Source organism: Nicotiana tomentosiformis, chromosome 7 (assembly GCF_000390325.3).
Source record: "Nicotiana tomentosiformis chromosome 7, ASM39032v3, whole genome shotgun sequence".
In the NCBI taxonomy this organism is placed as follows: domain Eukaryota; kingdom Viridiplantae; phylum Streptophyta; class Magnoliopsida; order Solanales; family Solanaceae; genus Nicotiana; species Nicotiana tomentosiformis.
Genome location: NC_090818.1, coordinates 35,154,167 through 35,215,114, shown reverse-complemented (window position 1 = coordinate 35,215,114; position 60,948 = coordinate 35,154,167). Strand labels below are relative to the sequence as shown.

General features: G+C 37.3%; 3 protein-coding genes across 5 annotated transcripts; all 3 read left to right on the top strand.

Annotated features, from left to right (window-relative positions):
- Positions 1–1,242: 1,242 nt before the first annotated feature.
- Positions 1,243–6,236, top strand: LOC104108201 (glycolate oxidase-like). Its single transcript, XM_009617183.4, has 12 exons — positions 1,243–1,384; positions 2,582–2,764; positions 2,864–2,988; positions 3,373–3,419; positions 3,926–4,003; positions 4,082–4,206; positions 4,313–4,379; positions 4,472–4,534; positions 4,914–4,983; positions 5,082–5,182; positions 5,307–5,411; positions 5,826–6,236. Exons 2-12 carry the CDS (start codon positions 2,625–2,627, stop codon positions 6,018–6,020), a joined length of 1,116 nt encoding a protein of 371 aa, XP_009615478.1. The 5' UTR covers positions 1,243–1,384; positions 2,582–2,624; the 3' UTR covers positions 6,021–6,236.
- A 7,362-nt stretch (positions 6,237–13,598) lies between these two features.
- On the top strand, positions 13,599–16,381 carry LOC104108202 (uncharacterized). Its single transcript, XM_009617184.4, has 3 exons — positions 13,599–13,733; positions 14,477–14,554; positions 15,113–16,381. Exons 2-3 carry the CDS (start codon positions 14,525–14,527, stop codon positions 15,566–15,568), a joined length of 486 nt encoding a protein of 161 aa, XP_009615479.1. The 5' UTR covers positions 13,599–13,733; positions 14,477–14,524; the 3' UTR covers positions 15,569–16,381.
- Positions 16,382–19,875: 3,494 nt separating this feature from the next.
- LOC104108203 (bystin) lies at positions 19,876–27,560 on the top strand. Of its 3 annotated transcripts, none has more exons than XM_070181443.1 (12): positions 19,876–20,058; positions 20,165–20,377; positions 20,962–21,088; positions 21,254–21,302; positions 21,395–21,722; positions 22,730–22,809; positions 23,727–23,774; positions 25,280–25,426; positions 26,019–26,091; positions 26,177–26,252; positions 26,871–26,977; positions 27,088–27,560. In XM_070181443.1, the coding sequence occupies exons 1-11, from the start codon at positions 19,936–19,938 to the stop codon at positions 26,948–26,950; spliced, it is 1,344 nt and encodes a 447-aa protein (XP_070037544.1). In that variant the 5' UTR covers positions 19,876–19,935; the 3' UTR covers positions 26,951–26,977; positions 27,088–27,560. The 3 variants fall into 3 exon arrangements, with proteins under 3 accessions (XP_070037544.1, XP_070037543.1, XP_070037545.1); XM_070181442.1 differs by having other exon boundaries at positions 21,251–21,302; XM_070181444.1 differs by having other exon boundaries at positions 21,251–21,302; positions 26,874–26,977; positions 27,088–27,319.
- The last annotated feature ends 33,388 nt before the right edge of the window (positions 27,561–60,948 follow it).

The window sequence follows — 60,948 nt, the reverse complement described above, 5'->3', positions numbered from 1 at the left end:
CATATATGATATAATAAATAGGGACATACTATTATATAACGTACATAGGTAAGAATTCACAATAGATTTATAGAATTTCCTTTTTAATTCTTTGTATAGTTGGGAGTCTATATTTACTTGTTATTTCTTGGATTAATGCACACGAAATTGCTCTATTGTCTTTGTATCTTACAGTATTCAATAATTTTCAGGTTACTATTCATTTCTCCTAAATTTTGGTGAGTGCAAGCTGCCCAGCACGGCATTCCCGTATTCCACACTCTTGCTCTCTCCCAAGCGTGACTTTCTATATGAGGAAGCGCTAGCTCTTCAGTCCAATTCCATTTTATTGGGTAATAATAGACCTAGTTAGATGATATGATATGAATAAGAGTTCAAAATCAGAATCTTTAGTCGCATATAACAGTGCGAGGCCAAACGCATCACTAAGCCGTTGAAAAGTTTCCTGTTTTTTTCCTTTTTCTTTTCAAAATTTCAAGACTCTTACATGGTAAGGTCAGTGTTTCGTTAGGTATTCGCTGCTTGATGTTATTCTTAATAGAAAGCACATGCCCTAATAAGAGCACCAAGATTAGAATATACAAGACTGCCATTGACTCCTTGACCTCTTTACTGAACAACTGGATTAATTCTCTATTGCTGTTGCAGCCAAAGGGGAGAGTAGTTATTTATTGTTATAGGTGTGAAAAAACTATATACTGTAAATTCAGACTCATGACATGGTAATACTCAACTGCCTAACCAATATGCCTATAGTTATGACCATTTAACAATGGAGCCATAATTCAAGTTCACGTGTGCCCAACTGTTCTATAGCGGCACTCTTACCAATGGCTAGTGAACTAACAATTGGGACTTTTAGCAGTATCTCTTTCGCTAGAAAACAGTGACTCTCAGTTCTCACCCCCTTATCTTTATTTACTTCTTATCTCCTTATAACCGTCTGGTATTCTATATAACGACAAGTGGTATGTTATTAAGATGACTTCTGATAAAAAGCTATGGACTTTTTGTGTAAATCACAAACATGTAAGTTGAATGATGTATACAGTAGATGAATGATTTTTGGGAAATAATTGTTTGGATGAAAGTGTAGGGAAACTGTGAAACACAGAAGATGCATGTGGTAGAGAGCCATCCATTTGCCCCTCTAATCAGATATGGTTTAAAATACTCACCTCCAAAAACTGATCCTCAAATTTGTGCTTCTCTCTTCATCCATACCCCACTTCCATTTGTCTTTTTCTTAATTCCTATTTAATTAATTTCTTGCCCACTTTGTCAGTATTATTTCTTGTTTTTTTCTCTACTATTTTATCAACCAGTTGTCCACTGATTACATTTCACTCTGCTCAAAGAGTTCTCAACAGCTTGGGAGTCCGAGGTCTGTCCTGTAGACTTCCTTACTCTTTCTTTAGTTTTGTTTTCAAGAATCTTTGGTTGTTTGAGTTCTGTTAGTTGTAAGCTCTATTTACTGCATGCATGTCTCATGCTTTATTTGTTAATTCAAGTGAAGAGTAGCATTTAATGCCTAAAAGACTCAGCTTTCTTACTTTTAGATCATTTGTCTTTGTAGCTTCCTGTTATTCAGTTGGCCTGTTCTGTTTCTGCCAAGCTTATTTCTTTATTCTTATTTGTTATTTCTTCAAAAATGTAAAGTCCCATCTCTCAGTGCTCGTTTCTCTCTTTATCCCGAGTAGGCATATTCTTGTATCATCTAGTCTCATAGAGATTCTATTGTTTATCTTAGTTGCTTTTACATCTTTGATGGATACTTCTTCTTCACTAATTAAGGTGTGTTTGGTATGACAAAAACATTTTTCCGGAAAATATTTTACATGATGAAGTCATTTTTGGTCTTTGATTGCTGCCACCAAAAGGAGTCAATGACTTCCTTCACTTATAGCCAGTGGCGGACCCAGAATTTTGTGCAAGCGGGTTCAATCTTAGAAGTACATAACTTTAGTCGTAAAATAGTAGTTGTCAAGTGGGTTCAAATAAAATATTTATACAAAATTTATGCAGCTTTAATCGCAATTTATACATATACACAGTATTATTTTTTGAAGAAGCGGGTTCAGTTGAACCCGCTTTCCACCATGTGCGTCCGCCACTGCTTATAGCTGGAAGTCATCTTCTTTAATAACCGAGTATTTTTCTTTTGATAAACGAGTAATCCTGGAGGGAGGGCCAATGGTGCACCGCGAAACTCGGTGGATAATGGCCTATTCCTCTACCCTTCTCCACTTACCCAAGCTTTTGCTGCGGCAAAGTTCGAACCGCCGCCTCTTACTTTATATCACTTGCTTTAACTAACTTTTAGACATTATTATCGATCTTTAATACTACTCCATAAAATATCAAAAAGATACTATCATTATACTTTATATAATGATAAGTTACTTATTTATACCCAACCAAACACTGGAAAATGATCTGGATAGAGTGTCTTGAGGTAAAACATTTTCCTTGGTTGCTATCTTGTACTTATGTATGTGCAATAGAGACTTCACAGACTGAGCTTACATAATTATAAGACAACAACTCATCCAGCATCTTAATAGTGCTAAATTTTGTGTAGCGTCAGGAATTTTAAAGGGGGAGCACAAAATAACTTGCTAAAGATGGAGGAAGTAACCAATGTCATGGAGTATGAGGCCATTGCCAAGAAAAAGTTGCCAAAGATGGTTTTTGACTACTATGCCTCTGGTGCTGAAGACCAGTGGACTCTGGCTGAGAACAGAAATGCCTTCTCAAGAATTCTGTAAGCAGCTCTTTGGTCTAATTCCTGAATTTGCGTACGTAAAATAGGACTATTGGGTTATATTCACATATATGTTGTATTCTTTTTCAACTGATACAGGTTTAGGCCCCGTATTCTCATTGATGTGAGCAAAATTGACATGAGCACCACAGTGCTGGGATTCAAGATTTCAATGCCTATCATGATTGCACCAACAGCCATGCAGAAAATGGCACATCCTGAAGGTATACCTTCCACTCATACAAGTTACTTAAAGCTTAATCTTACTATCTGGACTCTATGGGTATAACTAAGAATTTATTTCATGCTATCACAGCTAACCTCAAAGGACAAAATGTCAGTCGATAAGTTAATGGACTATTCAATTAAAGAATTGCTGCAATAAAACTGGAGAATTGTGAATTTGCGTTTGCCAACTCCATGCATTTCTAAAAGGCTCTGAGCTCTGTCTACTCGAGAAAACTGTTGGTTACGTCTGGTTTAATTATTTATCTATAAATGTTAGTAGAGTTCAGATGGCTATAGTTAATTTTGAGGGCTCGAGTATTCTTAATGTGGACAAACTGTTAAGTGTCTTGTAAGTCTGATTACTTGGTTGCTTTATGTAGGGGAGTATGCTACAGCAAGAGCAGCATCAGCAGCAGGGACAATCATGGTTAGTCTCACTTGGTTTTCTATAGCAACTTTAACTTTAGAATAATACCATTGGATTAGAAATATGATGGACTCATAGCTGATCTTACATGATGTCGATAAAAGTATTTTAGGAATCTTTCCGATCCAAATATCATTGCAGCCAATGGTTAGTGCCTTTAAAACTTTTTTTGAAATGAATAGTGCAATTGATACAATTTCAGTCAACTTTGGCTTCTCATTAAGTCTTGCATATACTTGTGGATGAATTGTATAAATAATGCAATTTGATCACTGCCTCTTTATTCAAGCAGCTAAATCAAGTCATAGCCTAGTAAGTTACTGTTATTACTGTCGTGCAAAAGAAAGAGGAATTACTTATTAGAACAACAATTTTCTGGTTCTTCAGAAGGCTCCTGAAGCCTCTTTTATGATTTAAAGGACATGGGAAATATAAAAATAGAATTGAATGTTACTTAGAACGTGGTGTTTTCCACTTTGTTAACGTAACACAAATTTGTGTTTCAGACATTGTCATCTTGGGCCACTTCCAGTGTTGAGGAGGTTGCTTCAACAGGACCTGGCATCCGCTTCTTCCAGCTTTATGTGAGCATGAAGTTGCAGTTAAAATTTAGGACAAATGTACGCACTTTATAAACTGTATCTACCCTCTCATGTATTCAGGTCTACAAGGACAGGAATGTTGTTGCTCAGCTTGTGAGAAGAGCTGAAAGGGCAGGTTTCAAGGCTATAGCCCTTACTGTTGATACCCCAAGGCTGGGACGTAGAGAAGCTGATATTAAGAATAGGTAATATCCTAATACTGTCATATCATTAGGTTATATCGCCTTTTCAGTCAGCGAAGGTGCTTAGTATGAAGCTCGACAAGCTAATTTTATGTCCACCACCTTGCAGGTTTGTTTTGCCACCATTTTTAACTTTGAAAAACTTTGAAGGATTGGACCTTGGCAAGATGGACCAAGTGAGTGGACAAATGGATATTTCTCTGATCCGTGCTTCAAATTCTTGTAAGAATCTATTTATGTATCAACTTAAACTATCTTCTCATTACAGGCAAGTGATTCTGGATTAGCTTCATATGTTGCTGGTCAAATTGATCGCACTTTGAGTTGGAAGGTATATTACCTTTCTTCAGCTCATCCTGCATATTCCATGTTTTATTCTCCTTTTCCATGATTTCGTGAGACTTCAGTAGGCCTAGAACTATTCTTTAATCTCAAATAGGTAGAAACACAAAAGATTTGCAACACACATTTTTTTGGCCATTAAGGAAAAAGAACATCTGCTAGAGCTATAAAAATGTGGTAGTTTCTCGGTTTGTAAGTAGTTCAAATGCACTGGGGTTAAGATTGAAAGTTAAAACTCAATTTGACATTGGAAAAAAAAGATTTGCTGAACTTGCATATCAATTGAAACTGCAATCACCATTCTGTCCTTAAAAATGAATCTCAAGAAAATTTTCACTTGTCAAGAATTTCTTTCTGGACTTGAACAGGATGTTCAGTGGCTCCAGACTATCACTTCATTGCCAATCCTGGTGAAGGGTGTACTTACGGCTGAGGATGGTATATGACTCAATACTCTATCAAAGCTATCGTCCTCTATTATTCAGTCCTATGCTCATGCAGTAATACTGAAACAATTTTCCACCTTGCACTTGCAGCTAGGCTTGCAGTTCAAGCTGGAGCAGCTGGTATCATCGTGTCTAACCATGGTGCTCGCCAACTCGATTATGTCCCTTCAACAATCATGGCTCTTGAAGAGGTAGGTGACTTGCTTCTAAAAGTCGTTATTCTTTATGGTTTCTGTTACCTGTTCTTTGTCTGTAAGTTTTTGTTGGGAGCTTCTATAAACATTTTGATGTGCTCCATTCGTGCTATCATTCTAGGTTGTGAAAGCTGCACAAGGCCGGATTCCTGTATTCTTGGATGGAGGTGTCCGCCGTGGAACAGATGTCTTCAAAGCTTTGGCACTTGGAGCTTCAGGCATTTTTGTAAGTAACATACACTGATTTGACCTAGATTGGCATAGAACTCAATGTTTTATCTATATCTATTCACTAGTAGACCAAGTAGTGCCTTTTTACCAAAATTCTGCCATGAGAATGATCAACAATCTGAAAAAGATTGTAATGCTTCCTTGTAGTCGTGGTTATCTTCCCTTTCTCTTGATCGATAGTCGTAGTTATCTTCCCCTTTTAGGGCTCTATATTGGGAAATTCAAAGTTAATACTGACAGCTCTAGTATTTGTAGTAGAAGTCCCTTGCATTTTCGAGAACCAAGAAAAAGTAGGCATTCTACCTACGTAATTAATTATTATTGGCTAAGTACACAGTGGCATATTATTCTGTGTTTCCTTCTCGTCTTTATACATTTAGTAAGTGACATTCTGTGGTGGCCTTCACAGATTGGAAGGCCAGTAGTTTTCTCACTGGCTGCTGAAGGAGAAGCTGGAATCAAAAAAGTGTTGCAAATGTTGCGCGATGAGTTTGAGCTAACTATGGCATTGAGTGGTTGCCGCTCACTGAACGAGATAACCCGCAACCATATTGTCACTGAATGGGATGCTCCACGTGCTGCTCTTCCAGCCCCAAGGTTGTGAAAATGTACCTCAAGTGTCAAATTGTTTCATCAAAGCAAAGTATTGCTTCACTGTTTCAGAAGCTTATATTTTGGTTTTGAATACTTGTTTCTGTTTAATGAGTTTACGAATATGTTAAGCTTTACTCAGTAATCGAAAACTGATAAATTCTGATAAATGGCCAGATATGCCTCCATTTGTACATCCTCTATTTCTATATATCATCATATTGTGGAACTTCTCGCATAAAGTTCTCTGCTCAATAGGCAATACTTAGCAGAGGTAGAAATTTTCTTGTTTGTGGAATGAGTTGTTCTTGGTTGGAACACACTTGTTGTAGATCTGCATCTTCAAATTCTTGACATGCCGGATTTGAGATATTGGATATATGCTTATACCAAATAGACATAAAAGGTTATAATTTATAGAAACACAGAATGTGACATATGTAATATGCCTATAAATCTAATCTTTCAGCATTCTTTTTAAATTCTCCCATCTAAGTTTTCTGTCATGATTCATGAAGTATTTGTCCTTCCTTTCCCATAATATAGATAAAATGCATCCTTCACAGTCTATAAAGTGGTCTCTTCAACTACTGTTTTGACTTTATTAGTATTCTGCAACATCAAAATTAGTTTGGACTATTATTAGAATCACTCAAAGAGTTAGATATGATAGTTAACTTCTACTGTGAAGTCGGTATACAAGTTTTAATCTCTCTCAGAATTGTTTCTGCTTGACGAGAGATCACTGAATTATAAGTGCTCCTATACAGATTTTATATGTCTGTTGCATTCCAGATTTATCCGAACTACTTGATGTTGTGACGTGTGATGTAGATGCTTGGATAAAATTTGGTAGAGAAAATAAATTATGGAAGGGAGCCTTGGAGCAATAATAAAGTTGTCTCCGTGTGATCAATATATAGGTCACGGGTTCGAGCCGTGGAAGCAACCATTAATGCTTGTATTAGGGTAGACTGTTTACATCGTATTCCCTGGGGTGCGGTTGTGATGACCCAAAATGTCATCTTTAAATTTAATGATTAATTATGTGATATAAGCACTATTTACCATTACTCGACTTGCGTGTGCAGTCCGTAAAAAAAATTTCGGAAAGTTTTCAAGTGAAAAATGGATTAAAATGTGAATTAGATGCTTAAAACACAACTAAGTTGACTTTGGTCAACATATTGAGCAAACGGACTCGGATCAGTATTTTGACAGTTCCGGTAGGTCCGTATCGTGAATTGGGACTTGGGCGTATGCTCGAAATCAAATTCCGAGGTCCCTAGCCCGAGATATGGAATTTTGACGAAAAATTTAAAGTTTAAGTTCATATAGTGATCGGATGTCGAATTATGTGAAAATGACCCCGGAATAGAATTTTGATGATTCCAACAGCTCTGTATGGTGATTTTGGACTTAGGAGCGTGATCGGATTTTTATTTGGAAGTCCGTAGTGAATTAGGCTTGAAATGCCGAAAGTTGAATTTTTGGGAAGTTTGACCGAGGGGTTGACTTTTTGATATCGGGGTTGAAATCCGATTCTGAAAATTTTTATAGCTCAGTTATGTCATTTATGACTTGCGTGCAAAATTTTAGGTCAATCGGACTTGATTTGATAGGTTCCGGTGTTGTTTGTAGAAATTGAAAATTTCAAAGTTCATTAGGCTTGAATCTATGTGTGATTCATGATTTTAGCGTTGTTTGATGTGATTTGAGATTTCAAATAAGTTCGTATGATGTTTTAGGACTTGTTGGTGTATTGGGTTGAGGTCTCGAGGGCCTCGGGTGAGTTTTGGATGGTTAACGGATCAAAAATGGGACTTAAACAGCTGCTGCAAATTCTCTTCTGCTGTGCAATCGAGCCTCAGAAATCGAGTCGAGGATCGAAGGAAGGCTCGAGATCCATGATCGAAGGCCACTAATCGAAGGCCCAGGATCGAGAGTTATGACCAAGGCCAGTGATCGAAGTCCATAAGGATCGAAGCCATGATCGATAGCCAGGATCGACGGCTGTGATCGAGCCCCAAGGTCGAGGGCCATGATCGGACTCCCATGATCGAGGTCAGGATCGGACTCTTATGATCGAGGTGCAGGATCGGACTCCACGGCCGAGGTCAGCCTGGACAAATCCGTAAGTTATAAAAATATGGGGGTTTCGTCCCATTCGCCATTTTTAACAATTTGGAGCTTGAGCAGAGGCGATTTTTGATATATCTTCAAGGAAAAACATTGGGGGTAAGTGTTCTTAACTCAATCTTGGTTAGATTACCCGAATCCATCACTGTTTTTAACATTTAATTGGTGATTTAAGTTGGAAAAATTTGAAAACCCTCTTGGATAGATTTGTGGATTTGAGGGTCGAATCGTTATTGGAATTTAGTCATTTTGGTATGGTTAGACTCGTGGTTGAATGAGCGTTCATATTTCGTAACTTTCGCCGGATTTCGAGACATGGGCCCCACGGGCTATTTTTTAGTTAATTTCGGATTTTTATTGAAAAAAATGTAGTATTTCGTATATAATTAATTCTATAATTTTTGTTGACTGTATCGAATTAATTATGACTAGATACGAGTCGATCGGAGTCGGAAAATCGAGGAAAAAGCATAATACTTGATTAAATTGGAGCAAGTCGAGGTAAGTGATTTGTCTAACCTTGTGTGGGAAAATTTCCCCTAGAATTGATATTAATGTGATTATTGATATGTGTTGAAAATCGTGTACACGAGGTGACGAGTGTGTACACGGGCTAAATGTGAAAGATTATATTTTTAAATTGTGTAGATCATTGTTGCGCAATTATTAAATTATTTTATCTTGTTATATTCTTCATCATTGATATGTGATATATATTTTAGATTTGTTTACCTTTTTTCTGCTAATTGTTTTACCTGTTTAATTAAAACTTGGTTTCTTTTATACTGTGCATTATTTGAAGGTTGATTTTCTTTAAATTAAATATTATTAATATGAAGTATTTGACATTTTTAAATTTGATATTGAAGCAACGTATTAAAAATTTAAAATATTATTTTCTGAGTTATTTATTCTTGAATATTTACGTAAGATTTTTTTTGGATTATCACGTTTAATTGGTGATTTAAGTTGAAAAAATTTGAAAACCCTCTTGGATAGATTTGTGGATTTGAGGGTCGAATCGTTATTGGAATTTAGTCATTTTGGTATGGTTAGACTCGTGGTTGAATGGGCGTTCATATTTCGTAACTTTCGCCGGATTTCGAGACATGGGCCCCACAGGCCATTTTTTAGTTAATTTCGGATTTTTATTGAAAAAATATAGTATTTCGTATAGAATTAATTCTATAATTTTTGTTGACTGTATCGAATTAATTATGACTAAATACGAGTCGATCGGAGTCGAAAAATCGAGGAAAAAGCATAATACTTGATTAAATTGGAGCAAGTCGAGGTAAGTGACTTGTCTAACCTTGTGTGGGAAAATTTCTCCTAGAATTGATATTAATGCGATTATTGATATGTGTTGAAAGTTGTGTACACGAGGTGACGAGTGTGTACACGGGCTAAATGTGAAAGATTATATTTTTAAATTGTGTAGATTATTGTTGCGCAGTTATTAAATTATTTTATCTTGTTATATTCTTCATCATTGATATGTGATATATATTTTAGATTTGTTTACATTTTTTCTGCTAATTGTTTTACCTGTTTAATTAAAACTTGGTTTCTTTTATACTGTGCATTATTTGAAGGTTGATTTTCTTTAAATTAAATATTATTAATATGAAGTATTTGACATTTTTAAATTTGATATTGAAGCAACGTATTAAAAATTTAAAATATTATTTTTCTGAGTTATTTATTCTTGAATATTTACGTAAGATTTTTTTTGGATTATTCTGGCATGAGCCGTGAGCTCTTTATTATTGAAAAATATTGTTGTTGATTTTTTGTGGAAAATTAAAATATTGGACACTTGATGTACAAATTGTGATATATTGTGATATTGATACGCATGCGGTGGTATAAGGTCTGGGTGTTAAAACACATTCGTTGAGATAAGGGTGGCTTGATATGCGTGGGTAGTAGGGGTGACTACTAGAAGTCATGCGGTGTGATAAGGGTGGCTAAACTGCGAGATGCTATTTCGGGGAAAAAAATATTTTCTTTAAATAAATTGTGAAGGCTCCCGCTGTGGTATAAGGAAATGAGATATTGTGAATTTGTTTATGATTTGGAACTACGAGACGGTACCTCGGGAGTGCCCTTGCTGATATTGATTTATGGCCGCAGTTGCCTTTGATTATTATTGTGATTTTCTTCAAGTTGAAAAGAATTTTGTTTTGTTTCCACGAGGTATTTATTTGCTATTATTTGATGTAATTAAATGTGACATACTATTTGATTCATTTCCATTGTCATTTTATCTTATAATATTATTTAAACATTTTACCATGCCATTATTTATTCTCCAGTAAGGCCTGACCTGACCTCGTCACTACTCTACCGAGGTTAGGCTTAGCACTTATTGGGTACCGATGTGATGTACTCATACTACGCTTCTGCACATCTTTTTGTGCAGATCCAGGTACACCTTATCAGATCACGCATCAGTAAACTAGCTGTACGAGGAGATTTCGAGGTATATCTGCCAGCGTCCGCAGACTCCAGAGTCCACTTCTATCTTACTATGTTGTCTTCCTTATTTGCTTTAGACTCTGATGTATAGAGACATAGAGAATAAATTTTTAAAAGCTTGTGACTTATTTCTACCGGGTTTTGGGAGTTGAAATTGTTTGAATTGTAGTTTATTTATTTCAGATATTTATTATTATTCCGCATTGATAGGCTTACCTAGTCTTAGAGACTAGGTGTCATCACTACATCCTACGGAGGGAATTTGGGATCGTGACAACGGTCCTTCCCCGAAACTTGCGTGAACACGAGATGCTTTGTGCACCACACTGCTCTTTTTTAGAGGCACAAAACAAAATGGAGAAGGAAGTCACAACATAAGTACGAAATTTTCAATGTGTCTTTGCACGAATAAACTTCGTACTAAATTTGGATAAAAGAGCAGGATTATCCTAAATCAATGGTTTAACATATAATCAAATTAGGATGCCTCGTAGTCGTAGAATTCGTATAGATAATGATAACTAGTTTGGAGTTGTAGTTGGTTGAATGATATGTGGTGCACCAACAATACATAAGCATTTTTTGAAGCTTTTACTATAGAAGCCATGGCTTGTAGCCTTGTACCGTTGTAAACTTGATACTTGTACAGTTATACTACACAAACTTCAAAATGCACAAGACGATAGTGCGCTGAAAACATCATATATGGAAGTTATAGGTAATTACTAGCAGGTCGCTTCTTGAATATGTGACTTACTGCCACTGCTAAAAAACAGCCGTTTACCGACGCAGCAGTATCGACGGACTTTTTTCCGTCGGTATTCTTAGAGACTTTCCGATGGAGTCCCTCGGTACTTTTGAACTTTTTAATTTCTAATATTTTTAAAAAATAATCGACGGACAACTCTCGATAAATAATGATATTTTGACCGGTCAAAATTTAATTGGTTGTACCGATGCACTCCGTCGGTAATTTACCGACGGACTCCCTCGGAACATTTTGTATTTATATTTTTGAATTATTTTTTTTAGGTACTGACGGTGTCTATCGGTGCTTTTAAAAAAAAATAAATGAAAAAAAAATAAAGTTATCGACATATTCAATCGTTATTGCATTTACATAATATTTTGAATTTTGTTCTTACAATACCGATGGACTTCCGTCAGTAATTTAAATATATAATCTTATACATAATTATTTTGTATTTTTTATTATTCTATACCGAGGGAGGCCGTCGGTAAGTCCCTCGATAAGTATTTACTTAATTATCGTAGTGGTTTATAGCCTATTTATTAAAATTTACACTAAGTGTAGGTAATTACACAACTTAAAAAAATATTAGTGGTAATTAGCTTAGTAATTTATAATTACACTAAGTAAAAGTGAATTTGTAGTATCCTTAGCTACATTGATTAACCTATACATTAATAGTTACACACTAAGAAGAAGTGTATTAGTCGTTTTTCGTAAGAAATATTAGTGATGGTTTATCTTATAAATTGATAATTACTGTAAGTAGAAGTGTATTAACAGTGTTCTTAAGTAACGTTAACGATTGATTATCATACACATTGATAATATACTAAGTAAACGTGTATTAGTTATATTTAGCTTGTAGATTGATAATTATACGAAGTATAAGTGTATTAATAATATATTTGGAAGTAATGTTGGTGATTGATATATTAGCTTGTATATATTGATAATAGCACTAAGTATTAGTGAACTAGTGGCATCCTTATATAAGTAATGTTAGTGATTGATTAGCCTATACATTGATAATTATACACTAAATGAAAGTGTATTAATGCCATTTGTGAGAAATGTTAGTGATTCTTTATCTCTAAATTGGCAATTAAAGTAAGTAGAGGTTTATTAGTGGTATCGTTAAGTAGTGCTAATAATTGATTAGCCTATATATTAATAGTTACACTAAGCAGAAGTGTAATAGTTATAATTATCTTATAGATTGATAATTACACTAAGTAGAAGTGTACTAAGAATATATCCTTAAGTAATGTTAGTGATACACTAACCTATACATTGATAATTACACACTAGGTAGAAGTTTATTAATAGTATACTGACAAATATTGGTAATTATTTAATTATCTTAAATTGACAACTAAAGTAAGTAAGACTATATTAGCAATATCGTTAATTAATATTAATAATTTATTAGGCAATTCATTGATAATTACATTAAGTAAGAAGTGTAATAGTTACAATTAGCTTATAGATATTGGTAATTACACTAAGTAAAAGTGTACACACTAAGGATGCATCCTTAAGTAAATGTTAGTGATGCACTAGCCTATACATTGATAATTACACACTAAGTAGAAGTTTATTAATGATACACTGACAAATATTGGTAATTATTTAATTATCTTTAATTGACAACTAAAGTAAGTAAAACTATATTAGCAATATTATTAATTAATATTAATAATTTATTAGGCAATTCATTGATAATTATATTAAATATAGAAGTATAATAGTTACAATTAGCTTATAGATTTTGATAATTACACTAAGTAGAAGTGTACGCACTAAGAATATATCCTTAAGTAATGTTAGTGATTCACTAGCCTATACATTATTAATTACACACTAAATAGAAGTTTATTAATGGTATACGTGAAAAATCTTAGTGATTATTTAATTATCTTAAATTGATAACTAAAGTAAGTAGAAATATATTAGTTGTATCATTAATTAATATTAATAATTAATTAGCTAGTATCCTTAAGTTATGTTAGGTTCAATTACATTGTAAATTGTAATTACAAGTGTATCAGTGATAATTAATTAGCTTATAAATTGATAATTATACCAGAATTATGGGTCATTAATTTTGGTTTATATAATTACATGTTTGCTAATTACTTAACCAAACTTAAACATAAATTAATTTGTTTAACAAATAAGCACTCCGCCTCCCTGCTTAAACATAAACATAAACTTTAAACACTCCGCCTCACTGCTTCTAGGGCAAATCCCCGCTTCACTGGCGTCGTCGGCACTCAATCCAAGCGGCCATCGTCGGCGGCGGCGGCGGCAATAAACGGCCATCGTCGGCACTCAGACTCCTCTCCATCTCCGGTAAGTTTTCTTCCATCGTCGGCCATTGAGGTCGTTTTTGGGGGTGGTTTGAGTTCACAAATTCTCATAGTAATGTGAAGGGGAAGGGAGGTTTAGGATAAGAGGAAAGGAAAGAGAAGGGTCTGGTGAAGATGAATCTTAGACCTTGATGGGCTTTATTTTAGTATTCCATCCTCAAGTCTTCTTCAAAAATGGTTTTGCAATCACTCAATTAAGTAGAGCCAAATTGGGTCAAGTGTGAAGTCCCTTGGAGAATGCTCAATCTTTTTTCTGTTTAGAGAGAGATTTCGGCGTTAATTGCACTGTCCTATAAGCATCTACTTCCCATTTAAGAAAGACACTATACAATGAAGACCAGGTTTTAATTGTAGAGTTTCTTAAGGCCAGACTCAAATGAACTCAAACTTCTTTATGTGTGAAATTTTCATAAGTAATAGCCGTCTTCGCGGAGAGCAACATAAGTATTTGGAAATATTTCATCTTTAAGAGGCAGTATGTATGATAAGACAGTTTATAGACACCTTGGTTTAATATCATGAGGAAAATATAAAGAACTCCTTCGAATTTACAAAGCCAAAACAAAAATAAAAATAGAGACAACTGCTTGAATAGTTTGACAATACGCATACTGCCTCTTAACGAAGAGAGTGCCTGTTTTCAAATTCCGTTGGCATTTGTTGCTGATTTTTATTGCTTAGTTTATGTGAAGGACTTGTAATAAATGAGTTTTTCTCTATGACCAGGGGCCAAACACATTGGTGGTTGTACACGTACATTCTCTGATCAGTCTTATGCTTTCACCGTGCATTTGCAGAAACAAAGTATTGCTATTCTATGTTTTTTCCTTGAAAATAATGATTTGACTTGATTCCCAAGTTTATAACCTATTACGACATTGTCGGCCTTGTGAAGAGTTCTAGTTATTAAGTATCTTGCGAGGCTGTTTGTAGACCGTTAGCAACAGACTCTCGTGGATTATTGTAAAAAAAATGAGTGGTTGGTATTGTATGTCGTACCTACAGAAGTTGTGCTGAATTAATGAAGATAAAGCTTTATAGCTAATGAACAGAGTACCTTTTCTAGTTCAATTCTCTAGACAATCTTTGCAATATCTCAATTAACTCCAACTACTGTTGAATACTTGAATAACATTCATAATTATTGGAACATGAAAAAACTTGTCGGAGGAGTTGAATTACTGTTGTGGTTTTTTTTCTTTGGGTACAGATACTATTAAGCTGTATCGGAAAGGAGAACTTGAACCTTTGCTACAAGATTTGGTCTTATTCTATTTAGCTTAGAATAACTATGTTTCTTCTGTTGTAATTGTTATAATATTAAATGAGTAAGAATAATAAATTTTTTGTTTGTATATGTAGATGGAACATCGTATGTGGATGTACGATAGGAATCTTCCTAATCGGTGGGGTTTAAGAGATGAATTTGTACAGGGTGTTGATGAGTTTATTAATCATGCTAAGTCATTTAGCCAAAATAAGGGGATGATTAGGTGCCCTTGTGCGAAATGCAAGTGTAGAAAATGGTTGAAACTAGAGGATGTTAAGACTGATCTATATAGTAAGGTCTTTATGGATAATTACTATGTGTGGACTAGCCATGGAGAGGCTGAGGGTAGTGATGGTAATATTTATAACCATAATTTTGATATTGGTGAAAGTAGTCAAGATCCTAGATTACATGAAATGGTTATGGATGCTTTTGGAATGTATAATGAGGGTGAGAACCAACAATATGTTGATCAAGTTCCCAATGAAGAGGCAAATCATTTTTATGCACAGTTAGAGTCTGCTAGTCGTCCACTTTCCGATCTGTAGCGACTAGACTACTAAGTATTAAACCAGATGCCAGTGTTTCTCAAGCGGGCATGGACTCTATGATTGAGCTTATGAAAGAACTTAATCCGAACCTAGACATACCCGATAATTACTATAAGGCAAAGAGATTGGCTTCCAAGTTAGGACTTTCTTCAGAGAGAATTGATTGTTGTGAAAAGGGTTGCATGTTGTATTATAAGGATGATGCAATTTTAGAGAATTGTAAATTCTGTGGAATGTCTAGCTTTAAACAGCTTGCCAACGGGAATAAGGTTTGCGGTTAAGTCTATGCATTATTTACCTCTTATACCAAGGCTAAAAAGGTTGTATGCATCGATGAGTTCTACTCCACGCATGAGACGCACTTAGGAATGACATCGACTCCCTCAAGGCTTAAGTGAATCACTTAATCGGTCTGCCTCACTCTCCGCCAAAAAGCCACATTCATGAAGAGGATGAAAGTGATGAAAATAATATAAATCATGAAGAAGATAGGGGGGAATCCGAAGACGAGGAGTGATTTTATGTTTGGTTGGATTGTTGTTTAGTTGGATGTTAACTTTGAATGTTACACTTTGAAGTTTGGTTGGATAGTTTTGATGTTTGGGTAGTTTATAAAGTTTTGTTGTTGTTAAGTTGAGCTTTATTGTGGTTGCATTTTTGTTTGTATTGTAATGTTCTAGCTGGTAGGTCTATTGTAATATTCTGGCTGGCAGGTGGTGCAGCAAAAAATAGGCACTCCCTGGCAAAAATGTATCAGATTTACCGAGGGACTTACCGACAGAGTCCGTCGGAACAATTATTCATTTTCAATCCAGCATTATTAATTAGCGAGGGAGTCCGTCGGTAGTCTTGAACCAAATTTTCAAATTTTGTTAAAATTACCGACAGATACCATCGGGATATAAATTTATTCATATTTTTAATTTTTAAATTACTAAATTAAAATTCTAAACTTACCGATGGTGTCCGTCGGTATTATTAAATTATTATTTTTAATTTACCGACAGACATCCGTCGGTATTGATATTATTAATATTATATTATTTTATAATATACCGACGGATATCCATCGGTAAGTAAAATTATTTGACCAACCACTATCAGAAATGTACCGATGGCTTTCCGATGGGGTCCATCAGTAATTACCGACGGATTTTGTCGATTTATGTTACCGAGGAAGGATTTACCTACCAACTACTTACCGACAGACTTTCGCCGGTAAAGCCTTGTTACCGAGGGACGTCCGTCGGTAATTGGCGTTGGTAAAGAGGTGATTTTTAGTAGTGTGCGTTATTTTCTTTTCCCTCCTGATTTTCTTTGGAAATACTTTGGGAGAAGTGCACAAGTAGCCGCTTTTACGATCATTATTAAAATAATAATTGAAGTTTACAAAATATAGTCGCTTCATAATCAAACTTCAGATCATTGGGATAATTCTTACAAAGAGTTGGGGCTGGGTTAATTATTTTTTCCAGCAGGTCGCTTCTTTAATATGTGACTACTGCATTAACTTTTCCCCCCTATTTTCTTATGAAATACTTTGGGCGCAAGTAGCCACTTTTAGGATTGCTATTTAAGTAATAGTCTAAGTTTATACAATGTAGCCACTTTTAGGATCGCTATTTAAGTAATAGTCAAAGTTTATAAAATAAAGCCGCTTCATAATCAAACTTCAAATTATCAGGTTTGAAGTTAGAGTCTTAAGTTTGAATGCAATTCAAATTCAGCGATTTCAGATGAAATTTGAACCGCAGCCTAACTTTAGTTTTGAAAGTTTGAAATTTTTTAACTTTTAGACCTTCGGGTAAGTTATGTCAATTTAAAACTTTAGACTCGGAGGTCTAAAAAGTAGAAGTAGCAACAACAACAGTAAGAGCCAATCTGAAATGTGTTAAAAATGACCAGTATTTAATAATTTTTAAAAATGATATATGTTGACCAGAAAAGAAAAAGGAATAAACGGCGTCCTATATAAGATATTACTAAACGTTAGCGCACAGTAGTGTAGCCATAAAAAATACAGCAGAAAAAAATGCAGAAAAAATTTAGTGTTGCCATTTTTTCGAAATTATTATTTATAATAAAACATTCTTTATGATAAAACCTTTAACTTCACATAATAGTATTATCTATCTATATATATACTATATTAAAAGCACAATAACCCTTACTGAAATATCGTTCGCCTTTTTTATCCTTTAAAAATAGATTTCACATTGGATAAAATTGTAATTTAATTATTCTCCTAAAATATAGGATTTTAAAATCAAATAAAATTATGATTATAAAATCTTTCATTATTTGAACTATATAGAAACTCATAATTTTTTAAAACTATTGAAATTTATTATAAATAAACCAATTTGACTTTTCTAGATCCTTTTACCCATAAAAAAAAACACTCCAAAATTTAGAAGAAAGAAACTAATTTGAATTAAACTATAATTCCTTCAAGATGCGTAAGAAGGAAATTTTATCTACTTTTGCCTTTGAATTGTGTTTGTTTCTGACTACCAAGTGGTAGCCAAGGGTCTCTAACAAATTTTATTGTTAATTTGATTTCTTTGAAATATTTTTTTTGAAAAAAAAGTATCCTAAATGTAAATAAAAAAGGAAATTAACTTTTTAAGAAGGAACAAAGTTGTCTTTAAATATTTAGCAATTCCTAATTGAGTGTAATTACAATTTTATCTAATATGAATTATGAAATACACTTTAATTTACAACTTTGCTACTTGTCAAACAAAAACTTATGAATAGTTTATTTTACCTTTTTAATTACTCCTAACATTTTGAATTTTACAAATGTTATATTTTTATATTGAATATAATTTATTTCTTTTTGTTTTTGGAAACTGCCAAGTTCATTTAATTCAAAGTAAAAAACGGACCATCCTTTCTTCTTTATAAAATTATAGGTAATGTATCTTTGTCTCCAAAACCAAGAATATTATAACACACATAATCATTTATATATGAACATATCTTTTTGTAATGTTGATAGATCATATTATCCTTCAATGGTGTACTGTTTCTTCAAAATATTATAAATCTAAAATAATAAAATTATTTAATATTGAATAATAGATATAACTTTAGCATATTCATATTTCATAGTATAATTGCGATGATCCTCTTTATTGTTCATTTTCTTATAATCATATAAGCTTATTACATTTAGCTTAACCTTTTAAATAGTTTCCTATAAAGAACTTTAAAGGTTACATACTAACTTACATATTGTCGTGAGTAATGCTAATACAAATTAACATATTGTGCTTATTCTGAGCTTCTAAACTAAATAAAAGCCCATGTATCAAAATCCAAATATAAGGATTTTATGGAGTGACGTTCTTTTCTTATAGAAATAGTTAAACAAAATTGACATTCATATTTTAGGATCTTAGCTATTTTATCTAGTCTTTATTCTATAAATCAAGATATTTTTCATAATATTTATGTGATATTTAAAAAGATTTTGATCGTAATATCGGGTACACGCGCAACGCGTGTACCGTAAAACTAGTCATTTATATTAGTAAGAGGTAACTTAAATAAATTAGATGATATACATGTATTTTCAATATGTTACCTTTGATATTGTTGTAAAAAAGTATATATTTACTAATATGAAGATTTAAGTAATTTAATTCAAAGTTCTAAAACTTTTTTAGTGTTAAAGAATAGATAGTCTTTATTTCTTTATTTCTTTTATCCAAGTTTTTTTTGTATTTTTTTTTTTGCAAACTTTAATATTGTCTAACTTGAAATAAAATCATAAAATTCATTATTAAAATTTTGGGAACCTAAATTAAAGCTTTACTAGTCTCCTACTTGAGCCACATATCCATCCCGTGATATTCTAAATCAAATTTTTATAGAGTCTTAATTAAGATAAGACAACAATCAGTAAATATGTTATTTAGTTACCAAATGTGAATGAAAACTGGTTGAATAACACGTTCATAGGGCAATGATCTATAAATAATTGTTGATAATTAATGAGGGCAGCTCCACGAAACTGATGGCTTAAAACTAAAAGATATTAAAAGACCCTGAAATTTCTTTCATAAAAATTCATACTAATATTGAGACAAAAAAAAAGTGGCGAGAGAATAACGCATAATATGTGAGTTAGGCTCAAGTCATATGGTATTTTAAAAGTCAAATTTTATCCTATTAACTCATTCAATCATATATCTACCAAATTTTAAATAAATATTAAAATTTAAAATATTTTATCAATAATTATATAAATATAAATTACATTGTAGTAGTACTTTATTTTTATATTTTTGGGGCCTTAAATATTTGTGGCATAAACCCTAGAGCCGCCCTTGGTGAGGTTTGGAGCAAAAGCAAAAATGGGGAAGAAGAGAGAACGACTCACAAATCCAGAACCTTTTCTTGAAGATGATGATTCCAAATCCAAAGCCTCCTCTAAAAAACGCTCCAAAGCTCCTAAATCCCACCAGCAGCAACAACAGGCAATCAAACTTTTTTTTTAATTAAGTTAATTTAGACGAAGTAGTTGGTGAACTGGTATTACGACATGTGCTGATTGGAAATTGTTGATTCTTTTTGTGTTGACAGGTTATATCGTCTAGCATGAGCTCAAAAATATTGAAGGAGGCATTACTTCAGCAGAAGGAGGTAGATGAAGAGGAGACTCGAGAGAGAAATCCTAACGCTCTAGTTTTCGATGAGGATGTTGTTGCAACTAAAGCTGTAGAGGAGGAAGACGATGACGACATTGATAATTTTGGTGGGTTCAACGAGACCCTAAGCCAATATGGTGATTTGGAGGTAACCCTTCTTAAAGTTTTTAGCTTAATGCTTGCTAACATGGTTGATAAATGTAGCAATTATCTTACGTATCGTGTTATTACAATGCCTATATGAACTTCAATTATTTTTTCTTCTATATCTGATTGCAAATGATTGTTTACATAATATTTGTATGAGATGAAGTTAAATGGAGTAACATGGTCAGTGAGGATTCATATAGCCGACCCTAACTTGTGGTCAGAGAACATTCATACAGCAGACCCCAACTTGTTTGGAGTCTTATGTGACATTATGCTAGGATAGTTTGGGGATTCTGGGGTCGATTGGCAGCAGCTTTTTGGGTGGCTTTACTACTAAGGATAAAGCAATAGATAGCTACAAGTTACTCCTATTATGACTTCTCATGGTTTTTTAAACTCATCTCTAGCGACAACAGGAGCATTTTATCTGTTTAATACAGTAAGTTGAATTTCAACTGATATCTACCAAGAAAAATTTCAAATTTAAATAATAGTTAACTCGCTTCTTTTTCTTAGCTTCTCCTGGTATTAGTGTACAATCGTTAACGACCTTATGTTTTCTATTTTCTTTTTGTGTTACAGGATCAAGTTAATGAAGAGGAGGTGAGGCTAGTTGAGGCTTTTCTGTCTGCAGATAATCGCCCCGAGCTCACATTGGCCGACATCATTATCGGAAAGCTCAAGGAAAAAGATGCACAAGTTTCTTCAGGTTTTATTCTCTTTCACTTTAGAACGGAAAATAACTATCGCCAATAATTGACTTCTTTTGATTGTTCACGAGCAAGCCAAGCTTTAATTGCATTCATTATTATAAAAAAAGAAGCAATTTGATGCTGTCTTGATGATGATAACTGATATAGTTTGTCTGTAGAAGTGCAACCAATGCCCAAACTGGATGACTCGATCATTGAGTTGTACAAAGGGTATGTTTTATTTCATGGTCCTTATTTATCAGTTCTTTATATGCAAACTTAGCATTAATAACCTTGGCTGTCTGGCGGTGCTTGTTATGCAGTGTTGGCAAGCATCTTAGCAAATACACTTCAGGAAAGATGCCTAAAGCGTTCAAACACATTCCTTCGTTACAATATTGGGAAGACGTTCTATATTTAACAGAACCTGAGAAATGGTCACCAAATGCAATGTACCAAGCCACAAGAATATTTGCTTCAAATTTGGGTGTCAAGAAGGCAGAGCGCTTCTACAAGTTTGTCTTGCTACCACGAGTTAGAGATGATATTCGCAAGAATAAGAGATTGCATTTTGCTCTGTATCAGTCTCTGAAGAAATCTCTTTATAAGCCTGCTGCCTTCAATAAGGGAATCTTGTTTCCTTTATGTGAGGTATATAACCATTGTGAAAGAATTCTTTAAACCGATTGGAGAATTGCAATTATATCCAAAGTTTTCACTTTCTTCTGTAGAAAATAACATTGTTTTGATTAGCTATATTCTCTAGCTTGTCTGTTGATTGTTTAAGGGACATGCTTTACAGTAAAGGTCGTGACACTGGGATATTGAAGAGTGGGTAATGGGTTCTCCGTTTATCTACTTCTCTACTTTACTAAAAACTTCGTGATATCTGATGATACATGCATGCTGAGAGTTTTGTTGTTTACCGGGAGTTACTTGAGAATTTGACGTCCTTCTTCCTATATAGTTTTTTTTTTGCCATCAACAGAAGTTGTACACTTGAGGGTATATAGATTTATGCATTTTATATCAGCTTTCTGTGTAGTATACATTTATTTATCTGTCACTTCCGTGCCGTAGGCTTGTGAGTTCGGTTGCATTGTGAATTGTACACCTACGTCCTATCGTAAATCTGAATAACATTCTCCCTCTCTGTAAACTATATAAATTTAGTCTTCGCTAAATTGGTATTCACAATTTCCGTGTTTCTTATGCAATTTATCCATACGTGCTTCTTCATGAATGTTGAAAGTCCTGTCTGTGTTGAATTTGAATTCGAGCATTAAGCCTTAACATTTTCTCTTTATACTTCTGATTCCCCACATTGGTAGTCATTAATATTTTCCCATTAAATTTTTTAATCTCATTGCAAGTATATAAATGCCTAAGTTAACATCGTGCTCTGATCACAAATGTTGCTGGTTTACCTGGCAGATTGGTAATAGCATGTATAGTAGTCCCTTGTCTCATGGCCATCCTGTATTAAGATATGACTTGAGTGTCTGATTTTAAGATCAGTGTTCTCAGATACTCTGATGTGCTTTTCACATTGTCAGGACAAGTGCATTTAATATGGTTCTATCCTCTGTAGTATCTCTTTGTATATATCTGTATGATGCTTATCCTGTGCTTTCTGAAATGCCTATTTTCTGATCCAGTCAAGGACATGCACCTTGCGGGAGGCTGTCATCTTCGGCAGTGTTATTGAGAAGGTTTCCATTCCACATCTTCATGCTAGGTATGGCTGCTGGAAATGTTTATAATGATAGCAGTGACCTGTGCATTTTTAGGGCTTCAAAAGAAGATGTTGTCATCATTGTTATACAGTGAGATTCTCATAGTTCTGCTGGGGGTCTACCTATATTTTTGTGAGAACCATTGAGAATTTCACTTATCGTTCTCACCCTTCACCATTTATATGGTTGACATAGTTATGTAGTAACTGTTTGTTTTTTTACCTGTTTATTTTATGATGATTGGGGTCACAAGCAATCTGGAAGAAATGTATTCGGTTCAATGTGCAAGAAACTGAAATTCAATCAAGTACTAATTAAGAAGTCAAGCAACAAGTATCTGCTACAAGTCTTTGCACTTTCCTTGATAGTGTTGTCCTTTCGTCCTAATAGTTGTAGTACATACACCTACAAATTGCTTGTTAATATGGGAGCTGCTAGGTTAGTAAACTATTTATACTTTCCTGTATCATGGCTAAAAACTGTCTTTCTGGCACAAAACAAGCCTTGAATGAATACAAAAACAGGATCATTGCAAGTTGTGTACGGCCTCCATCTCACTTTAGTTCTATTATTTGACTTGGATAGTGGTCAATTTGACTGGCTTTTGGAGTGAAATTTACTTCAATTCGTCAAAAGAAGAAAATACGGGTAGGTGCATGTTAAGTAGGATAGAAATACTATTAAATCGGTAAGTTTTAGTTCCAAAATGTTAGATACTCTTATGTAATTCAATAACCAAATTCAGCTCGGGACAAGATTATGGACAGAAAGAGTACCTAACTTCTAAAACTTTTTTTTCTTGTTGCAAGTTCTTTTCATGTTTTGCAAGTGAGCACAGTTATTATCAAGCTATTGCTATTGTCACTGTAATACCTCATTCTTGGAGAAGTCTTTAACTTTATATCGTTTTGGAATGCAGTGTGGCACTGCTGAAGCTTGCAGAGATGGAGTATTGTGGCACAACAAGGTATTCTACGTGTTGTACTTACTTACCTCATGTTGCCTTACAGTTTTCAATGTTTTTCTTTTTGGTCCTTTCAGTAATAGCTACTGTTATGATCTCATAATATTCATATTTGCTAAAGCATTTTGCTGATCTTATACATGGAAGCTAAAATTGTTTCTCAGTAAATCATCACTTGATTGGTCTATTCCTACCACATTGCTATGCAAAAAAAAAAGGAGAAAAAAGAGAGGAGGTTTTAGGAATAGATTCTTGTTTTTCTCAAGATGTCTTGCAGTTTGACATCTGAATATTTCGATCATGATAAATTTCTGTGCATGCATTTTGAAGATTTCGAGACATCTTCCTTTCTTATATGTGTCTACAATCTTGCAATGATGGAGTAATCTTAGTTATTGCTTTGTTAAGGTTTGCAGTGTGACATCCGAATATTCGATCATGATAAATTTCTGTGCATGCATAAATAAAACGGTTGCTTATCACAGTTAATTTTGAAGATTTCGAGACATCTTCCTTTCTTATATGTGTCTACAATCTTGCAATGATGGAATAATCTTAGTTATTGCGTTGTTAAGGTTGGTACTAAACGATAGCACATGCTTCACATGGGAATATCTGGTGAATTTATATCTCTATTTTTGAAGCTTTTTATTGTTTTGAACTTTTTCCTTTTGGTTACCCATGATTCAAGGCAGTAAAAATTTGTATACTACTATTGTAGATAGGATTATTATTATTATTTTTTTTGGGTTCCCTAAGAGAGTTTAGTTTGTGTATGACAGACAAACTGAGTTACTTGAGATAAGCATAACATGTTATGGTTGTCTGAGTGATAGTATTAAAGTAGCGAGAACAGTGAATTGTTGGTATTGTATACTGTTTGATCTTATTCACTTCATTTAGGAAATAATTAAAAAAAAAATGATGATAACCACTCCGCAGGGGAATTTTTGAAATAGTCTTATGGGAAAAAAAATTCTCTCCAAATTGATATGGGTTAAATAGTGAAATAATATCTGTTGCTAACTCCCTCTTTCAATAAATTTGGACTAGTTTGATCTAAAAATAAAAATGTATGTTTGAATGGACTATCAGGTTCAATTTTGGTAGATAAATGCTTATAATAATGGTTAATGTGAAAAAGGTTGAATAGTTTGTGTAACATCAAGTTTGTAGTAATATAAAGTAACAATATTTTTTGTGCAATAGTAACCCATATCATATTTATACTGGTTACTATAAAGTAGCATTAGTTTATATTAGTTTGCATTCTTGGGGAAAAAATTCTGTATTTAAACAAAGATGTCTAGTTTTTAGGGATGGGCCTACAGGAAATAGTTGCTTTTATTGAGATCAAGGGGAGCTAAATTATATGGATGGATTTATAAGTATCAGGATAGTTTCAATCATGCAAGTTGTGTAGGCTCATGCCAATGTAGTATTCCTCTAAGAGTTCTTTTTCCGCGACATTTAGTCTAATCAATTTTTTTTCTTGCTTTTTGCTGCAGTTATTTTATCAAGTTACTAATTGAGAAGAAATATGCTTTGCCCTATCGTGTACTTGATGCCATGGTATCACACTTCATGGGCTTCTTTGATGAAACAAGAGTCATGCCTGTGATCTGGCACCTGTCACTTCTTGTATTTGTGCAGAGGTTAGTTTCACCCTGTCATTTCTTGTGGTATTTCTTCCTCTTCATGGTGGCAATATATTAAAATGGTAATAAAGCTTTAAGGTTACATGTCATACTTAATCCATTGATAAGCTACCTGTTAGACTCATTTACACGGTCTCGACTTCTAATAATTATTTTGTCTTCTCTCTCAAGTACCAGGATTATCATACTTGCTTTGAATTTTTTTGCCATTGTCCACAAGGATTGACACTCCTATGTAAAGATATCATAACGAATTTATCAACAAAAATAAAAGGGCTATAAAATGGCGAGTAGCAACAATATCTTTTATGTTAAGGAACAGATTTAACATCTTGCTTATTACTAATGTCTACTTCCCTATGCCGTATGGCTGACGCTGCATGACTAATATATTTGAGGTTGACAAGTTTGCTGACACTTGTTCTGGTGATGTATGTCCTTTTCTATCAATAGTACTTTACTAGTAACCTTTATCTTGCCTCAGTATTGGGTTCTTTCCTTTTTGCATTCTTGTCAATTTGTCCAAGAACATGATAGCTTTTGAAGAGATGAAATTTCTGAATATTGTTTATACGATGAATCGTTACAGGTACAAAACTGAGTTGAGAAAAGAGGACAAAGCTAACATAAGAGCACTTGTTGAAAGGCAAAGACATAGACTGGTATGCTTTTGGATTTTATTTTCGTTGATTCTGTTTTCTGTTGCTGCAAGCAAACATTCAAGTTATGTTTGTGCCTTCGATGCAGATTACACCCGACATATTGAGGGAAATCGATAAGAGCAGAAGTCGGGGGGAAAAGGAGGATGGTGCTATGTCAATTGATATCCTCTCATTGATGGTTTTAATCTTTCAGCTTGAGCTTAATTTGGTTTATTTGTGCTGTCACCTGCTATTTCCATATCATAGAGGGATTCTTAATGTTGTAAAAAACTGCGGATGAAACAAAAAGTCTTTAAATCTTCTTCGACAGCGCGTGCTTCAATTCTGCTATATCAGTAAATTTGCGCTTTAGGGATATCTGTGAGTGTGCATATCTGCATTGATGGGATAATCACTAATGGTTCCCCTCAGACATTAATTAGGTGAAACACTAACAAGGAAAGATCGATGTACCCTTTTGTTACCCCCCCCCCCCCCCCCCCCAACCCACGCACAACAAACCCCCTTCCATTTCTCAGAAGCTGTGAAAGGAATCTGTGGTAGGTTGTCATGCATAGCACATAGCAAGGTGCTATCTTCTGTTTGTAAGTTTTGTGCGTCTTTGAAGCCAGTTGTTTTTTCAAGTTGTATGCATTTTAACAGGTTTATTTCCTAAGGTTCTTTACGACTGAAATAAAATAGTAAATGTAGATTCATCTTGCTAAGGTTCACTTGTTGGATATTCCTATTACTATTTTTCTGCTGCATCATTGGACAAATTTTTCTTAACTCTCTATTACCAAGTCCTCTTTCTGTGATTAATAAAGCAATTGAAGAAGATAGGTTTGATATCCCAGACGTTCCTATGGAGGAGGACTAGATTTTTGATCAGCGACCTCTATGAGTGGTAAGATATTAATTGCTGTAAATGTGATTCTCATTTTATCGTTTATATACGCACGAAGCTCCAGCAAATACCACAGTCTAAGAAGTGTACCTTTACTTTTTCTTATGAAGTATGTGATGCTATATTAGCAGTTTCCGGATTCAGTATGGACAGAGAGAGCTGTGCCACATGATACATGAGCATTCCTGTGTGGGCTGTTGAAGTTGGGAGTTTTGACTAGAGATGTTACAATATATTCTTTCATGATATTTATAATTTTTGGCCATGTCTTCATCAGCTTATGCCTAAATAGGTATATGCGACGAACCTCGAAAGTGTAATTGCCTGGGTTTTCAAATTTTAGTGTACCATGTAATAGCCCCGTGACTTTAAAAGTTTGAGAATCCCAAGTAGAGATGTGCTCTTTTGGTAAACAGTAGCAAAACAGATTAAACTTATATTTACAAGAAACAAAGCTTATACAGGAGTTGAATTAAATTTATCCCCTAGGCTTTGCTTTACAACTTGTTTGGATGGTTGTTACCTATTGTATTGTATCGTATTGTTACTTTAAATACAATGTTTGTTTTGATTGGTACTTAAATTTTATTGTATCGTATCGTTAAATTTGTCGTTTCGTAACGACGAAAAGTGCCACTTTATGGAACAATGGATTTGGTGTGGTGGCGTTGCCTTGCCTTTTTTCTCTTATTTTGTCCTTGCTTATTATTAAATAATCGTGATTTATCTTTTACCCTACTCTTTTATATAGTATAATAATTATACTTTGTATCCTATATTTTCTTAGTAATATTGTAAGTTTATTCTTCATATTATTGGTCCGTAATATCATGACACGACAACAACCGATATAATATATCCAAACGTTGTATTCATCAAACAATATAATATAATACATCACGATGCATTACAACAATCCAAACAAGCTGTTAGATATCAAGTATCTCATCTGTATAAATAACATTTTTTTCTCCAATATTTTTCTGTGTTTGATTGGTGAAAGAAACTTATTAGGTCTAGTACTGTTACTGAGGTTCTATATACTAGTTACTGAGGTTCTATATACTAGTGTACAAAATACTTTTTTGTACCTTAGCTTCACTAAAATAAGTGATTGTTGTAGAAGTAACTGTAACAAAGTTGACCTTTATTTGAATTTGATGTTCTTAGCAAAGTTATGGGTAATTTTATCCATCAAACTTTAGACAAATAAAAAAAATAAAACTAACGGAAAAAAATAAAAAAATAAATCTGTAGTTCTGTCTTTGAATCGAATTTGACGTTTTCTTTAATTGTGATTTTCTTTGAGGTTAGTTTGTGCACATTTTAACTAACTATGAACACACATTGACTAATATCTGAGTACCTGTTATCAGACAAAATACTAATTGAGTGCCTGCTATCAAATAGAATTTACCTAGTGTCATCTCAGCTTGGTTAAACGCGTATGGTAGTTTAATGTCTTAAATGAAATAAGTTTAGCACCGTCAAAACTGTTAACATTTGTAAATTAGTTAATTCGTAGTCTATCTGTTATTCGTATTAAAATGTACTAAAAAGGGTCAAAAGATTGAAACAAATGCCATAATGATAAATCAAAGTGCAAATGTAGAAGAAATTGAAGGGCTTAATCTTCGACAACAAAGAGGAGAGACATTAGCAATGCAACATGAAACGAAAATGGTCGGAACCTCGTCCGAAACTCACTCGGGCCACTCGGGACCCTGTCCAAATATGCCAACAAGTCCCATGACGCAACACAAACCTACTCGAGGCCTCAAATCACACATAACAACATCGAAATGACGAATCACACCTCCAATCGACTTAAATGAACTATGAACTTTCAATTTCCGAAACTTGCGCCGAAACATATCAAATCAACTCGGAATGGACTCAAATTTTTCCCACAAGTCCCAAATGACATAACGAAGCTATTCCAATTCCCGGAACCACAATCCAAATCCGATATCATCAAAGTCAACTTCCGGTCAAACTTATGAACATTCCAAAACTCCAAATTGCCAACTTTTGCCAATTAACGCTAGAACCTTGAAGATACATCCAAAGGCAAATCTGGGCATATGCCCAAGTTCGAAATCACCATACGAACCTAATAAAACCATCAAAACTCCGATCCGGGGTCAAATACAAAAAAAGTCAAACTTGGTCAACTCTTCCAACTTAAAGCTTCAGCGATGAAATTCTTTCTTCCAAATCAATTACGAATAACCTGAAAACCACAACCGACGATTCACACATGTCATAATACATCATACAGAGCTACTCATGCCCCCAAACCTCCTAGCAAAGTGAAAATGCTTGAAACGGCCGGTTGGGTCGTTACATTGCCAACTTGAACTTTAACAATTCAAAGGCTCTCATGCAATCATCATTTAAGTGAAACTTAGCATATTTCTCTAGAAGCTTGCACAACGGGTTTACCAGCTTAGAGAAATATTTGATGAAATGCCGGTAGAACCCCGCGTGGCCTAAGAAACTCCGCACACCTTTCACCGAAGTTGGAGGTGGAGGTTTAGAAATCACCTCAATCTTTGCCTTGTCAACTTCAATTCTATTATTTGAGATCTTATGGCCAAGGACAATTCCTTCCTCGACCATGAAATGACACTTCTCCCAATTGAGCACCAAATTCATTTCTTCACATCTTGCCAACACTTTATCTAGATTTGCAAGATAATCATCAAAAGAATCCCCAACCACTGAGAAGTCATTCATGAAAACTTAAAGGTAGTCCTCCACCATGTACGTGAAGATAGCCATCTTGCACCTTTGAAAAGTCGTCGGTGCATTACACAAAACAAATGGCATCCGCTTGAAGGTGAATGTACCATAGGGACATATAAAGGTTGTTTTCTCTTGATCCTGTGGAGCAATAAGGAATTGGTTGTAGCCCGAATATCCATCAAGAAAGCAATAGAAAGCACGACCGGCCAACCTATCAAGCATTTTGTCAAGGAAGGGATGTGGAAAATGATCTTTCCTTATGACTTTGTTAAGGCTTCTGATAGTCCATACACACTCTCCAATCATTCACCGTTCTTGTAGGAATCAACTCATTCTTGTCATTGGTGACCACCCTCAAGCCCCTTTTATTTGTGATACATTGAACCATAGAAGTCCATGAACTATCAGAAATGGGGTAGACAACCCCGACATCCAACCACTTGATAATCTCCTTTTTGAAAACTTCTTGCATAGCCTCATTGAGTCTCATTTGAAGTTCAATAGATGGTTTGGCGTCCTCCTCCAAGTTGATCTTATGCATGCAAAATGCGGGGCTTATTCCCTAAATATCCGCCAATGTCCACCCAATAGCCTTCTTCCTCTTATGTAGCACCGCCAATGTAGAATTCACCTGCACGTTAGTCAAAAAAGAGGAAAGAATAATGGGTAAAGTATAACAAGGGCCAAGAAATTCATATCGAAGATGTGAAGGCAATGGCTTCAACTCCAAGGTAGGAGGCTCTTCAATGGAAGGCTTGGTAGGAGGAGTATTCCTATTTTCAAAATCCAAGGATAGTTTCCGGGGTGCATAATTGTACGACCCCATTCCTTGCAAAGAATTCACACATTCCATGAAGCTATCTATCTCGTCATCATCAAAGTTGAGCAAGATGGCCTCCAACATATCACCAACATTGATCATGGTATCATCAACAATAACATCGGTCACCAAGTCCACAAAAGAACACACCTCGTTGCTATTTGGTTATCGCATGGACTTGCACACATGAAATACCACTTTTTCATCACCCACTCGAAAAGTGAGTTCTGCGGCTTTCACATCACAAAGAGCTTTCCCCGTATGTCACGACCCAATTTTCCCTATAAGTCGTGATGGCACCCAACACTACAGCTAGGCAAGCCAACTAATAAATTAAGCATACATTGAAAAAAATTTAAAATCAAGAAAAGTATAATAGAACACCAAATTCTACCAATGTGTGTGCCAAGACCTGGTGTCACAAGTATATGAGCATCTAGTAGATTATACAAAACCTCAAATACTGTCTGAAATAAAAATAGACAGAATGAAAAATACAAGGAGAGACACTAGTAGCTGCAGAACGGATCAGAAAGGTAGCTCACCACTATGCCCCTAGATAACGTGGGTGTAAGACGATAGGTCCCCAGCTAGTACTTGCCTCATGTCCTTCACAAAAAGTGCAGCAAGTGTAGTATGAGTACGTAAACAACGTGTACCCAGTAAGTATCAAACCTAATCTCGAAGTGGTAGAGATGAGATGGCCGATTTTGACGCTCACTATGGGTCAATGATATTAATTGAAATATAACTAGGATATTTAAATCAGCATGATTTACCGAATTTAAAACAATTTATTTAATCAGCGAAAATAATCAAATTCCTTCAAATGCAACAATTCTCAATATATTAATTAAATTCCTTCAATTCAAATAATTTCCAATTTATCAATTCAATATCATTTACAGGAATAATATTAATTCTTTAACAAGCAAGAATAATAATTCATTAAATTTCAATGATTTTTCCAATTTATCAATTAGCTTCGCAAGATGAAATAAATTATTAAAGTATCGTATAATTATTATTATTAAGCACGATTTCTGCCGATGACGTACTACCCGATCCAGAGTGTCCTACACACTGCCGAGGGATGTGCGACGCGATCCATAGATGCATCTATCCTGCCGAGGCGTTCGGCCCGCTCCACAAGAAAGGAGGACATTTTCTTATGTACCTCCGGAAGGAGAGTATTTTTATTATAAGACAAATTCAGGAGGAGAATAATTTCTTTTTAGCAATTAATTGATTTAAACATAAAATCAAGCATATGATATTTCCATCCTTTAATATCTTTATCTAACAATTCACAATATATTCATATATATCAATTAATATTAATTAATCAAGGGATACAATTTACACAAGAATTTCATGCTTTGAGTCCTAAACTACCCGACTTTAGCATTTATAGTAGCTAGGCACGGACTCTCGTCACCTCGTACGTACGTAGCCCCCGCAATTAGCAACAATATTCAATTTAATCCCTATGGGGTAATTTTCCCCTCACAAGATTAGACAAGAGACTTACCTCGTCTCAAAGTCTACTTTCCGATTATCGCGTCGCGTAAAATTCTCGATTCGATAGCGAAAAATCCGAAACTATCCAAAGGTTATATAAAATAATTAATATATGTTCAATAATTCGAAATTCATCTATTAAATAAATTACCCTCTCCAAAATGGTAAAATTCCTAAAATTCACCCCGGACCCACGTGCTCAGATTCTGGAAATATTAGGATGAAAACGTTTTCCATAATCTCAAGAACTTGAATATAAAATTTCTACCCAATTCCATAACTATTTTCGTGGTTAAAATCTCATTTTTATAAAAATCTAGGTTTTTCACCTAAACCCTTGATTTCTAAGATTTACTAGTTATAATCTACCCATAATATATGTAACTAACTCAAAAGATATAGAATTAACTTACCTCAAAGTTGTTAGTTGAAATCTCCTCTCAAAAAGCTCCAAAATCGCCCAAGAATGGCAGAAAATGGGCAATAATAGTGAATTCCCGTTCTTTTAAGCTTTCTCCCAAACAAGTCTTTCGCACCTGTGGACAGTGTACCGCACCAGTAGAAAATCCTCGCAGGTGCGAGTTCCACTTGCCTGGTCAATTTTTGCATTTGCGCACAAAGCTTCGCACCTGCGCGTTCGCTGGTGCGCAAATTCTCCGCATCTGCGGTCGATTGCCCCTTCCCTTTTCCGCTTCTGCGCACAAAAACTCGCATCTGCGAGCTACTGCCGCACCTGCGAGTGTCTCACCTGTGGCTGGCCAAGCGCAGGTGCGATTCTGACAGTAGTTGGGAGCTTCAGTTTTGGTTCCCAACTTCCAACTTGGTCCGATCCTCGTTTTTCAAATTATTGACCAAAGTCAAACTCGTCCATTTAAAGTTAACTTAAGGAACCAAGTGTTCCGATTTCAACCCACACACTTCCAAATCCCGAACCAACCATCCCCGCGAGTCATAAATTAATAAAAGCATGTTCGAGGAGTTTTATTTTAGGGAACGGGTTTCTAAAAGTCAAAATGACCGGTTGGGTCATTACATTCTCCACCTCTTAAACAAACGTTCGTCCTCGAACGGGTTTAGAATTGTACCCGGAGTGCTGAATAAGTGTGGATATCCACTCTGCATGTCTTCCTCGGCCTCACAAGTCGCTTCCTCAACTGGTTAGCCCTTCCACTGGACCTTTACTGCAGAAATCCTCTTGGACCTCAACTGGCGAACTTGTTTATCAACAATGGCAAATGGCTCTTCTTCATAACCCAAACTCTGATCTAGCTGAACTGTGCTAAAGTCCAACATGTGTGATAGGTCAGCATGATACTTCCGGAGTATAGATACATGGAAAATCGGATGAACTCCTGATAGACTGGGAGGCAATTCAAGCTCATAAGTAACCTCCCCAACTCGTCTCAACACCTCAAATAGGCCTATAAAACTTGGGCTCAACTTGCCCTTCTTCCCGAATCTCATAATTCCCTTCATCGGCGAAACCTTCAAGAGAACTTTTTCACCTACCATAAATGATAAATCACGCACTTTCTGATCCGCATAAGTCTTCTGTCTGGACTGTGCTGTACGAAGTCTCTCCTGAATCAACTTTACCTTTTCCAAGGCATCCTTTACCAAATCAGTACCATATATAGCACTGCCAATGTAGAATTCACCTGCACGTTAGTCAAAAAAGAGGAAAGAATAATGGGTAAAGTAGAACAAGGGCCAAGAAATTCAGATCGAAGATGTGAAGGCAATGGCTTCAACTCCAAGGTAGGAGGCTCTTCAATGGAAGGCTTGGTAAGAGGAATATTCCTATTTTCAAGATCCAAGGATAGTTTCCGGGGTGCATAATTGTACGACCCCATTCCTTGCAAAGAATTCACACATTCCATGAAGCTATCTATCTCGTCATCATCAAAGTTGAGCAAGAAGGCCTCCAACATATCACCAACATTGATCATGGTAATATCAACAATAACATCGGTCACCAAGTCCACAAAAGAACACACCTCGTTTCTATTTGGTTATCGCATGGACTTGCACACATGAAATACCACTTTTTCATCACCCACTCGAAAAGTGAGTTCTCCGGCTTTCACATCACAAAGAGCTTTCCCCGTATGTCACGACCCAATTTTACCTATAAGTCGTGATGGCGCCTAACACTACAGCTAGGCAAGCCAACTAATAAATTAAGCATACATTAAAAAAAATTTAAAACCAAGAAAAGTATAATAGAACACCAAATTCTAACAATGTGTGTGCCAAGACCTGGAGTCACAAGTATATGAGCATCTAGTAGATTATACAAAACCTCAAATACTGTCTGAAATAAAAATAGACAGAATGAAAAATACAAGGAGAGACACTAGTAGCTGCAGAACGGATCAGAAAGGCAGCTCACCACTATGCCCCTAGATAACGTGGGTGTAAGACGATAGGTCCCCAGCTAGTACTTGCCTCATGTCCTTCACAAAAAGTGCAGCAAGTGTAGTATGAGTACGTAAACAACATGTACCCAGTAAGTATCAAGCCTAATCTCGAAGTGGTAGAGACGAGATGGCCGACTTTGACGCTCACTGTGGGTCAATGATATTAATTGAAATATAACTAGGATATTTAAATCAGCATGATTTACTGAATTTAAAATAATTTATTTAATCAGCGAAAATAATCAAATTCCTTCAAATGCAACAATTCTCAATATATTAATTAAATTGCTTCAATTCAAATAATTTCCAATTTATCAATTCAATATCATTTACAGGAATAATATTAATTCTTTAACAAGCAAGAATAATAATTCATTAAATTTCAAGGATTTTTCCAATTTATCAATTAGCTTCGCAAGATGAAATAAATTATTAAAGTATCGTATAATTATTATTATTAAGCACGATTTCTGCCGATGACGTACTACCCGATCCAGAGTGTCGTACACACTGCCGAGGGATGTGCGACGCGATCCATAGATGCATCTATCCTGCCGAGGCGTTCGGCCCGCTCCACAAGAAAGGAGGACATTTTCTTATGTACCTCCGGAAGGAGAGTAATTTTATTATAAGATAAATTCAGGAGAAGAATAATTTCTTTTTAGCAATTAATTGATTTAAACATAAAATCAAGCATATGATATTTTCATCCTTTAATATCTTTATCTAACAATTCACAATATATTCATATATATCAATTAATTTTAATTAATCAAGGGATACAATTTACACAAGAATTTCATGCTTTGAGTCCTAAACTACCCGACTTTAGCATTTATAGTAGCTAGGCACGGACTCTCGTCACCTCGTACGTACGTAGCCCCCGCAATTAGCAACAATATTCAATTTAATCCCTATGGGGTAATTTTCCCCTCACAAGATTAGACAAGAGACTTACCTCGTCTCAAAGTCTACTTTTCGATTATCGCGTCGCGTAAAATTCTTGATTCGATACCGAAAAATCCGAAACTATCCAAAAGTTATATAAAATAATTAATATATGTTCAATAATTCAAAATTCATCTATTAAATAAATTACCCTTTCCAAAATGGTAAAATTTCTAAAATTTACCCCGAGCCCATGTGCTCGGATTCTGGAAATGTTCGGATGAAAACGTTTTCCATAATCTCAAAAACTTGAATATATAATTTCTACCCAATTCTATAACTATTTTCGTGGTTAAAATCTCATTTTTATAAAAATCTAGGTTTTTCACCTAAACCCTTGATTTCTAAGATTTACTAGTTATAATCTACCCATAATATATGTATTTAACTCAAAGGGTGTAGAATTAACTTACCTCAAAGTTGTTAGTTGAAATCTCCTCTCAAAAAGCTCCAAAATCGGTCAAGAATGGCAGAAAATGGACTATAATAGTGAATTCCCGTTCTTTTAAGCTTTCTCCCAAACAGGTCTTTCGCACCTGCGGACAGTGTACCGCACCTGCGGAAAATCCTCACAGGTGCGAGTTCCACTTGCCTGGTCAATTTTCGCATTTGCGCACAAAGCTTCGCACATGCGCGTTCGCTGGTGTGCAAATTCTCCGCATCTGCGGTCGATTGCCCCCTTCCCTTTTTCACTTCTGCGCACAAAAACTCGCATCTGCGAGCTACTGCCGCACCTGCGGCTGGCCAAGCGCAGGTGCGATTCTGACAGTAGTTGGGAGCTTCAGTTTTGGTTCCCAACTTCCAACTTGGTCCGATCCTCGTCCGGTTGACACTCAGGGCCGCACGAACATACAAACAAGTTTGAAATCATAAAACGGACTCGCTCGAACTCACGAAACGCGTAAAACAACATCAAATCTATGAATCACACCTCAAACCAAATTGATTCAAACTTAAGAATTTCAAGTTGTTCAATTTACTTCCAATGCGCCGAAATATACTTAAACTACTCGGAATGACACGAAATTTTTCGTGCAAGTCTAAATCACTATACGGAACTATTCCCAACCTCAAAATTCCAAACAGACTTTAATTACTCAAAATCCTACTCCAAACCAAATTTAAAGAATTTTAAACCTTCAAATAGTTGATTTTTACTATTAAGCGTCAAAACGCTCTCGGGTTATCCAAAACCTGATTCAGACATATGCCCAAGTCCAAAATCATCATACGAACCTATTGGAACCGTCAAATCCCAATTCCGAGGTCGTTTTTCAAATTATTGACCAAAGTCAAACTCGTCCATTTAAAGCTAACTTAAGGAACCAAGTGTTCCGATTTCAACCCACACACTTCCAAATCCCGAACCAACCATCCCCGCGAGTCATAAATTAATAAAAGCATGTTCGAGGAGTTTTATTTTAGGGAACGGGTTTCTAAAAGTCAAAATGACCGGTTGGGTCATTACATTCTCCACCTCTTAAACAAACGTTCGTCCTCGAACGAGTTTAGAATTGTATCTGGAGTGCTGAATAAGTGTGGATATCCGCTCTGCATGTCTTCCTCGATCTCACAAGTCGCTTTCTCGACTGGTTGGCCCCTCCACTGGACCTTTACTGTAGAAATCCTCTTGGACCTCAACTGGCGAACTTGTTTATCCACAATGGCAAATGGCTCTTCTTCATAACCCAAACTCTATTCTATCTGAACTGTGCTAAAGTCCAACATGTGTGATAGGTCACCATGATACTTCCGGAGTATAGATACATGGAAAACCAGATGAACTCGTGATAGACTGGGAAGCAATGCAAGATCATAATTAACCTCCCCAACTCGTCTCAACACCTCAAATAGGCCTATAAACCTTGGGCTCAACTTGCCCTTCTTCCCGAATCTCATAATTCCCTTCATCGGCGAAACCTTCAAGAGAACTTTTTCACCTACCATAAATGATAAATCACGTGCTTTCTGATCCACATAACTCTTCTGTCTGGACTGTGCTATACGAAGTCGCTCCTGAATCAACTTTACCTTTTCCAAGGCATCCTTTACCAAATCAGTACCATATAACTTAGCCCCACCGGGCTCAAATCATCCGATAGGTTAACGACATCGACGATCACATAAAGCCTCAAATGGAGCCATCTCGATGCTGGATTGGTAACTGTTATTGTAAGCAAACTCGGCCTCAAGCAGGAAATGATCCCACTGACCTCCAAAGTCAATCACACATGCCTGAGCATATCTTCCAAAATCTGAACTGTCCGCTTTGACTGCCCGTCGGTCTGTGGATGAAAAGCTATGCTGAGCTCTACACGGGTCCCTAATTCACTCAGTACTGCACTCCAAAAATATGAAGTAAATTGAGGTCCTCTATCTGATATGATGGAAATTGGCACACCGTGCAACCGAACTATCTCCTGAATATAAATCTGGGCCAACCTCTCTGAAGTATACGTAGTCACAACAGGAATAAAATGTGCCGACTTGGTCAACTTGTCAACAATCACCCAAACTGCATCAAACTTCCTCAAGGTACGCGACAACCCAACTACAAAGTCCATAGTAATTCGTTCCCATTTCTACTCTGGTATAGTCATTTGCTGAAGTAGTCCACCTGGCCTCTGGTGCTCATATTTAATTTACTGGCAATTTAGACATCTAGCTACATACTCAACTATGTCCTTTTTTATTCGTCGTCGCCAATAATGCTGCCTCAAGTCACGATACATCTTCGCAGCAGCTGGATGAATAGAATACTGAGAACTGTGTGCCTCATCCAGGATCTTTTTTCCTCAGTTCTACCATATTAGGAACACACAGACGATCCTGGAGGCGCAGAACACCATCTTCACCAATAGTGACTTCCTTGGCACCACCTCGTAGTACCGTTTCTCGAAGAACCATTAAGTGTGGGTCGTCATACTGGCGAGCCTTGATCTGTTCAAATAGTGAAGACTAAGCTACAACACATACAAGAACTCGGTTGGGCTCTGAAATATCTACAGTACAAGTCTGTTGGCCAAGGATTAGATATCCAAAGCTAATGGCCTCTTTTCTGTTGAAATAAGAGACAAATTACCCATACTTTCCGCCTTTCTATTTAAGGCATATGCAACTACATTTGCTTTACCTGGATGATATATGATAGTGATATCATAATCTTTTAGTAATTCCAGCCATCTGCGCTGCCTCAAATTTAGGTCCCTCTGCTTGAACAAATGCTGCAAACTGTGATGATCGGTATAAACTTCACAGGACACCCCATAAAGATAATGCCTCTAAATCTTAAGAGCGTGAACAATCGCAGCTAACTCGAAATCATGTACCGGATAATTCTGCTCGTGGGAATTCACCTGACGTGAAGCATATGCAATAACTCACCCTTCCTATATTAATATACAACCCAAACCAACGCGTGAAGTGTCGCAATACACTGTATACATCCCTGAACCAGAAGGTAACACTAATATTGGTGCTGTAGTCAATGTTGTTTTGATCTTCTGAAAGCTTGACTCACAATCGTCGGACCATCGGAACTGAACATCCTTCTGGGTTAATTTGGTCAAGGGTGCTGCAATAGATGAAAAACCTTCCATGAACCGACGATAATAACCTGCTAAACCCAGAAAATGCCTGATCTCAGTTGCCGAATTGGGACGATGCCAATTCTGAACTGCCTCAATCTCTTTGGGATCAACCTTAATACCATCACCCGATACAATATGTCCCAAAATGCTACAGACTCAAGCCAGAACTCACATTTAGAGAACTTAGCATATAGTTTTTGTTCCCGCAATGTCTGAAGCACTACTCTCATATGCTCCTCATGTTCCTCCTTACTGCGCGAGTAGATCAAAACGTCATCAATGAAGACAATGACAAATGAATCAATATATGACATGAATACCCTGTTCATCAGATCCATAAACACTGTTGGGGCATTAGTCAAACCGAAAGACATAACCAGAAACTCATAATGACAATATCTAGTACGGAAAGCAGTTTTTCGGAACATCCGAATCCCGAATCTTACACTGATGGTACCCCGACCTCAAGTCGATCTTAGAGAACACCCTAGCACCCTGCAACTGGTCAAATAGATCATCAATACGCGTCAACAGGTACTTGCTCTTAATAGTGACTTTGTTCAATTGGCGATAACCAATACACATCCGCATTGTTCCATCCTTCTTTTTCACAAATAATACTGGTGCACCCCAAGGCGATACACTCGGTCTGATGAACCCTTTGGCTAGTAACTCTTCAAATTGTTCTTTCAATTCTTTTGGAGCCATGCGATACGGTGGGATAGATATAGGCTGGGTATCTGGAGCCAAGTCAATACAAAAATTAATATTACGATCAGGTGGCATACCTGGAAGATCTGAAGGAAATACATCGGAGAACTCCCGAACTACTAGCACTGAATCAATAGCCGGAGTCTCTGCAGTAGTATCCTGAACATAGGCTAGATAAGACAAACAACCCTTCTCAACCATGTGTTGAGACTTTATAAAAGAAATAACCTGATTAAATGAAATAACCGACGAACCCTTCCACTCCAGCCTAGGCAAAGATGGAATAGCCAAGGTAACAATTTTGGCATGACAATCTAGAATAGCATGATATGGAGATAACCAATCCATACCTAGAATAATTTCAAAATCGATCATCTCGAGCAATAAGAGATCTGCTCTAGTTTCATAACCACAGAATGTAATAATACAAAACCGGTAGATCCGGTTCACAATAACAGAATCGCCTAAAGGAGTGGACACATAAATAGGAGTACTCAAGGACTCATGAGAAACAACCATGAATGGAGCAAATAGAGATGACACATATGAATACGTGGATCCTCGATCAAATAATACTAAGGCATATTTGCCGCAAATAGAAATAATACCTGTAATCACAGCATCTGAGGCTTCTGCATCTGGTCTAGCCGGAAAAGCATAGAGCCGAGCTGGAGCGCCAACTGGCTGGCCTCCGCCTGGCTGACCTCTATCTCTAGGACGACCCCTACCCACCTGTCCTCCACCTCTTGGTGGTCGGACTACTGGTGGAGCAACTGGTCCGGTAAGCATAGGCTGCTGACCCTACTGTACTGGTCTACCTCGAAGCCTGGGGCAAAACCTACGCATGTGACTGGGATCCCCGCACTCATAACAACTCTTTGGTGCGATGGGCTGCTGACTAAGAGTCTGGCCCTGGGGACCTGTAGCTCTGGTATAGCACTGATATAAGGTCGCACTGTAGCACCTCGAGGAGGTGGTGGTGATGGAAATGGGGGTCTGCTGGACTGCCCCCTCACGAACTGACCTCTGCCCCCAAACGGAGCACCTCTGAACTCTCCAGAGTACCAGAACCACTTATCTCTCATAATCTTCTCTCGGCTCTGCTGACGCATACCCCCAATCCTTCGGGCTAACTTCACAACTCGCTCATAAGAAGTACCGATCTCAACCTCTCGAGCCATAGTGGACTAAATACCAGTATGTAAACCGGCTACAAACCTCCACACTCTCTCTGCCTCAGTTGGGAGTATCATAAGTGCATAGCGAGATAATTCAGAAAACCTCGCCTCATAATCGGTCACTGACATCTGACCCTGCTAGAGCTGATCAAACTGAAACCGCAACTCTTCCCTCTAGGAGGGTGGAATATACCTGTCCAGGAAGATATGGGAGAACCTGTCCCAAGTCATGGGAGGAGAATCTGTTGGTCTACCAAGAACATAAGACTGCCACCATCTACAGTGTCACGACCCAATTTCACCTGTAGGTCGTGATGGCGCCCAACACTACAGCTAGGCAAGCCAACTAATAAATTTAGCATACTTTGATAAAGTTTAAAACCAAGAAAAAAAAATATAAACCCAAACTCTACCAATGTATGCGCCAAGACCTGGTGTCACAAGTGAATGAGAATCTAGTGGATTATACAAAACTACAAATACCGTCTGAAATGAAACAGACAGAATGTAAATATAAGAAGAGACACTGGTAGCTGCAGAACGGCTCAGAAAGGTAGCTCACCACTATGCCTCGGGATGACGTGGGTATGTGATGATAGGTACTCCACTAGTACCTGTCTCAGGTCCTGCACAAAAAGTGCAGCAAGTATAGTAGGAGTACGTAAACAACGTGTACCCAGTAAGTATCAAGCCTAATCTCGAAGTGGTAGAGACGAGATGGCCGACTTTGACACTCACTATGGGTCAATAATAACTGAAATAAAACTAGGATATTTGAATCAGCATGATTTACAGAATTTATAATAATTTATTTAATCAGCGAAAATAATCAAATTCCATCAAATGTAACAATTCTCAATATATTAATTAAATTCCTTCAATTCAAATAATTTCCAATTTATCAATTAAATCTCATTTACAGGAGTAACAATTAATTCCTTAACAAGCAAGAATAATAATTCATTAAATTCCAAAGATTTTCCAATTTATTAATTAGCTTCACAAGCTGAAATAAATTTTTAAAGCATCGTGTAATTATTATTATTATTATTATTATTAAGGACGATTTCTGCCGAGGACGTACGGCCCGATCCAGAGTGTCGTGTACACTGCCGAGGGACGTGCGGCACGATCCATAGATGCATCTATCCTGCAGAGGCGTTCGGCCCGCTCCACAAGAAAGGAGGACATTTTCTTATGTGCCTCCGGAAGGAGAGTATATTTATTATAAGGTAAATTTGGGAGGAGAACAATTTCTTTTAACAAATAATTGATTTAAACAGAAAATCAAGCCTATGAGATTTCCATCCTTTAATATTTTTATCTAACAATTCACAATATATTCATATAGATATCAATTAATATAAATAAATCAAAGAATACAATTTACACAAGTAAGGCATGCTTTGAGTCCTAAACTACCCGGACTTTAGCATTAATAGTAGCTACGCACGGACTCTCGTCACCTCGTGTGTACGTAGCCCCCCCACAATTAGCAACAATTATTTAATTTTAATCACATATGAGGTAATTTCTCCCTCACAAGATTAGACAAGAGACTTACCTCGTCTTGCTCCAATTTAATCCACTATAAGGCCTTTTTCACGATTATCCAACTCCGTCTGGCTCGAATCTAGCCAAAATAATTCAATACAATCACTAAATATTATAGAAATAAATTCTATAAGAAAATACTACATTTTAAAGAAAAGATCCCGAAATTAATTAAAAATTCGTCTGTGGGGCCCACGTCTCGGAATCTGGCAAAAGTTACGAAATCTGACAACGCATTCAATTATGAGTCCAACCATACCAGTTTCACTCAAATCCGACTCCGAATCGATACTGAAATCTCAAAAATTCGTTTCTATGAGATTTCTAAAATTTCCCAAATTTAAATCTCCAAACACTAATTTATGGTGAAAACAATGATATACTTGTATATGTAGACCAAATCCGAGTTAGAATCACTTACCTAAATGTTTTTCCCTTGAAAATCTGACAAAAGTCGCCTCTGCTCAGGCTCAAGTTCGTCAAAAATGGCAAATGTGACGAATGTCCTCTGTTTTTATAACTTACAGCTCTGTCCAGTTCGATCAAGGAGCTCGATCTCGGGAGCTTGATCTCAGGGAGCTCGATCAAGGAGCTCGATCTTGGGAGCTCGATCTTGGGAGCTAGTCATGGCCTCGATCAGGCCTTGAGCCTGGGACATTAATACCTTTTTGGGATCAAGGAGCTCGATCTTGGGAGCTCGATCTTGAGGCCAATTCTGAACTGCCTCAATCTTTTTGGGATCAACTTTAATACCTTCTCCTGATACAATATGTCCCAAAAATGCAACAGACTCTATCCAAAACTCACATTTAGAGAACTTAGCATATAGCTTTTGTTCCCGCAATGTCTGAAGCACTACTCTCATATGCTGCTCATGTTCCTCCTTACTGCACGAATAGATTAATATGTCATCAATGAAGACAATGATAAATGAATCAATATATGGCATGAATACCCTGTTCATCATATCCATAAACGCTGCCGGGGCATTAGTTAAACCGAAGGACATCACAAGAAACTCATAATGACCATATCTAGTCCGAAAAGCAGTCTTCGGAACATCCGAATCCCGAATCTTCAACTGATGGTACCCCGACCTCAAGTCGATCTTAGAGAATACCCTAGCACCCTGCAACTGGTCAAATAGATCATCAATACGTGGAAACGGGTACTTGTTCTTAATAGTGACTTTGTTCAATTGGCGATAATCAATACACATCCGCATTGTTCCATCCTTCTTTTTCACAAATAGTACTGGTGCACCCCAAGGCGATACACTCGGTCTGACGAACCCTTTGGCCAGTAACTCTTCAAGTTGTTCTTTCAATTTTTTCGGAGCCATGCGATACGGTGGGATAGATATAGGCTAGGTATCTGAAGCCAAGTCAATACATAAATCAATATCAGGATCAAGTGGCATACCTGGAAGATCTGACGAAAATACATCGGGGAACTCCCGAACTACAGGCACTGAATCAATAGCCGGAGTCTCTGCAGTAGTATCCCGAACATAGGCTAGATAAGCTAAACAACCCTTCTCAACCATGTGTTGAGCCTTTATAAAATAAATAACTCGATTAAATGAACTAACAGGCGAACCCTTCCACTCCAGCTTAGGCAATGCTGGAATAGCCAAGGTAACAATCTTGGCATGACAATCTAGAATAACATGATATGGAGATAACCAGTCCATACCCAGAATAATTTCAAAATCGGCCATCTCAAGCAATAGGAGATCTGCTCTAGTTTCATAACCACAGAATGTAATAATACAGGACCGGTAGATCCAGTTCATAACAACAGAATCGCCCACAGGAGTGGACACATAAACAGGAGTACTCAAGGACTCACGAGAAACGCCCAAGAATGGAGCAAATAGAGATGACACATATGAATACGTAGATCCTGGATCAAATAATACTGAGGCATCTTTGCGACAAACAGAAATAATACCTGTAATCACGGCATCTGAGGCCTCTGTATCTAGTCTAGCCGGAAAAACATAGAACCAAGCTGGAACGCCAACTGTCTGGCCTCCGCCTGGCTGACCTCCACCTTTAGGACGGCCCCTACCCACCTGTCCTCCACCTCTGGGTGGTCGTACTACTGGTGGAGCAACTGGTCCGGTAAGCATAGGCTGTTGACCCTGCTGTATTGGTCTACCCCAAAGCCTGGGGCAAAACCTCCGCATGTGACTGGGATCCCCGCACTCGTAACAACTCTTCGGTGCGATGGGCTGCTGACTAAGTGTCTGGCCCTGGGGACGTGAATACCCACTGGGAGGACCCTGAATAACTGGTGGGCGATAAGAACTCTCTGGGATAGCACTGAGATAAGGTCGCACTGGAGCACCTCGAGGAAGTGGTGGTGCTGGATATGGGGGTCTGCTGGACTGTCCCCTCACGAACTGACCTCTGCCCCCGGACGGAGCACCTATGAACTCTCCAGAGTACCTGAACTGCTTATCTCTCATAATCTGCTCTCGGCTCCGCTGGCGTACACCCTCAATCTTCCGGGCTATCTCCACAACTCGCTCATAAGAAGTACCCATCTTAACCTCTCGAGCCATAGTGGCCTGAATACCAGTATGTAAACCGGCTACAAACATTCGCACTCAATCCGCCTCAGTAGGGAGTATCATTAGTGCATGGCGAGATAATTTAGAAAACCTCGCCTTATAATCAGTCACTGACATCTGACCCTGCTGGAGCTGCTCAAACTGAAATCGCAACTCTTCCCTCTGGGAGGGTGGAATATACCTGTCCAAGAAGATACGGGTGAACCTATCCCAAGTCATGGGAGGAGAATCTGCTGGTCTGCCAAGAGCATAAGACTGCCACCATCTACGGGCTCTACCCTCTAGCTGAAAAGTAGCGAAATCAACCCCATGGGATTCCAATATCCTCATGTTGTACAGTCTATCCTTGCAACGATCAATGAAATCCTGTGGATCCTCATGTCGCTCACCCCCGAAGATAGAAGGATGTAGTCTAGTCCATCTGTCCAATAGTTTCTGAGGATCGGCGGCTACAGCTGGCCTGGGCTCAGGTGTAGCTGCTGCCACTGGCTGGACTCCACCCACGAGTAGTGCACCCTGGGTCTGATATACAGCAGCTGCCTGTCCATGAGCCTGCGTGGTAGGGGTCTGTGCTTCCCCGCCCGCCTGAGATGTGGCTGGGTCTGCCGGAAATAAACCGGCCTGAGTCATATTGTCCATGAATCGCAGCATACGACCCATGACATCCTGAAATCCCGGTGCAGATGTGAAGTCCACCGGAGCTGGCTCTGCCACAGGCACCTCACCCTGCTCCTCAATAATGGGATTCTCTGCTGGATCCCCTAGCAGCATAACTGGAACAGTCCTGGGATGTCCTCGCCCTCTACCACGGCCTGGAGCCCTCCCTCGGCCTCTGACTCGGCCTCTAGCAACTGGGGGAGTAGCTCTTCCCTAGTCTGGAATCTCATTAGAGCATGTTCTCACCATCTGTGAGAGAATAAGAGAAGGATTTTTAGTGCTACATTAATTGCACGATGGAATGTGAAGAAAGGTAATTTCCTAACACCCTATAGCCTCTCGAAGATAAATACAGACTTCTCCGTACCGATCCACAAGACTTTATTAGTTCAGCTCATAACTTGTGAGACCTACGTGAACCTAGTGCTCTGATACCATGTTGTCACGACCCAATTTCACCTGTAGGTCGTGATGGCGCCCAACACTACAGCTAGGCAAGCCAACTAATAAATTTAGCATACTTTGATAAAGTTTAAAACCAAGAAAAAAAATATATAAACCCAAGCTCTACCAATGTGTGTGCCAAGACCTGGTGTCACAAGTGAATGAGCATCTAGAAGATTATACAAAACTCCAAATACCGTCTGAAATGAAATAGATAGAATGTAAATATAAGAAGAGACACTAGTAGCTGCAGAACGGCTCAGAAAGGCAGCTCACCACTATGCCTCTGGATGACGTGGGTAGGTGATGATAGGTCCTCCACTAGTACCTGTCTTAGGTCCTGCACAAAAGGTGCAGCAAGTGTAGTATGAGTACGTAAACAACGTGTACCCAATAAGTATCAAGCCTAATCTCGAAGTGGTAGAGACGAGATGACCGACTTTGACTCTCACTATGGGTCAATAATAACTGAAATAAAACTAGGATATTTGAATCAGCATGATTTATAGAATTTATAATAATTTATTTAATCAGCGGAAATAATCAAATTCCTTCAAATGTAACAATTCTCAATATATTAATTAAATTCCTTCAATTCAAATAATTTCCAATTTATCAATTAAATCTCATTTACAGGAGTAACAATTAATTCCTTAGCAAGCAAGAATAATAATTCATTAAATTCCAAAGATTTTACAATTTATTAATTAGCTTCACAAGCTGAAATAAATTATTAAAGCATCGTGTAATTATTATTATTATTAAGCACAATTTTTGCCGAGGACGTACGACCCGATCCAGAGTGTCGTTTACACTTTCGAGGGACGTGCGGCGCGATCCATAGATGCATCTATCCTGCCGAGGCGTTCGGCCCGCTCCACAAGAAAGGAGGACATTTTCTTATGTACCTCCGGAAGGAGAGTATATTTATTATTAGGTAAATTCGGGAGGAGAATAATTTCTTTTAACAAATAATTGATTTAAACAGAAAATCAAGCCTATGAGATTTCCATCCTTTAATATCTTTATCTAACAATTCACAATATATTCATATACTTATCAATTAATATAAATAAATCAAAGAATACAATTTACACAAGTAAGGCATGCTTTGAGTCCTAAACTACCCAGACTTTAGCATTAATAGTAGCTACGCACGGACTATCATCACCTCGTGCGTACGTAGCCCCCCACAATTAGCAATAATTATTTAATTTTAATCACCTATGAGGTAATTTCCCCCTCACAAGATTAGACAAGAGACTTACCTCGTCTTGCTCCAATTTAATCCACTATAAGGCCTTTTTCACGATTATCCAACTCCGTCTGGCTCGAATCTAGCCAAAATTATTCAATACAATCACTAAATATTATAGAAATCAATTCTATAAGAAAATACTACATTTTTAAGAAAAGATCCCGAAATTAAATAAAAATTCGTCTGTGGGGCCCACATTTCGAAATCTGGCAAAAGTTACGAAATCTGACAACCCATTCAATTACGAGTCCAACCATACTAGTTTCACTCAAATCCGACTCCGAATCGATACTGAAATCTCAAAAATTCGTTTCTATGAGATTTCTAAAATTTCCCAAATTTAAATCTCCAAACACTAATTTATGGTGAAAACAATGATATACTTGTATATGTAGACCAAATCCGAGTTAGAATCACTTACCTAAATGTTTTTCCCTTGAAAATCTAACAAAAGTCGCCTCTGCTCAGGCTCAAGTTCATCAAAAATGGCAAATGAGACGAATGTCCTCTGTTTTTATAACTTACAGCTCTGTCCAGTTCGATCAAGGAGCTCGATCAGGGGAGCTCGATCTCAGGGAGCTCGATCAAGGAGCTCAATCTTGGGAGCTGGTCATGGCCTCGATCAGGCCTCGAGCCTGGGACATGGTCATGGCCTCGATCAAGTTCGATCTTGGGTCTTGATCCTGGCCCTTGAGCCTTGCCTTCGATCATGGCCCTCAATCCTTGCCTTCGATCGTGGCTTCGATACTGAGCCTCATCCCTGACTTCGACTCAGGCCTCGATCGTGGGCTTGATATCTGGGTTCGATCTGGGGCTCGATCATAGCCCAGAATATACAGTAGAAGGGAAAATTGCAGCAGCTTTTTAAGTCCAACTTTTGATCCGTTAACCATCCGAAACTCACCCGAGACCCTCGGGACCTCAACCAAATATACCAACAAGTACTAAAACATCATACGAACTTAGTCGAACCTCTAAATCACATCAAACAACGCTAAAACCATGAATCATACCCCAATTCAAGCTTAATAAAACTAAGAGTTTTCAAATTCTACATTCGATGTCGGAACCTATCAAATCAACTCCGATTGACCTCAAATTTTACACACAAGTCATAAATTACATAACGGAGCGATGAAAAATTTCGGAACTGGATTCCGACTCCGGTATCAAAAGGTCAACTCATCGGTCAAACTTCCAAACTTAAATTCTTGTTTTTAGCCATTTCAAGCCTAATTTAACTACGGACTTCCAAATAAAATTTCGAACAAGCTCCTAAGTCCAAAATCACCATATGGAGCTGTTGGAATCATCGAATTTATATTCCGGGGTCGTTTTCTCAAAATATTGACCGAAGTCAAACTTAGCACTTTAAGGCCAACTTAAGGAACCAAGTGTTCTGGTTTCACCCCAAACACTTCCAAATATCGAACCAACCATCCCCGCAAGTCATAAATCATTACAAGCACCTATGAGAAGTTTTATTTTAGGGAACGGGGTTCTAAAAGTTAAAATGGTCAGTTGGGTCATTATATACATGCTCTGCCCTCTTGCTGAAAAGTCACAAAGTCAACCCCATGAGATTCCAATATCCTCATGTTATGCAGTCTGTCTCTGCAACGATCAATGAAGTCCTGTGGATCCTCATGTCGCTCACCCCCAAAGACAGGAGGATGTAGTCTAGTCCATCTGTCCAATAATTTCTGAGGATCTTCGGCTACAGCTGGCCTGGGCTCAGGTGTAGCTGATGCCATTGGCTGGGCTCCACCCACGGGTAGTGCACCCTGGGTCTGATATACAACAACTGCCTGTCCATGAGCCTGCGTGGTAGGGGTCTGTGCTCCCCCGCCCGCCTGAGATGTGGCTGGGTAAATAAACCGGCCTGAGTCATATTGTCCATGAACCGCAGCATACGACCCATGACATCCTAAAATCTTGGTGCAGATATGAAATCCACCGGAGCTGGGTCTGCCACAGGCACCTCATCCTGTTCCTCAACAATAGGGTTCTCTGCTAGACCCACTGGCGGCAAAACTGGAACAATCCTGAGATGTCCTCGCCCTCTACCACGGACTAGAGCCCTCCCTCGGCCTCGACCTCAGCCTCGACCTCTAGCAACCAGGGGGAGTAGCTCTTCCCTGGTTTGGAACTTCATTTGAGCACGTTCTCACCATCTGTGAGAGAATAAGAGAAGGATATTTAGTACTACATTAATTGCACGATGGAATATGAAGAAAGGTAATTTTCTAACACCCTATAACGTCTCGAAGATAAGTACAGATGTCTCCGTACCGATCCCAAATGACTCTATTAGGCCTGCTCATAACTTGTGAGACCTACGTGAACCTAGTGCTCTGATACCATGTTGTCACGACCCAATTTCACCTATAAGTCATGATGGCGCCTAACACTACAGCTAGGCAAGCCAACTAATAAATTAAGCATACATTGAAAAATAATTAAAACCAAGAAAAATATAATAGAACACCAAATTCTACCAATGTGTGTGCCAAAGACCTGGTGTCACAGGTATATGAGCATCTAGTAGATTATACAAAACCTCAAATACTGTCTGAAATAAAAATAAACAGAATAAAAAATACAAGGAGAGACACTAGTAGCTGCAGAACGGATTAGAAAGGCAGCTCACCACTATGCCCCTGGATAACGTGGGTGTAAGACGATAGGTGCCCCACTAGTACTTGCCTCAGGTCCTACACAAAAAGTGCAGCAAGTGTAGTATGAGTACGTAAACAACGTGTACCCAGTAAGTATCAAGCCTAATCTCGAAGTGGTAGAGACGAGATAGCCGACTTTGACGCTCACTATGGGTCAATGATAATAATTGAAATACAATTAGGATATTTAAATCAGCATGATTTACCGAATTTAAAATAATTTATTTAATCAGCGGAAATAATCAAATTCCTTCAAATGCAATAATTCTCAATATATTAATTAAATTCCTTCAATTCAAATAATTTCTAATTTATCAATTTAATATCATTTACAGGAATAAAAAATAATTCTTTAACAAGCAAGAATAATAATTCATTAAATTTCAAGGATTTTTCCAATTTATCAATTAGCCTCGCAAGCTGAAATAAACTATTAAAGTATCGTGTGATTATAATTATTAAGCATGATTTCTGCCGAGGACGTACGACCCGATCCAGAGTGTCGTGTACACTACCGAGGGACGTGCGGCGCGATCCATAGATGCATCTATCCTGCCGAGGCGTTCGGCCCGCTACACAATAAAGGATGACATTTTCTTATGTACCTCCAGAAGGAGAGTATTTTTATTATAAGATAAATTCGGGAGGAGAACAATTTGTTTTTAGCAATTAATTGATTTAAACAGAAAATCAAGCATATGATATTTCCATCCTTTAATATCTTTATCTAACAATTCATAATATATTCATATATATCAATTAATATTAATTAATCAAGGAATACAATTTACACAAGTATTTCATGCTTTGAGTCCTAAACTACCCGAATTTTAGCATTTATAGTAGCTACGCATGGACTCTCATCATCTCGTGCGTACGTAACCCACGCAATTAGTAACAATATTCAATTTAATCCGTATGGGGTAATTTCTCCCTCACAAGATTAGACAAGAGATTTACCTCGTCTCAAAGTCCACTTTTCGATTATCGTGTCACGTAAAATTCTCGATTTGATGCCGAAAAATTCGAAACTATCCAAAAGTTATATAAAATAATTAATATATGTTCAATAATTCAAAATTCATCTATGAAATAAATTACCCAATCCAAAATGGTAAAATTCCTAAAATTCACCCCGGGCCCACGTGCTCGGATTCTGGAAATGTTCGGATGAAAACGTTACCCATAATCTCAAAAACTTGAATATATAATTTCTGCCCAATTCCATAACTATTTTCGTGGTTAAAATCTCATTTTTATAAAAATCTAGGGTTTTCACCTAAACTCTTGATTTCTAAGATTTACTAGTTATAATCTACCCATAATCTATGTATTTTACTCAAAGGGTGTAGAATTAACTTACATCAAAGTTGTTAGTTGAAATCTCCTCTCAAAAAGTTCCAAAATCGCTCAAGAATGGAAGAAAATAGGCAAAAATGGTGAATTCCCGTTCTTTTAAGCTTTCTGCCAAACAGGTCTTTCGCACCTGCGGACAGTGTACCGCACATGTGAAAAATCCTCACAGGTGCGAGTTCCACTTGCCTGGCCAATTCTTGCATTTGCGCACAAAGCTTCGCACCTGCGCGTTCGCAGGTGCGCAAATTCTCTGCATCTGCGGTCGATTGCCCCTTCCCTTTTTCCGCTTGTGCGCACAGAAACTCGTATCTGCGAGGTTCGCTTCTGCGAGCTACTGCCGCACCTGCGAGTGTCGCACCTGCGGCTGGCCAAGCGCAGGTGGGATTCTGACAGTAGCTGGGAGCTTCAGTTTTGGTTCCCAACTTCCAACTTGGCCCAAGCCTCGTCCGATTGAGACTCGGGGCCGCCCGGACCCCGCCCGAACATACCAACAAGTTTAAAATCATAAAACGGACTCGCTCGAACTCACGAAACGCGTAAAACAACATCAAATCTATGAATCACACCTCAAACCAAATTGATTCAAACTTAAGAATTTCAAGTTGTTCAATTTACTTCCAATGCGCCGAAATATCCTTAAAATACTCGGAATGACACAAAATTTTGCGTGCAAGTCTTAAATCACTATACGGAACTATTCCCAAACTCGGAATTCCAAACAGACTTTAATTACTCAAAATCCTACTTCAAACCAAATTTAAAGAATTTTAAACCTTCAAATAATTGATTTTTACTATTAAGCGTCAAAACACTCCCGGGTTATCCAAAACCCGATTTAGACATACGCCCAAGTCCAAAATCATCATACGAACCTATTGGAACCGTTAAATCCCGATTCCGAGGTCATTTTCTCAAAATGTTGACCGAAGTCAAACTCATCCATTTAAAGCTAACTTAAGGAACCAAGTGTTCCGATTTCAACCCACACACTTCCAAATCCCGAACCAACCATCCCCGCGAGTCATAAATTAATAAAAGCATATTCGTGGAGTTTTATTTTAGGGAACGGGTTTCTTAAAGTCAAAATAACCGGTTGGGTCATTACACCGTAGCAAGGAAAGGTCTTCCAAGAATTATCGGCACCTCATAATCCAATTCACAATCAAGAATGACAAAATCCGCCGAAAATGAATTTATCAACATGAACCAAGACATCTTCAATCACTCCCAAAGGTCTCTTCATTGTACGATCGACCATTTGCAATCTCATAGATGTGGGTCTTGGTTACCCAATTCCCAAGGTCTTGAAAACCGAATAGGGCATCAAATTGATACTTTCCCCAAGATCACAAAGAGCTTTAGCAAACTCGGCACTCTCAATTGTACAAGGAATTGTGAAAGCACCGGGATCTTCCAATTTAGGAGCCATTGAATGCACAATTGCACTCACTTGATGACTGACTTTGATAGTTTCAAAATTCATTGACCGCTTCTTTGTCATAAGATCCCTCATAAACTTTGCATAACCGAGCATTTGTTGCATAACCGAGAATTTATTGCATAACCGAGCATTTGTTGCAAACTTTGCATAAACTTTGAATTAATTCTAGCCATTTTGTTTGGAAAGTCTTTGAGGATATGGAGGTGGAGGCTTAGGAAATGGTGCCTTAGCCTTTTGCACTACCGGTTCTGGTATGTCAATAACGTGATCCCTAGACGGGTTTACCTCCTCTTGAGTCTCTTTTACACTATCATCAATATCAATTCGAACTTCATCATTTGTTTGCACCACATCGTTCGGGACCTCTTCTTCTTGTACCACTTGCTTATCATCCACAAGTTGCCTTTAACTTGAGATGGGTGTATTCCCACCTCTTCCACTTCTTGTAGTAACGGCCATGGCATGACCCGTGTTGTTCCCACCCTTTGGGTTCACCACCGTATCACTTGGTAATCCCCCCTTAGGGCGAGAATTGAGAGCTTGAGAGATTTTCCCCATTTACACTTCTAAATTGCGGATCGATGTGTTGTGTGAGGCAAGTTGGGCATCTAAATCGGGATTCTTTTCAATCATTTACTTGAACATATTCTCAATACGTCCCATTTCATTGTTGGAAGAAGTAGGACCATGGGAAGGATAAGGAGGCTGGCTGTTCGGTTGTTGATACATCGGGGGCCTTTGAAAACCCGACCCCCGATTGCCTTGATTATTTTTCCATCCACCTTGATTTTACCTCCCCGATTTCCCTGATTATTATTGTTATGCCAATCCCCTTGACTGTTGCCACTATTCCAATTTTCTTGATTGTTTCCACCATTCCGATTTCCTTGGTTATGAGAATTCCAATTGCCTTGATTGTTTTGAGGCCACCATTATTGTTAGCTTGGGCCTTGGAAGTTGTTTCGTTGTCCTTGAAAGTTATTCACATATTTCGCCTCCTCTTTTTGGTCATTGTAAGAATCATCTTGATCAAACCCACTATCTTCTTGCACAAAATTGTCCACTCGTTGTTGCACTTGTGGACCCTTGGTTTTCCGTTTGTTCACCATCATGTTTACTCCCTCCATGGCATTGACTTGCCTAGGATTTTGCACTTGTTGTAGTTGAGCCTTTGCTAGTTGATTCATGGTGGTTGTCAATTCGGCTATGGCTTACCCATGGTCATGCAACTCTTTGTGAAGGTGGATCACGTTGGGATCACCTTGTGGAACATTAGTCCGGGATTGCCATGGCGATGATGTTTCCGCCATTTCATCTAAAATCTCACACGCCTCTGCATAAGGCGTAGTCATAAAATTTCCACCAGCAAGCTGATTCACCACAAATTGCACCTCCTCTTCTAGGTCATTGTAAGAATCATCTTGATTAAACCCACTATCTTCTTGTACAAAATTGTCCACTCGTTGTTGCACTTGTGGACCCTTGGTTTTCCATTTTTTCACCATCATGTTTACTCCCTCCATGGCATTGACTTACCTAGGATTTTGCACTTGTTGAAGTTGAGCCTTTGCTAGTTAATTCATGGTGGTAGTCAATTCGGCTATGGCTTGCCCATGGTTATGAAACTCTTTATGAAGGTGGATCACCTTGTGGAACATTAGCCCGGAATTGCCACGCCGATGATGTTTTCGCCATTTTATCTAAAATCTTACATGCCTCTGCATAAGGCGTAGTCATAAAATTTTCACCGGCAAGTTGATTCACCACACATTGGTTGGTCGCGTTAATCCCACGATAGAAGGTTTGTTGAATCATGTTTTCCGTCATATCATTGTTGGGACATTCCTTGACCATTATTCTATACCTCTCCCATATCTCGTGTAGTGGTTCATTGGGCTCTTTCTTGAATGCTAGAATCTCATCCCGAAGTGTAGCCATGTGCCCCGGAGAGAAGAACTTTGAAATAAATGTTTCCGCCAACTCATACTAAGTGTGAATGGAATGGTTCCGCAAACGTTTCAACTAATCTAAAGCTTTACCCCGTAGAGAGAAGGGAAAAAGCCTTAGCCTCAATGCTTCATTGTAGACATTTGTTTGCTTGCTCCCCCAACAAGTGTCCACAAACCCCTTCAAATGTTTGTATGCATTTTGACTTGGAGCACCGGTGAAGAAACCTCATTGCTCAAGCAAAGTAAGCATCACGTTGGTGATTTGAAAGTTGCTCGCCCGAATACGGGGAGGGACTATTGTACTTGCATATCCTTCATTGGGTAACACCCAGTGCGGAGCAGCTCGTGGTGGAGGTGGGGGTGGGACGGGCAAATTGTCATGAGGCACTCGGCCTCTTTTATTGGCTTGAGGTTCAAGAGGAACCTCGTTCACTTGATCATCCTCAATGTTCACATCCCCCAAAAATTGATCGCGTCCAATTGCACACCTCAAACATTCGTTTGCAATAATAAAACCTAGCTAAGACTCGGGGTCGAATCCACATGGAGCTAAGATGGGAGTTAGGGGTATATATTTTAATGCGCATGATTGAATTATCTTAATTTTCACTTCCACAAAAAAGATTTTGTTTCTATTTCTAATTTTACACTAAAGATTGCAGAATAAAGAAAAAAGACTTGGAATGGTTGTTTTTGAGGTTTTTCAAATTGGTAAAAGGCCTAGGGTTGTGACTATTACCTAGGTGTTTGCCTAATGGGATAATGACCTTAATATTTATTTTGTTGATCGGGGTGTATTATAGCTATCAACTCACAATTACCTCAATACCTCTCGGTCTGAGTGGTTTTGCCCAATTTGGTTGACTCAAGACCAAATGGGTATCACACAAAACAGTTGATAAAAATTCAAGTCGGGTTATTACTATCTCTAGGTTGAACCCGTTAATTGGGTTAATTAATCTCTCGATTGACCCAATTCCTTATTAGCCAAGGTTTTCTAGACTAAGTCTCTCTTTCTCAAGTAGAGACTAAGTCAAATAGGCATAAACTAATATTTGCAACCATTAATTCCATAAATTAAAGCATGAACTAGGCTAAATAATAAATACTCAATCATAAACAAGCATTAAATTAAATACCCATAAGGTTTACACACTAGGGTTGGGTCACAACCCTAGTAAAAATCTAGCTACTAATGCTTGGGTTTGAAAAAAAAAGAGAAGAAAGATTAATTAAACTCATAATATAAGCTTAAAATAATAAAGTCTATTGTAAAATACACCAAAATATAGTAAACTTCCAAAAGAAGCAAAGAAAAATGGCTACAATAATTGTTGATGTCAAAACTTAACCTAATTTTGTGAAACTTTTCTATTTATACAAGTCTGAAAATCTCAAATAAAAATGCTCCTCGGGAGATTCTGCGGCCGCACAATTCCATGTGCAGTCCGCAGATTTCTTCATCTTGACAGGAATTAGAGTTTTGCGGCCGCACATTTCTGAACTGCGGCTGCGAGGCAATCTTCTGCGGTTCACATAATTATGTCTGCGGTCGCAAGTCATCCTTCTGCGGTCCGCACATTTATGCCTGCGGTCGCAAGACACTTCTTCTGTGGCCGCACAATTCTTGTGCGGTCCGCAATTCTCAAGGGCCCAGGACTTGAAAATTTGCACACTCTTTGATCTTGGATCCTAGCCTAGCTCTTGCGGCCGCACAATTCATGTGCGGTCCGCAATTTGCACAAATGACTGCTGGGTTTTGCTTCCTTGTTTGCGGCCGTAGATGGAATTCTGCGGACTGCATATTGCATGCTTCTGTGCCCTTTATTGCTTTGTATTTAGATTACTCCTTTTTGAGTCGAATTTCATCTCGGGAGTCTAACTTCGAGCATTCCTACAATTTTGCACATTTCATTAGTTTCGGGAACACAATTCAATGCTTTTACACTAAAACAAAAGCTAAAAGGCGTTAATAAGCAATCAAAATCCCCACTTATCAAGTGCAAGCACTGTGGTCGAGTCTTAATTGTTCATCCAAAGAGGGAGGACACATATGGTTTATGGACGCATATGGGGGTTGTCTTGAGCGTCTTCCAGAAATTCGTATTTAAGTTGAATTGATACAATTTATGTTATTTTGAATTTATTAGACATGTTTAAGCTTAGTGTGTTGGTTATTAGACAATTTACTCTTATTGTTGTAAACTTTAGGCCATTAGCTTAGGCAGTAAACACTAAGCTCTTGTTAGGCCATTAGTTTAGGCAGTAAACACTAAACTTTTAATTGTTGTAAACTTTTAATTTGCAAGTTCAAAAATAAAAAAAATCAAAATAGATTTTGCAAGTTAATTTGAAGTATTATTATGCAATGAAATTATGAATTGAAAGCTTTTGAAGTTTGATTCTTACATATTGGTCTTATTAAATAATTTCATGTAGCCATATAATTTCAATTTTCAAAATTTAAAATTCGCATTTCAAATTTATCACTTTAAACTTTAAAGTTTAAAAGTTTAATTTTAAGTCTTAAAATACTTATTTTATTATTTAGAAGTTTACAAATACTTAAATATCAATTACATTGAACAAGAAAATATAATACACTAAAAAAAATATAAACCCTGCCCGATTCGACCAGATAGGCCCAAACCCAGACGAGCCTGCTAGAACCCGGAATTACCCAGCCCACTAACAGTCTGGTATGCCAGCCCGCCCCACTAACCACCGGACATGCTATTTTTTCCATGACCAGCCTGGTCCAGCCCGTCCAGTAAACACCCATAAGGTTGGTAGACTTAATACACATGAAATGATAATAGAGCAAGTTAGTTTAACAGTCTCATGTCCAACACTGTTACAAGTTGATCCATCAACTACAATTACTAGAGAGTGTGTTTTTAGTGATCGAATGCTGGAAAAAATATTTGGATTACCTGTCATGTGATTCGTGGCACATGCATCAATCACTTATTTGAAGAGGTGATAAGACATATTTTATTTGATCCAGCAAAAACAGTAACTGAAGAAGTTTTCTTAATTAATTTATGATATTGAAGGAATTTTAGAAACTCATATGAAACCAAGATTATTGGACTATGAGTTGTAGCGTTATTTCCTCCTTACTTATAGCCATTCTTTTTTCAACTAATAAAACTCACAATCATAGAAATCAACAAAGCTCTGCAACAAAATTAACTCCTCAACATGCGCAAGTTAGAGCCAACAAGAAAGAGGTCAAGTTGAAGGCAACTTAATTTGTTAGAGAAAATTAATATCAGAATCAAAGTAGACAAAATTAAAAGTTTTTCAGTCAAATTGATAACCTTAAATTGACCAAACAAACCAATGTAACAAATCAAAGGAACTCCACACCACCAAATAAACTAATATCGAGTGCTTATAAACCCTACAATACCAGCAAACTCAGTGCCAAATGCCAAAATTGATTAAAGCTTGCAACTAAGACACCAATATTGGCCCCCAACAATGTTATATTTCAAACACAAATATCAACCAAATAAGATGAAAAAATAAAATTTTAGATCTGACCGAGAGAGAAGAGATGAAAGTATCTTCAGTAAGAAAATAGGGACAATCATGGTTTGTCGGTCATAAACCACCATAGCTTGGACGGAAATAGGGAGGCGACCTTAGTAGAGAATGATAGATGCAAATCGAGGTGTCACGTGCCTCCACAAGCTGTCGAACAAAACCTTGCCAAAAAACTTATACCGGCGCATGAGGCTCACGCACGTGAAGTCTAGCCATCACGATCTGAATTGTTGTAGGTCATTGTAATGTACTTCCTTATAGGTGAGTGGTGACAGTTTCTACATCTTAATCTCCAGATTAAAGCACGAGTACCACTTTTGGGAAGGCCATTATTTACCTTCGAGGAGATATTATTCGTAACTCTGACAAGGCATTGATACCATATAAAATTAGAGACAATGGAACAATCTCATTGTGTGTTATATACAACAAATATATAAAACCCTAACTATAGCAAGAATAAAAAAAATCTTATAAATCTGTTGTGAATCCCTATAGTTCTGCTAGCCATGTACATTACATAAGAGTATGTTTACATTCATTATGTAACAACATTGGCCTAACCGTGTCTCTGTAACTTTTTTAGTCTCCTTGAGAATTATAATATACCAAACCCTTGGCCTCAGATGTCCATATAAAGAACACGACCAATATAAATATGCTCTTTAACTTATATTCTAACGGACTTAATATCTTTTATGAGGAATCAAAGGAATATGCGCCGGAAATCTCCAACAATAAATATAGACTATCCATTCCTTTCTATCAAATCGATCATAACCACAACCTACATTCCAGCAAAATTGTGCACCAAAATAAGAGCTAATAAAGAGGGCACGACTAGCCTCATTAAGAGTCCCAATTACACAGGTTTTTATGGGCCTATGAGAGCATATACCACACAAATGCATATGATTTGACTCTTGAAAAGTCTTTGCACTAAGATGTAGTATGTCTCAAGTGGTTTATGCAATGTTAGTGGGTATATGTGATGTTTAGCTACGCTAAATAACACTCATCACATTGAAACAAAGGTAAGATGATTGATAGTTTTATTGAGTTAAAAAATATATATTTTATTAATACACAATAATCATCAGTGCATGAGGTGTATGATCTTATGACACTTTTACAAAGATTAGAACACTAGGTACGATATTCAGTTGCCTGGATTACTTAATTTTAATGGTGAGGGTTGGGACTTATTTATTGGCCTCCTTCTCTAAATCTCAATCGGACATTTTACAGCCCATGATCCGGCTACTGCATGGCTAATTTGGTGGGCATCAATTACTCAGAACTATTTAGATATTTCTTACGCCTTGTTGCTCGGGGTTGTACGGTTAATTCTTACGCATTATCACTCGAGGATTGTGCCTTAGTGGTCCAGCAGGGTTCCTAGCTAGTCCGTTGTGCCAAGAGACTATTGCTCATACGCCACACCACAATTGCGAGTCTCGTCTTGTCTAGGAACACGGTGGACACGTGTCATGCCATTTTTGTTAGACATGCAATTTATCCCCTTCAATCACCACGTCATGCTTGATAACTTATATGCCTTTTTGTATTTTGATGATCTAACAAATATTATAATAAGAACCAAATCGAGAACCTGTTACACATCCTCAACGTGCTCAAGAACAACAAGTCTCAAGTCTTCCACAAGTTCCAACAACTATAATCAAAGATATGATAGAGGGAATAGATAGACATCAGTTCCCTAGCTGACAGTACAAGTCAACTTCCCACAGTTGTAAAGTCGTTGCACTGTTTTCTTTCCAAACACGCAATAATGCAAACAGTGCAGCTATCACTTTATGAAGTATGCCTTGTACTAGATAATTGCTTGCATCATCCAAATGACATCACTTGTATATTATCAACATGAAGCAAGGGAGAAACACACACTTGAATAATTCGAAAACGATTAAGATTCTCTCTCAAGTGTGCTGTCATCTTAGAAGTGATTTCAAGAACGAAGAACAACAGAACAAAGGACTATTTTTCAGAACTGTGTTACCATATGTCCTTAGTTGTGTTGTACCTTTGTTAGAGTGAACTATTTGTAATTCCTACTTAGCTTAGCTAGAAGCATTGGGTAGGAAAGTATTTGTAAAACCATAAACCTTGTGTTTGTGTCGTGGCTAGAGTTAGTCGAGTTGTGAGTTTTATAATAGAGTTATTACAAAGAGGCTTGTAATAGAGTTATTAAAAGTGAGTGAGGGATTAAGAGTTTAATTCCTACGTTATAATAGTTTGTAATCTAAAGTTTGTTCAGTAGTGAAGTTGAAATCTTATGAGTGTAGGTCATGGTTTTTAATCCCGTGAGCTGGGATTTTTCCACGTAAAACTCTGTTGTGTCATTTACTTATCTTTGATTGTGTTTGTTTTGTGGGAACTGATAGAGAACGAGGTTCTCTATACAGTTTGGTGGACCCTAGGTTTACATCAATTGGTATCAGAGCAGGTTCTTTATACAAGGCTAACACCTAGAAAGGATACACATGGCTGCTCCACCAAACTTTGAAGAAGGCCAATCAACCTACAGACCACCAAGATCCAATGGAT

Coding starts and splice junctions, on each gene's coding strand:
- LOC104108201 (XM_009617183.4), top strand. CDS start 2,625: ATGGAGGAAGTAACCAATGTCATGGAGTATGAGGCCATTGCCAAGAAA. Junction 4,380..4,471: donor ACCTTGGCAAGATGGACCAA/GTGAGTGGACAA, acceptor TTCTCATTACAG/GCAAGTGATTCTGGATTAGC. Junction 5,183..5,306: donor CAATCATGGCTCTTGAAGAG/GTAGGTGACTTG, acceptor CTATCATTCTAG/GTTGTGAAAGCTGCACAAGG.
- LOC104108202 (XM_009617184.4), top strand. CDS start 14,525: ATGCTTTCACCGTGCATTTGCAGAAACAAA. Junction 14,555..15,112: donor CGTGCATTTGCAGAAACAAA/GTATTGCTATTC, acceptor TTGTATATGTAG/ATGGAACATCGTATGTGGAT.
- LOC104108203 (XM_070181442.1), top strand. CDS start 19,936: ATGGGGAAGAAGAGAGAACGACTCACAAATCCAGAACCTTTTCTTGAA. Junction 21,303..21,394: donor ATCATTGAGTTGTACAAAGG/GTATGTTTTATT, acceptor CTTGTTATGCAG/TGTTGGCAAGCATCTTAGCA. Junction 26,092..26,176: donor AAAGGCAAAGACATAGACTG/GTATGCTTTTGG, acceptor CCTTCGATGCAG/ATTACACCCGACATATTGAG.